Raw genomic sequence first — 72,089 nt, 5'->3', positions numbered from 1 at the left:
CTTGGACAAGAGGCTTCATTCGCTCCTCGAGCAAGTATCATTCTTATAACCAATCCCGGTTAAAGGCTTCATGGTCGGTAAAGCAGAGTTCAGCACAGAGTGAGGGTGTGTATGTGTGTATGTATGTGTTCCTTACTACTTATGCATTACCAATCTCGTTCATAGAACCAGGAAGCGGAACAAGCTATAATTTACCCTTGAACAAGAGGCTTCATTCGCACCTCTAGCAAGTACCACTCTTATAACTTGCCCTGGCAAGAGGCTTTCATTGTTAGTAAATGCAGAATGCAGCAGGAAGAAGGTGGAGGGGCCTGAGAATAAACTAATGCTAAAGTAACTTAACATCGAACGGCCTGATTCTACTAAGATTCGAACCCATGACCACTCGCTTGTCAAGGCAGACTCGGTAACCTTGCGGCTACAGGGCCCCCCTACTATAGGCTTACAAAATTTGAACAAAATAGGAGTACTTTTGAATCTTGATTGATCCACTTTTCATGAAATTGATGATCTGCGAGATTTCATAAGAATTAGTTTTTCCGGTAAAAAAATATTTAATAAAGAAATGATTAAATTTATTCAAGAGAACTGATTTACCAAACTTACTTTTGAGCTGGTTGTTTCGGTTGGAATAGACTAGGTCAATTCGAAATTTCCTCATTTTTCGACGGAGAGGGAGTGTTATGTTTTCGTCGTATTCTACTGCCACTCTCTTAAGTTTTGGTGTTAGTGTTGTGACTTACCTCACCCCTTGTGTTTGAAAAAATAATTATGATGATTTTATAACTGTCGATTTTGCCTATAGTGGTCACTTGAATTTACAGAAAAACTTCAATCTATTTCGATTACAATCACGACTCCACGGCAATTATTTGTTGACACGTAACCAAGGGAACTAGCATGCATAAACGGCTGAATAAAGCATACCGTCCGTCAGTACCTTGCGCATCAGCAGGCATAAAATGATGTGAAAATGATTTGATGTCCTACATCAAATTGCATTGCAGTAGATCAATCTATTTCCAACTTTCAGACAATAAAATATGACCAATTAGTAGGGTAACCAACGTATTTTGGACCCCATCAACAGCTGTACATAATTTGGACACTTACGGCAAAATCAAATGGAAGTGTCCAAATTATGTACAGCTGCTGATGGGGTCCAAAATACGTTGGTTACCCTAATCTTTTGGTTCTTTGATAAACACCTCAATGCGAAGTCGCAGAAGGAGGCGGAACGGAAATTAACATAGGAGCGCCCATGGAAGATAGTAACGGGTGGCAACTAAAATTTTGGATTTTTTTCGGAACCCCTATGAACAACAACAAATGACCTCAGAGAGAAATGAGAGTGTGTATGTGTTAGCTCTCTCTCTCTCTCTCTCTCTCTCTCTCTCTCTCTCTCTCTCTCTCTCTCTCTCTCTCTCTCTTCTCTTTCTGCCAGTATTTTTGATTTTGTTTATGCTTGTTAAGTTTTGTTTAAAATGGCGTCAAACCAAGAAGCATTCCGCGAGCGCGTTGTACCGTTCTACGAATTGCATAAAGATCTCGGTAAAAAGTATGCGGCACAACATTTAAAAAGCAAAAATGTTGCGGCTTCTACTATTTACCTTTTTTAAGATCTCCAACAACTACTCGCAAGCAAGGTAGTGGAAGACCAGCCAAAATTATGGACACAGAAGGTCTTGGTTCTCTTTCTCGAACTTTCAACAACAAGGATTCCGTAAGCCAACAAAAAAAATTCAACTGTTCCTATTAGTACATCTGCAAACCATTAAAAAGAGTTGGAATGAAAAGCCGAAAGAAGATAAGTGTCCACAGCCCGACAAATCTGCCTCAGCGTCGCCCAATGGAAGATTTCTTCGGGATTTTGAGCTCCTTGGGGTACATAAATAACTGGAGAACCACGAATTGCAAACATTTGGTTGGTAGAATCAAGAGATGCATTCGCAAAGTTGACATGACGGCCATACAATGCCGTTGCCTGTTCCGACATCAAACGCAAGCTTCGCCGAACATCCAATAACGGAACGATTCCAAATGTTCACTAAATTTTTTTTCAACAATGGACAATGTATCTTTAATTTCAGTAAATCAGATCTTCTTCAAATATCTTCGTCTTTTTTTGACAGCTTGAGAAATAAATTCCAAAATTTTAGTTGCCACCCGTTACCCAGCCAACAATTTTATATGCATATCAGAGTAACAAATGAGTTATATGTACTTAGGTATATATACCCTGAAAAATCGTATCTGATGCACAAAACTAGCATATGCGTATTAATTTAGAGGCCATATACGTACTACAAAATATACGTTAACAATTCCACTTTAGAAGTCTTTGTATGCGATGAGATCCAACTCAAAACGATTAGTTTTATAATGATATACAATTCTGTACTGCAAGTCGTAGGTCAATCACTCGTTATCCTGAAATACGACAGAATATAAACTTGTGTGCATTTCAATAGGCTATATGTACGATCCTGAATTTATTAAAAGTCAAGAACGATTTTCGACCATTGATATACGAGTTGGTGTTTGCTGGGTAACGTCCTGATCTCCAAAAAGTCAAACGAGAAATCGGGCTGCTGAAGACCAATAAGGCCGCTGGGAAGGACCGCCTACCGACAGAGCTTTATAAACATGGCGGAGAAACGCTAGCAAAGGCTCTACACTGGCTTATTTCGAGAATTTGGGAGGAGGAAAAGCTACCGGAGGAATGGATGGAAGGAGTGGTTTGTCCCATCTACAAAAAGGGTGATCGGCTAGACTGATGCAACTATCGTGGTATTACGCTGGTAAACGCCGCCTACAAGGTACTCTCTCAGATCCTGTTACACCGGTTGTCACCGATAGCACAAGGTTTTATTTCATGGGGGCTCGCGCAACTACGGACCAAATTTTTACTATCCGACAGACCTTGCAGAAATGTCGGGAGTACAACGTGCCCACGCATCACATTTTTATTGATTTCAAAGTAGCATACGATACAGTCGATCGAGACAAGCTATGGCAGATGATGCACGAATACGGTTTTCCGGACAAACTGCCGCGACTGATCAGAGCTATATTGGATCGAGTGATGTGTTTCGTACGCATCTCTGGGACACTCTCGAGTCCCTTCGAGACGCGGCGAGGGTTGAGACAAGGTGACGGTTTATCCTGCATGCTGTTCAACATCGCTCTTGAGGGGGTGATCCGACGAGCGGCCATTGAAACGAGAGGCACGATTTTTACCAAGAGTAGCCAACTTCTAGGCTTTGCAGATGACTTCGATATCATTTGCGACGCCGGAGGCAATCTACGCCAGACTGAAAGCGGAGTCTAGGAGAATTGGGCTAAAAATAAATGCGGCGAAGACCAAATACATGAAAGGAAGAGGCTCAAAGGAAACAAATGCGCGCCTCCCACGGACGGTAACCGAACTAGACGAACTAGAAGTTTATTGTTTATTGTTTATGTATAAAATTCATCTAACATTTGTGTCTTAATGAACAAACTAGTAACTAATTTTTACGAAAAACATCAAGAAGACGGTCACGAAAGACATTGATGGACACGTTAAAGTCGAACATTTCGAATACTTCATTAAAACGATGACATATAACACGTATCGGTTCATTAGCACCAAACAAATGAGCCCGCGGCTCCAGGTACAAAAAGTTTCGTTGTCGTAGTGGTCGTATGGGAGCATATATGTTCAGCTGCTCTAACAATGCCGGGCAGTCAATGTGGTCGGTCAGAAGTTTAGCAGCAAAAACTGCTTGTGCGATTCGTCGTCTCAGTTCCAATGGCTGAATACCGAGAAGTCGGCAGCGGCTTTCGTATGTCGGCAAATTGGACGGATCGCTCCATGGGAGATGGCGAAGAGCATAGCGGACGAATTTTTTCTGTACCATTTCAATCCTGCGTGACCAATTTGCGTGAAATGGGCACCACACAACAGAACTAGTTTCGAGGATTGATCTCACAAGCGAACAGTACAGCGATTTCAAGCACAGTGGGTCACGAAACTCATCCGCAATCTTGAAAATGAATCCCAGCTGTCGGTTGGCCCTCGAGATTATGTTTTCGTAGTGGGTCTTGAACGTAAGTTCATTGTCTAGTAGCACTCCCAGATCCTTTATGCACTGTACACGAAGAAGACGATGGTCGGCAATAGTGTAGCTATATTCAACGGACGTACGTTTTCGGTGAAACGAAATCACATTGCACTTCTCTATGCTTAACGTCAAGCGGTTTCTAACACACCAATCCACAAATATATTCAAGTATTCTTGCAGCTCCGCGCAGTCACTCAGGCACGTAATGACTTTAAAAATTTTAGTGTCGTCGGCATAAAATAATCGGCAGCCATGTGAGAGCAAAAGTGAGACATCGTTTATAAAAATTGAAAATAGCAGTGGACCCAGGTTGCTGCCTTGTGGGACACCTGATTGATTAGAGAAACAGTTGGAGACAGCAGAGCCTATTTTGACACACAAACTTCTATTAGTCAAGTAAGATCTGAACCAGCATACGGCGTTTACAGATACACCTAATTTTTCCATTTTGCTAAGTAATATCCCGTGGTCGACTCGATCGAAAGCCGCTTTCAGGTCTGGAGTGGTGGAAGAGTTCGTGTATTTGGGATCGCTGGTGACCGCGGAGAACAACACTAGTAAGAAGATCCAGCGGCGCGTCCAAGCGGGAAATCGGGCCTTCTTTGCCCTTCGTAAAACGCTACGATCAGGAAGCATACGCCGCTGCACGAAGCTACCAACGTACAAAACCATTATTAGACCGGTAGTTCTTTATGGACTTGAGGCTGTGAAGCTGCTTACGAAGGACATACGCGCCCTTGCCGTGTTTGAACGGAAAGTGCTGCGGAAGATATTTGGCGGAGTACAAACCGAAAGCGGAGAGTGGCGGAGGCGTATGAATCACGAGCTACAGGCACTGCTTGGGGAGACTCCCATCGTACACCTAGCGAAAGATAGCAGGCTACGGTGGGCCGGACACGTCGTAAGGATGCCGGACGACAGTGCGATGAAAATAGTCCTCTTCAACAATCCCACCGGCACCAGGAACAGGGGGGCCCAACGTGCACGATGGCTCGACCAGGTCGAAAGCGATTTGCGACTTCTGAGACGACTAGGGAATTGGCGACGAGTGGCCCAAGACCGAGTTGAATGGAGACGAGTGCTTGAAACAGCACGAGCCACCCCGGCTCTATGCTGCTGAAGAAGAAGAAGAGCGTGCAAGTCGAAGAGTTTTGAACGTTTATAGTTCACTCTTTTCAAAGTCACAGCAATCCTGCATGCACCAAGAAGTTATTTTTCTATGCATTGATTCCTATTACGGAAAACTGAATTTCAATTTCCATATTTCTAAACAATGAATTCGTCTTACATCTGCTGCACAATAACAAAATCTGAACCAACTCCAAAAATTGTCAAAACTGTACCAATAACTGTACCCAATATGATGGGGTGGTGCCGATTCTGGTGAATATAGCATTGCCCTAGAAACGAAAAACTCTTTCTTTTGTCTGTGCGGTCATCATCACTGCGGCCAGCATTTCAGCAAGGTGTTTTTTCTGTATTCCGCACTTCATTTTTACTTACAGTATAGCTATTAAATGTACGAACTGCTTATTATCCTTACTTGACAGTCGTTGTTTCCAATCTTGCCCCTTACCCAGAAAGTGCAATGACTATCCAGGTAGCCAATAAGCATTAGCATAAGCAGTCAATCGACCGTGTATTGGCATTTGTGGCATTTTTAGTGTGCGTTGCTGTATATAAGTTTTTTTTGGCCGCATAGCTGTTGCAAATTGGTATCCAAAACTTTATTCAAGTTCTTATCAACAACTAGCTGCAAATAGTTATTACTAGCACTCTAGGAGGGTTACCAGTAAAATAGCCGTATGTTTATCCAAAGTAATTTTTAAGTTGCGTTTACTTGATGATTCATTTCCATCTACTGTTTTACAGTACTTCAGTGGACAAGTCAAATTGTGCCAAAGAATTTCAACACTGATCGTATTATAACAGACTAAACCAGCAAAAAATAACGAAATTAAGGCCCAAACACAATACTGACGGATTTTACAACGTTTCGGAAATTTGTCAGGAAATCCACGGAATATTAAAATCCGTATGCATTGTGTTTGGGCCTTTATAATCGATAACGTAAATTGGTAGTTAGCACAAAAAGAACGAGCAAAATCAGTTTGTACACGAAAATACACGGAACGAACGATCTGACGATTCTCGCTGAAGAAGTTATATCTTCCAAGAATTCTAGTTTTGGCGTTGATTTAAGAGGAACTTCGTTATGTTTAATTTCTGCTGCTTGCGTAACATGATTAATGATATTTACCTACTTTTTTATCTTTGGTCAAATTAAGGCTTGAATGATTTGTGTGAGATTCATCAAAATTTTAACAGTTTGTTGTTGCAGCTTTGTTCGAATCACCAACAATTCTGCTCTGTCGCTGTTTACTTGTAGCCTATTTGAAGATACAAATCCGATAGATCACATCATTACCATTGCAGGAACAAACCTCCGAACAATGTAAAGGTACTATTGCTACTCCACGAATGGGCCATAAGCTAATAGGCACCGAGATTCAGCTCAACGCTGCTCTAATCAACCGCAAAGGATTTCTGGTTTGCCCGAGTGGCTCTCGGAACAGGTTTCTTTTCTATTCTACTTGTTGCAATCAATCTTCATCAATATTTGTCAGTGGCGGATGGAACACGCTAATTTTGGCTTGTTTCCATGTAGGCAAATATTATATTGTATCATCATTGTGGCAGAATTATGTAATCACAGGTTTTTCACAACTTGATACCTATACGAGCTGTGATTTCTTTTGGTTTGAAGAATCAAAATTTGTTACAGTATTTTAAGAGTGCAAAATTTAAATAGACCGAGCGTAAGGCGAGAAAGTCGCCATTCAATAATGATTCCTTCTTATAAAACAGTTCGGATTCAAATGCTTCAAATGTACCTTGAACAAGCAGAGTCCCGACGAACTATATTGTAAAACTCTGTAGGGCGAAGACCCCCCCCCCCCCCCCACTCCCCCCTGACGGACAGCTAAGAGTAAATAAAACTAATTTAGAAGACTAATTTTAAACATAAGTCGCAACTATGAAAGTTAAAAGTGTCCGGTATTGGGAGCTGTCCGACGTTGGGGAATTACTGTTTATTAAACTAAACCAGTTCGCTGCAGTTCGTTAAGCTGATTATATATTTTAATTTTTTGTTGAACCCAAAAGTACGCGGTTGAAATCAAACAAGCGGTTTAGTTGCATATTGACCGATATATTTGTTGAAACCTGAATGTTTGTTTTGTATATTCTGGCCAGCAAGATCGTATCTACTTGTGGTGGAACGGGTTTCGCCATCCAGTTAGATCAGAGCTGACGTCAACCGCATCCCGAGTGGGTCAGGTAACTAATAATCAAGCCACCGTTTGAGTTTGTCTATAAAGATAATGGAGAAATTCGGTTCGATTTTCATATCTTACCTGCCAAACAAATGGTTTTCAATTTTTTTAATATTCAAAAAAATTTTGCTTTTGGCTGAAAAATTTTTTTCTAGAAGGGTGGAAGGTATAATTATAATAAAGGTATAAAGGTATAATGTATAATTCACAGTAACCTTTCCATTAGACTAGGAATCGATTGTGATCGACACGTTTAAAATCATGTCAGCCACAGTTTCTACCCACATCGTGACTTGATATTGTAGCTAAGCTCGACAATCTCGAGAAAACAAATCATTGTCAACCAATGATCATCACGAGTGTACAGATCAAAAGAGCAATACTGAATAGGGAATGTATCCATACATGCACGAATGTAGATGACAACTAAATGCTGTAAATGATTTCTCTACTCATTTACGATAGTTGCAACCGTAAATTGCACTTGCTAATTTGATTGGCAATCTACCAATGTGGGATCGAAATCAAATTAAACCACTTAGTGATCGACGACATTTGGTTAGATGCAAACCAGCTGACAGTTCACTATAAATAGCAAACGTTTTACGACACTAACAAGCTTGTTTATTTGTTGTAATAATTTAAAATCATCAACTGCTTTTTTTAATAATTTTTCATTTATTTACAAATAAATATCTAATAAATAATTCACACCTGTTTCTGCGTCCCGCACATCAATACCCTGATGCATACTGGCCGTAACCCTGTTCGTCTTTGACACCGTAACCGCCACCGTACCCGGAGCTGGCCGGCATGGAAACCAGCACCACCTCCGGCTCGTGCGGGTTCTTGTCCGTCACTTTCAGCGAGCTTCCCTTGAACAGATTCTTAACACTGTTGGTCACCTTGGCGGTTGCCAGTTCGACGTTCAGTTTCGTCTTCTCCGCGGTTTCCTTTACCATATCCTGCACGGCAGCCAGCATCTGGTGAATCTTGAGGAAGGGTGAAATCGGCTCCGGTTCCGGCTCCAGCACTACAACGTCTTCGTTGTACCTTGCTTCCGCCTCCATGGTGGTAAGTTCCGTGGGTGGTAGTGTGGTTTCCGCATCCGGTAAGGCTTTACCGGTCACCAATCCGATTGCGACCAGGACGGAGCTGAGACGGAGTAACAGTTTGAAATTCATGGCGTTTGTTGTTCGGAATTGACCTCTAACTTGGACTGTCGTCTGAACGGTACTGTAAACAAATCGAAGGTAACGTGGGTTTTTAAGTCAACAACTTTAGCTGTCCCTTCGAACTGGTTCCAGTTTTCGGTAACCAAAGACCTAGAACCTAAACTTAGGGGAAAGCAATGATTCATCCGAACTTGCTTTACTGGTTAAGTGATAATTGCCAAAATATTTAGCTAGGTAATTAGCATAAACAGCCCCGGAAGCCGAACCGACGACGACGTGACATGGGTCAGTGAAATGTTTGCAATCAATCAATGGATGAGTAACGATCCAGTTTGTCGTCTTCTCTGCATGGGACTCTTTCGATTTTGGTTTTGGCTATGGCTGAAGCATAATACATGGAAAAGCTCAATCGTTAGTATGCAAGTTGCGTTAAAGATGGCATGCAAGCACGTTCAAGTTCGGCCTACTTGTATGAAATTCCAACATTCAATGAAGACAGTGGGCCCAAGCAGGCTCAACTATAAATAATTCAATTATTGGATGAGCTCTTAATTACCCACATTGCTCCTTTTACCGTGTTTAAGATTACAGATTTAGTAAAAAACCTGATTTAATTCAGTGAAATTTAGTGAAAGGAACCTTTGTTATCAATACCATCTTATTTGTCATTTGAGATAGAAATCGACACTTCCATCTGAGCGCTTATCCCCATGTCAAGGGTGTTTCGGATCCAGTGGATAAGCGTGTTTCCCTTGTTAGGGGTGCCTGGTACCACAGTCTGTTAGCGCTCAGGACTTTAAACAAAAAGGCCACGCTTGAGCGTCCCACGCGGCACATGAGAATTGACGCCAATAAGATCCTAATTATGGAATACTAGGCACAGGACTGACGTTTAGGACCTATGTGAAACGGCATGTGAGCTAATAATGCGGTTGCCTCGTCCCGGTAAAACCTGGGCAGGCCTCCAGGTACGTTTAAAACTCGCACCAACGTAGGTGGTTGCAGGCTCAGGGGTAACATTCCTGACTAGTGCTGATTCGGCTCTGCACACGGTATCCCATAAAGGACCGTGACATCCGTGACAAAAGCGCAAATGACAAAGGGAAATAGCGGCCTGGAGGGGGAGCCCAACAGCATGGAGACAGATCTGCAAACACTACAACCACAGCGAACCGGGCACAAGGCAAAAATTCACCACACGCTGCTCTCGAAGAAACGGCGCAGAACGTCACTCCTTGGATACTCCTTGGTTGGTGAAGTGAAGGTGAGAGCATTGTCCCAAGAGACAACACTCGGTTGTAGAAACTTGGACGAAATTACGACGGAAGACGAGCTAGTTACTGCGCTGATGGAGCAAGCACATCTAGGAGAGGTACCTTACTCTGTACGACTAAGAAAAGAATATGGGAGTACCCAGATAGCAGCGATTAAACTCCTTGTGGCCGCAGCCAGTAAGGTATTGGAGACTGGCAAAGTTAAAGTGGGGTGGGCAGTGTGCTCACTGAGAGCTACCCAGCTACCCGAAATATACTTTAAATGCTAGAATTTTGCTCACCAGGCGAGGAACTGCTGAAAGACTGCACTAAGCCGCCAAAATGCATGCTGTATACCAAGGAGGAAGGAAATGGCCACTTCATAGGTGGTCCAAGATGCTCGGTCTATAAGAACGCGTAAACTGACAGAAAATAATCAATTTAAACAACTGTGACACGGAACAGCAATTGCTGTGGCGTTGACATGTTCGTCCCGACAACGGTAGCTGGATTGAGGACAGAGCAAGGATGGCTGCAATTTATGTTACCCTATTCAGGAAGTGATTGCAAGTACAAACAACGGTTTCGTTATCGCCAAGATTGACGGCATTTTCGTATTGAGTCACTACGCACCCCTAAGGTGGACGATAGAGCAGTTTCACCAGATGCTGAACAACCTGTCGGAACAGTTCAGCAATCGGAGACCAGTCGTGATTGGCGGAGATTTCAACCCTTGGGCAGTGGATTGGGAAAGTAGATGTACCAATACAAGTGGCTACAATCTACAGTATTACAAGCTCTTGCCAAACCGGATGTCAACATAGTGAACGAAGGCATCTTCCGTAAAGATGGGCGAGAATCCGTTATCGACGTCAGCTTTTGCAGTCCGTCGCTGGAGGCAAACACAAACTGGAAAGTTTGTGAGGGTTACATTTACGTCCCTAAAAAAGGAGACCTAACTGAATCCGATAACTGGCGTGACATCACGTTGCTCTGTATTACTCTCAAAATACTCTGTAAGGTAATCTTCAACCGAATCCAAAAGAAGATCGACGTTACTCTCCGGTGGCAGCATGCTGATTTCCGTGCTAGTGCGAGCCGATCATGTGTAGACCATGTCATTACGCTCCACATTATATTGGAGCAGAATTCCAGGATTCCTCTCTTCTGCTGGTATTTGTTGATTACGAAAAGGCGTTCGACCGTCTCAACCACGAAAACTCCGTAAAGAAGTTCCAGATAAGCTAGTCCATGGCATCGAGGGTGACCGTAGAGGGAAGTCAAGACGGTAACGTCTCAATAGGTAGAGCTTACTCAAATTCTTGAGTAAAAGAGGGCCAATCGTACCCGTGGATGATATTGTTAATACACAAGTTTTTCCTAACATTCTTCTACTTTGGTCACCATAAAATCTCAAATTATAGAGAATTTGTACATAATTCGTTCGGACCAATCAAGGAATAGGAGTCCACTGCCCCCTGTTACAATGTCGCATAATGGGACAGATCGACCCGGAACACGGATAAAACTTTATAACTTCTGGAGCATTGCTTGTAAAACTTTACTCTCTTCAGTTGTAATAGTTGTAATAAGATTTCACTTCTTTGAGTGTGTTTTGAGTAGCTGTATTTCAAACCGTATACGTGGCATTGGCATCTAACTTTTTGAATATTAACTTTAGAAATACACTTTCTTCTGAAAAGTTGTTTATCTTTAACTGACACGTAAAGTTACTGAAGGCACTAAAATTATCGGACTAACGGTTATCTTCTTCTATCTCTATATATATATATAAATGAAATGCTGTTCGTGTGTCCGGTATAGACTCGCGAACCACTCGACGGATTTTAATGAAACTTGGCATACACATTGCGTATGATATGAGGAATGTTGTTAGCATGGTTTGAGACCCCTCCGTCCATTAGAAGGGGGGGCTCCCATACAAATGAAACACAAATTTCAGTATAACTTGGGAAGTAATCAAGCAAATGGAACCAATTGGGCGTGTGGGGGTTTCTAGAGACATAATTTTTTCTATGGTGGTTCTCAAGACCCCCCTTCTAGAAAGGGTGGCTCCATACAAAAGAAGTACAAATTTTTGCATAACTCGGGAACTAATCAAGCAAATGGAACCAAATTTGGCAACCTAAGGTATTTGGAGGCAGAAATTTTTTCTATGGTGGATTGAGACCCCTCCTTCCTGTTGGTTCAAAGCCCCTTTTCCCTCTAGAAGGGGTGGCTCCTATACAAATGAAGTACAAATTTCTGCATACTCGGGAACTAATAAAGCAAATAGAACCAAATTTGGCAACCTAATATTTTTGGAGGCAAGTTTTTTTTCTATGGCAGATTGAGACCCCTCCCCCCTCTGGAAGGGGGGCTTTCGTAGAAATGAAACTCAAATTTCTGCATAATTCGCGAAATAATCAAGCAAATGGAAACAATTGTGGCCTCCCACATGCCCACATTCTTGAAGGTAAGTTTTTTTTTCTTTGGTAGTTTGTGACCCCTTCCCCCACTGGGGCGACGAAAATATTAGATGAACCATTAGGCATTACCAATACCACCAAAAACTGCTTATAGTAACACTAAATGATTTAGGGCGAGATGGCCGTAGGCCGCGAGTGTTGCCTTCCATACTAAAATATAGAGTAAGTTTGGAACAAAACTGATTTCTCCATGGTCCATGGTTTCTGACCAGTTTTCAACTGATTTCAAACGAACTGCACTGATATTTTATTGCGATTTTGCCAACATTATCATTTTAAGGGTTGGTAAAAAAAACCCAAATTGCTACGTGAAAATAGAAATTTGCGGTATGAATTAGGAATATCTTGGTTTGCCAAAAGAAAGCTCTTAGTTGCAAGATTACAATTAAGCAAATCTTCAGCATTATACATCTACCCCCTTTTTTGGAATGGCGTAGCAACGCGCGCCGGGTCCTCTAGTTGAGATACCGTCATCCGGGGATACTTGCAACACTTTTGAACTTTGACTTAGTATAACTTTCGAAGTATAGTGTTTAAGTCCAAGTGTAAGTAGCCAAAACTTGTATAGTGGTGAATACTTTTGATTTATGATTATGAGAAAAAATATAAACTAAATGAATCTGCAGAATGAACCGAAAATAGGGGTGTTGCAAGTTACCCAGTAAACGGGGTTACTTGCAACACTTTTCTGATTTTGCATTTCTTATGATTTTATATCTGATTTCAAATCGCGAGTGACTATTTTGAGATATTTTGAATGTATTTCTAGTAAAACAAGAGATACTGGAGGCGGTTTTTGTTTCCCTATTTCGTCTATCGCTTTTTTTAAGATATTCGGTGAAAATGCAGCATGTCGGCGAACTCCAAATTGCCGTTTCAAGGCACGTGGAATTTTTCACAATTTTAATTTTTCTGGAGATGATGGTAGACAAAATAACATCGTACAGATGCAAACTTACTTGTACATACTGTCTATTACGATAATTTTTATTTTTACAAGTGCTGCAAGCCGTGCCATATTGGAAGTAACAACACGAATTCATCGTTTCTTCTCCAAGTTCGAAATATAAACAAAGCTCAAAGTTGCTATTTGTTAGCTTATATGATGCACTTATTGTGTACAGGAACCAAATAATAAAAAATAATTCCATGTCAATGAACTGACGCAACTTTGCACATCCATTTTTCCTACTCTGAAAGTGAAATTACTTTCCAATCGTATAAAAACAAGCAAAACAATGATGTAATGGATTAAACTTAACTAAACAATAGGTAAACATCCCTTCTTTAAAATGGCATTGGGTACAAATGGTTATGTTAATAAACAAATGCGTTAGAGCTGTCAAAAGCGCGATGCGCCAAAGTGTTGCAAGTAACCCCGGTGTTGCAAGTATCCCCGGATGACGGTATAAAAAGTTTATTTATTCAGAAAGAAGTTTTTCAGATATCCCGGTAGATATTTCCATTTTCAGGTTCAGTATTCAAAGCAAAGCCTTGGTCGTCATTTTAAGACTTGATCCTTCTTTATCAACAGACTTCGACAGCCAGATATTAGAGTACAGGACAATTACAAGGTTAGTGCAACAATACTACTGACTCTCTCTAGCTGCACCGCTTAGTCGAGATTCGAACATACGGCGATTGGCTTGTTAGACCAACATCGTACCTCGAAGCTAACTGGGAGGTTTAGATTTGTTATTTGTTAGATTGTGACTTATTTGGATTATGACTTATTCAATGGTCTGTAGTCATACAACGATGGATTCTCAAGTCAGTCTATTCCATTGCTACTGATTATGTCCAAAAATCTAGGTTTTTAACAATATATTGTACATCACCAGCCCCGTTCTCTAAAGCGCATTCGGTGGTTTGAAAATTTGAAGAAGCCACTTTCAGTTGTGCACACTTAAAAAACTCAGCAAAATTTGCCGAGATTTGGACACCCGAGCGTTCGGTAAAAATTTCAGTTTTTCAAATCGACGTTTACGGATCTTTACTAACGTTTGGCATCATAAAAAATTTTACCGAACGCTCGGCTGTCCAAATCTCGGCAAAATTTTGCTGACTTCGGCACTTTTTTTTAAGTGTGTGAAAATAAAGTATTTATGCTTCATTTCTACTATTCTTTTGTTCTGCAGAATTTTCAGTAAAAAGTTTCTGGCAAAAAAGTACAAACAGGTAATTCTTCAAATACAGGTACCGACTTGTTCGACTTCGAATGAACAAAATTGAAACCGCGTTAGTCGAGCCGAGAAAATTTTCAGGAGAAATAAGGAAAAAACTTGCTTTTGGAATACGAAAAGTAAATGACAACCATGTGAACCTAAAATCGAAACGAGCGGAACGATCTTCAGCAAGAGTAGCCAACTCCTAGCCTTCGCAGACGACCTCGACATCATTACTAGAAACCTTAGGACGGTGGAGGCAATCTACGCCAGATTAAAAGTGAAGGCTTGGAGAATAGGGTTACAAATCAATGCGTCCAAAACCAAATATATGGCAGGAGTAGGCTCCAGAGAAAGCAACGTTTGCCTCCCACGGACAGTGACTATTGACGGCGGTGAACTGGAAGTGGTTGATGAGTTCGTTTATTTGGGATCTCTGGTTACCGCCGACAATAATACGAGTAAGGAGATGCAACCACGCATTCAACCTGGAAAACGAGCCTGCTTTTCTCTCCACAAGAAGCTTTGATCGAGGAGCATACGCTGAATTCCTCTACGGACTTGAGACAGTAACTTTGCTTACGGAAGACATAGGTGCATCACTAACCGTATTTGAACGAAAGGTATTGCGGACTATTTTTGGCGGAGTACAAACGCAATCACGAGCTACAGGCACTGCTTGAACAGATTCCTATCATACACCTTGCGAAATTTGGGAGACTACGGTGGGCCGGCCACGTCGCAAGGAAGCCGGACGACTGTCCAGTGAAATCCGTTCTCTTCAAGAACCCCTTCGGCACCGGGACGAGGGGCCCAACGTGCTAGATGGCTCGACCAGGTTGAAGCCGACTTGCGTGTGTCGAGACGCGCAACGAATTGACGACGAGTAGCCCAGGACCGAGTACAATGGAGAGTAATAGCGTTTTATTAATACCAAAATGCACTCCGATGTTCAGTAAATGTTATCCAACCAATTGGTGTGAAAACTTATGTCGAATAAAGAGAGTTTCACCGTAATTCATGAATATTGTTCAGGCCAGTAGTGTTGCGAAGCCCATACTCGTGTGGTTTAATTTTCTTACACACACACACGTACTCATTCTAACGAACACGCCAGCATAAGCATCCCTTTCGTACCCCTGCTCCTATTAATTAATGCACGACTGTTTGCGAGTGTGTATTTAGCTAACAGCTACAGTCTTCACTTTCGTTCGTCATTGCAACCCGAGCTGCTGATACCGATTACTGACGAGGGCTCGCACTCCCGGCCGTGAGTAGAGTTGAGGGCGAAGATGATGAAGAATAGAACAAGTAATGCAAAATCTGTATCCCAGTGCGCCACTAGCCCTCATGGGTAGCTGGTTGCTAACGAGCCATTTGACTCGCGAGTGGGTTAGGCAGAAAGACGTTATGAGGCTGTGTGTTCGCGAGTGTGTAGGTAGCAGAATGTTTGCAGACAGCAACGACCGGTATTTGTCTTACGCTTGCGTGAGAGGTGTAAGCGTTGACTGTTATGCTTTTCATATTTTCTCGCGTGAGAGTAGGCATCGTAGGCTACTCGCATGATTCGCAACACTGCTGCCAAACAGCCAGGCGGTTCTGTTCGGTTGCCAAAGAAAATCGAGAAGAAAGCTTACAGCTCAGTTTCATCAATGACCAAAAACCGTTCTTTTAAGAATGAAGACATTCTTATATAAAGATGCAAAAGATGTCACTAAAATAATTTTATTTTATTGAAACTATAGTTTTCAATGCTTTTTTGCAGTGAGTTAGAGTTTAATTTCAGTTAGTTCCAAGTGTTATGCTTGTTCGTATCAGAAAATTTGTCATTCTAACAATTATCAAAAGCGGCTCTTAGCTGTGAAAGCAGTCGTGTTGCCCTTAGTGAAACTACGTTGCAGTAATGGTATATTTAAGACAAATAAACGGTCACACGAGAAAGAGTAAAATCTCATTTAATTATACTGTAGCTTAGTTAGAGTCGAATTGAATGGAATTATTCTTCAACTTTCTCGTTGATTTCTGAATTGTACTAAGATTTGTTCGAAGATAACTAGAAATCATTCCAACCAATCACGAAGCAAGAGCTTCTAGTTAGATAAAGTTAGAGTTACACTCAAATCTCGTTTTACGTCCACTATTGGGGGGACGTAAATCAAATCGGTCGTAAAAAAAGTGGACGTTAATTCAAATTTCGGACGTAAAACGAGAGGACGTTAATTCAAGTTTTGGACGTAAAAAAAGTGACGTAAAACGAAATCACGTAAAATGAACGGACGTAAAATGAGATTCTAGTGTATTTTCAATTTTTCAATAGTCAGGTACGCGCAATCAATAGTTTTAATAGTCTAGTATAGTAATAGTTATAGTTTTTAAACAGTTTATTTTACGTAAGGGGAGGATATGGTATCCTGATATTTACACTATTTTGAAAGGTTTTCCTGAAGTGTACAATAAAATGTTTTTTACTACATTCGCCAGGATCACCGGTGAGTGTACTGGATGACAGAGAGGGAAAAGGAACGAGGTGCCACGGATTGGTCGGTGTAAAAGGCAGTTGGTTTGAGTAGTTGGTAATATACTGGAGGCTGGTTGGACGAATGACATCGCACGCCATCTTACCGTTTGAACTCACAAATTTCCTGGTGATTCCCGATTTCACTGGTACCAATTTGAAAAGCCTAGAGCAGCATGCAAGTGAAGCATGTGTGATCTCGAGATGATAGTCACGTTTGCTGTTCGTATCGCATCTTCCAAAGCAAAATTCAATAGCAGGTTAGAGTGTACATCCCCTTGCTTCAGGCTATTCAACGTCGCGAAAGCGGCTGAGGTCTCATCCGCTATTTTGATGAACGATTTTGACTTTCCCAGAGTGGTGCCAATCAACTTTCGCAATTTCGTCGCAAAAACCTGTTTCTAGCTTTATTCTAGCCATAGTAATTTCGCTTAACTGACTCGTACGACGCCTTAAAGTCTAAAGATCCTATTCGATAGCTAGCAATATAATATAATATAGTTTGCAATATAAGGTTCAACAGTTTCACGATTGACACCTTTCCATATACACCTGAAAAAGATCAATAAAATTAAATAATTGAATCCAATCTTATAGTATTTAGCAGTATTTTATTTCCTTAATCATTTTTGTTAGTATTACAGTTGGTCATTAGTTACTTCTTTAATTGTTATGTTCCTAACCATTAATTATTTTTTAATAAATCGCATCTTTGTGAAGGTAAATTCAATCTTCTTATGGATATAACCACCAAACTATTCACTTTAAGTTAAACGCTTCGTGTATCTTCTCACCGACTAAGCTTTCAGTCGTTGGCTAACGTCTTCCGACAACGTCCACCAGCGAATGCTTGCCCATGGGGACACGCCGGTAGTCGTCCAGAGTCGAAAATGGAAGAAATTGGCCCACGCAAATTAATACTAGTGATAGTTGCCTCATCATCGGACGTTGCAGATATCCGTTCCACTAGCAATCCATTTGTTATGACAACAATTAAGAACAACACCGGAAGAAACGTTCTTTGTTCCATTTTTTTCAATTCACTCTCGCACCGGCCACTGGGAGTACGACTGCTCTCTGGAAACACAAGGGATTTACTGATCCCAATTTCTCGTTTCTTGGTTTAAATATACTTCGTGATGACACGTACAGGAGGCTATTAAAGATTCTCTGAGTCAATGAACGAGAGCAACAAAAAAAAAACAAACAATCTTAACCCCAGTACCGGTTTTACCAATAGTAAGTTCAAATATAGTGACAAAATTACACCGCAAACATTTCGTGTTAAAAACTACTTACCAAGTTTTGCTAAAAATTTCCACAAATAACTAAATTGTGAAACAGTTTCAAGGGATACTAAATTTTATTAAGCAACGATGGCAACACTTTAATAGTCAATACGACTCTTATTACCTCTTATTCAATTCAACTCACTGGACAATTGACTGATTAAAAACGTTCAACAGTACATGTTTCTCTGGAACTGGATCACAGTCCGTTTGCACCTACTAGAAATTGAAATCAAAATAATGATTGTCGGAGTAAAAACACCGGAGCACTCGATCGGGTTATCATTATCAGCGTTGCACTGTGATCCGAAAGCTTAAAAAAACCGGTCAGAAACATTCTTTCGAATATTTTTTAATTGCCTACCAAGTTAAAATTCTCGTCTACAGATATGGATAAAATTATTTCAAAAGCATTAATAACATTTGTTGGAATGATACACTTTTTGTAATGCAATATTTGTTCGAATTCGAACCACTGTGCATGACCATTCCGATCGGTCAAACATCAGCAGCTAGTCAACGGCTTCAGCTCAGTGAAAAATGATGTTCGTACTGGTGCTAGCAGTGCTTTCTGTCATCGCTGCCAACGGGTCCTCGCTGGCAGCGTCCGTCAGGACGGATTGGACCACACCCACCACCATCACCACCACCGCCGTTGGACAGAGCTCGGAAACACCAGGCTCAGATCAGGCTTTCGCGGTTTTCTTACCGCCGTTAGAAATAGAATTGCGTGCTATTTTCCCACCTCCAATGCAGTCAATGCAGTCACTTATACGATGTACTAACGGACGGGTGCTCCGGGAAGGTAAATGCCGTAAACTTTTTCCCAAAAACTAGATGGAGCTCGAAGGTGATATAATCAAGTGGATAGCGTAGATTTTTGAGTGAAATAGGATGTACATAAATCATAATTAAAGCTTGTAAAAAAAAGTAATCAAACATATTCTGATGCACTGAAAGTTGAAGAATTTTTGTTTTTACCAGTTCACCTTCAACTTACGGATATACCAAAATTTGTTTTGAAGCCAGCCATTTGTGTCACATTGTTAAACTGGTTATCAACTTCCTTCATTGCATCATTCGTAATCGATCCGGAAAAACCCGAATTACGACAGTTTTGTCGTCTTTTTGTCTACATTCGCTGCGAAATTCATCGACTGACAACACAAGAATCACTAAGTTCCACTTAATTCCCATTAAATACGCCGAAATGTGAAGGTCAATCGCGAAGCGATAAGAATTGGCTCATCTCAACACAGTACAGAACGTGCAACGCATTCCGTTCTCAGTTCTCGGCACAAACTCAGCTCGAAAATGTTCAAAATCATCGCTCTCCTCATAGCAGTTTTTTTGATTGACTGCCAATCGTCTCCCGTGCAATCGGACTACCGGAAATACCTTCGAACCAAGAGCCCACAGGCTCCCGGTGAACTGCACGTCGAAGAAGTGCTGGAAGTGTTCAAAACGCGCTCCCGTCCGTCGGCCTACGGAGTGTACCACCCACAGATCAATGCCTTCCTGGCGAATGATCGTTTCATGCGCCGAAAGGGGAGCACGGTCAGCCCGACGACGAGCCCTAGGCCACAGCTCACCACGGTCAGCGTTCCGCAGCTGGACCGAAGCCCTAGGACCACCCATCCAACTCCTAGCGGAGATAACGTGAATCCGGATTATACCTTCCCATTCAAGCCGGCCATTACGATAACCAGGTATCCGAATTACGCACGGCCTGCGGCCACCACGACGACCATCATCATACAGGAGGCAAGCTACGAGTGGACCACCGAGAAAGCGAAAACGACGACGATGACGACGCCGGAAAATGGAATCGAGGATGAGCCCAATCTCGAAGAAGAGGATGATTATCAGTACTCCGACGAGGATTACGATTTTTGAAAGAATGAATTGCCAACTGGTAAGTATTGGTACAATGGGATGTGGACTTTAGTCACAGAACAGAAGTGGAAGTCCGAACGATTCGGCGATCAAAACTGGTAACAGAGTCTTTTTTGTTTTTATTTTTTTTTTTGGGAAGGTTTTCGCATAGAAGCCAATAACAGCAATACACATAGTGAGCAGTGTTGCCACATGTACAGATTTATCTGGAAAAGTACAGATTTTTCCGAATTTTTTGGTACAGATTCTGTACGGTACAGATTACAGATTTTTGCCAAAAAGTACAGATAGGTACAGATTTTTTTGAGTGTCAAAAACTCATACTTTTTTCTCAGTGCTGTTTCTTGAAATCAATAGAGAAGCAATTCTTAGTATGAATGAAAACAAAACAAACCGTATTTATGTCTAAGTTTAGCAGAGATATGTACAAACAACATGAAATAAACAAATGATTTTAGACTCGTGCATTTTTAATGCTAACAAACTAAATTTTTCTAAACAAAAAAAAATTTTTAATGTTACAGATTTTGGTACTGATTTTTGGATGAAAAAGTACAGATGAAAAAGATTTTTCCCCCTTCCAGTATAGATGAATATGTGGCAACACTGACAAGGAGAACGCTCGCTGCCAATCGCATAGCAGCTTTCACATGCTTTCGTGTGCATTCGTATGCGTTCGTGTGTTTTCGTGGAAAAAAGTGACTAGTCGCTAGTATCTGTAGAAAGTAGCATGTACGTGTTTGGATTTCTACTTACACTTCTGTTCTGTGCTTTAGTGTTTGGTTTCGTAATAATAAAATTTATCAGTTATAGTGATGAACGTGAAATTTAAATTACAAAGCTACGGAAAACTTATGTCCCATAACATAAACTTATATCTGCGTGTCCGATCTTGCTCGGAGTGTGTGGTCTGAGGAAAGAATGTATAGTACGAAAGTGACATAATTTAATAGTAAATAACATTTTTCATGGTTTTGACAGAATGTGTACAATATAGGGTTTATTTCTAATTACCGTCGTAGTAAGGAAAGCCAATAAGCCATTCTAATTTTCATCATTTGTTGGTTGAATTTAATGAATACTCCAAAAGTTCTTGTGTTGATTTGACTAAAACACACTTACCTTCCGATGCGTGAACTTTGAAATCACTGAAAAGCGATTATTACAGCGATTATTACGCAACTGACTTCATTTCTTAAATTCTCACTTGTTTGCGCACAAGCTACGTAGTTTCGATTTTATTTAACTTAAGTTTTATTCATGTAGACAAATACAAGGTCAGATGAATTATCCCAAATAAATAAATAAATAAATTCGTCGTACCGTTTTAAAATCCGTCCATCAAAATTTTTCATCGTCCGAACTAAAAATCACAACAATGTTTACGAAGCTAACGCCCATGTATTTGTGTAGGACGGCATGACAAATGTAATTCTGCAAAATTTCTGCAGGTCAGGCCAGTTTTCCTGGCTGTAGAATAACGACAATGCCTTGCGTGAGTTATTTTCATTTGGGACAGCGACATACCCTACCAAATGATACCAACAAACTGTCGAAACGTTGCGAAAACAACAAATCTCCGTTTTGATAATTTTCTCGGAAGACTGCCGTAGCCAGGTATTCGGCTAATTACAAACTTTCCAGTAAATTTAAATAAAAACCCATTAACTAAAAATAACAAACTTGGCTAGAATCTCACTTTTGCTGTCCTTTCACTTTAATCACCATTCGATGGCGTCTATGAAACCAAAACCGCGGTTACCAAAAGCCCATCGTCCCAAATAGTAACCAAAAAATGCTCGATTATTTTCAAAGTGTGACCTTGTGCATTTGTAATTTTACTGAGCGTGTACAATCGTTATGCAAGTTAATCCAAGTGATTGAAACGATACAGCGATGATGCAGGTCATTTTTGGGATGGTATGAAATAAAGTAAATTCTGACGACACCACTCCTGTGTTGCTCATTTTACCAATGATAATTCAGAAGAGATCAGACAGAGTCCGGTTGAAAGCAGCGGTTTTTCATTAAGGATAAATTTCGGCGAATTAATCTTCGAGCCATGTTCTTTGTAGAGGAATGCAGGGACCGAAACGGTTACATTTTTTCTTTACATTTACCAGCATGCAATGCCATGTTATACTCGTTAGACTCTAATCCATGGGCGTAGCGACGGGAAGGGTTTGGGGGTTCAAACCCCCCGCAGGAGAAAATTTGTTATACATATTCAAGCTTGAAATTTCACAGCCAGCTGTTGTTTAGAGCACAGGAAAATGTACGGGGCTGATTGTACAATCCCCGTCGGCGTCGTCAACTTAGAGCTTAGAGCATATAATGCTTTAAAAAATTCAATTGTGGGCTTGTTCAATTTGCAAAATATGCGTCGCAATTCGCGAAGTTGCACGGAACATACCTCGCGATTCACGCAACTTACTGCTGATTATAGGAAGATTGATCCAGTTCTGACATCCTCGCCGCGTCTCGGAGAGACTCAGTTTTATGGACATCAGCCTCTCCCAGCCGAAATTCCCACATACAACGTAGCTTAATGCCGGCTGGGAGGCCAAAATTTTAACTCTGTTATTTCAATTTGATTTTTTTATCCGATGAAGTACACTCAGTTTCAACCAAAATAGTTTTTAACCGAAAATAATTCCCCATTTCTTGAATAAACTCCTTACGGTTAGGCTATGTCAGATTTTTTCTTGTAATTTTTTTCTTGTTCCGCTCCTCATTCCAATCGCCATTCCAATTCCCGTTCCAATCGCCGTTCCAATCGCCGTTCCAATCCCCGTGCCAATCCCCGTTCCAATCCCCGTGCCAATCTCCGTGCCAATCCCCGTTCCAATCCCCGTTCCAATCTCCGTGCCAATCCCCGTGCCAATCCCCGTTCCAATCCCCGTTCCAATCCCCTTTCCAATCCCCGTTCCAATCCCCGTTCCAATCCCCGTTCCAATCCCCGTTCCAATCCCCGTGCCAATCCCCGTGCCAATCCCCGTTCCAATCCCCGTGCCAATCCCCGTTCCAATCCCCGTTCCAATCCCCGTTGGAATCCCCGTTCGAATTCCCGTTCCAATCCCCGTTCCAATCCCCTTACCAATCCCCGTTCCAATCCCCGTTCCAATCCCCGTTCCAATCCCCGTTCCAATCCCCGTGCCAATCGCCGTTCCAATCCCCGTTCCAATCCCCGTTCCAATCCCCGTGCCAATCGCCGTTCCAATCCCCGTTCCAATCCCCGTTCCAATCCCCGTGCCAATCCCCGTTCCAATCCCCGTTCCAATCCCCGTTCCAATCCCCGTTCCAATCCCCGTTCCAATCGCCGTTCCAATCCCCGTTCCAATCCCCGTTCCAATCCCCGTGCCGATCCCCGTTCCAATCCCCGTTCCAATCCCCGTGCCAATCCCCGTGCCAATCCCCGTTCCAATCCCCGTTCCAATCCCCGTTCCAATCCCCGTTCCAATCCCCGTTCCAATCCCCGTGCCAATCGCCGTTCCAATCCCCGTTCCAATCCCCGTTCCAATCCCCGTTCCAATCCCCGTGCCAATCCCCTTACCAATCCCCGTTCCAATCCCCGTTCCAATCCCCGTTCCAATCCCCGTTCCAATCCCCGTGCCAATCGCCGTTCCAATCCTCGTTCCAATCCCCGTTCCAATCCCCGTGCCGATCCCCGTTCCAATCCCCGTTCCAATCCCCGTGCCAATCCCCGTGCCAATCCCCGTTCCAATCCCCGTTCCAATCCCCGTTCCAATCCCCGTTCCAATCCCCGTTCCAATCCCCGTGCCGATCCCCGTTCCAATCCCCGTTCCAATCCCCGTGCCAATCCCCGTGCCAATCCCCGTTCCAATCCCCGTTCCAATCCCCGTTCCAATCCCCGTGCCAATCCCCGTGCCAATCCCCGTTCCAATCCCCGTGCCAATCCCCGTGCCAATCCCCGTTCCAATCCCCGTTCCAATCCCCGTTCCAATCCCCGTTCCAATCCCCGTTCCAATCCCCGTTCCAAGCCCCGATCCAATCCCCGTGCCAATCCCCGTTCCAATCCCCGTGCCAATCCCCGTTCCAATCCCCGTTCCAATCCCCGTTCCAATCCCCGTTCCAATCCCCGTTCCAATCCCCGTTCCAATCCCCGTTTCAATCCCCGTTCAATCCCCGTTCTAATCTCCGTTCCAATCCCCGTTCCAATCCCCGTTCAATCCCCGTTCCAATCTCCGTTCCAATCCCCGTTCCAATCCCCGTTCCAATCCCCGTTGGAATCCCCGTTGGAATCCCCGTTGGAATCCCCGTTCGAATTCCCGTTCAAATCGCCGTTCCAATCCCCGTTCCAATCCCCGTGCCAATCCCCGTTCCAATTCCCGTTCCAATCCCCGTGCCGATCCCCGTTCCAATCCCCGTTCCAATCCCCGTTCCAATCCCCGTTTCAATCCCCGTTCAATCCCCGTTCTAATCTCCGTTCCAATCCCCGTTCCAATCCCCGTTCAATCCCCGTTCCAATCCCCGTTCCAATCCCCGTGCCAATCCCCGTTCCAATTCCCGTTCCAATCCCCGTGCCGATCCCCGTTCCAATCCCCGTTCCAATCCCCGTTCCAATCCCCGTTTCAATCCCCGTTCAATCCCCGTTCTAATCTCCGTTCCAATCCCCGTTCCAATCCCCGTTCAATCCCCGTTCCAATCCCCGTTCCAATCCCCATTCCAATCCCCGTGCCAATCCCCGTTCCAACCGCCGTTCCAATCGCCGTTCCAATCCCCGTGCCAATCGCCATTCCAATCCCCGTGCCAATCCCCGTGCCAATCCCCGTGCCAATCCCCGTTCGAATTCCCGTTCCAATCCCCGTTCCAACCGCCGTTCTAATCCCCGTTCCAATCCCCGTGCCAATCCCCGTGCCAATCCCCGTTCCAATCCCCGTGCCAATCCCCGTGCCAATCCCCGTTCCAATCCCCGTGCCAATCCCCGTGCCAATCCCCGTTCCAATCCCCGTTCCAATCCCCGTGCCAATCCCCGTGCCAATCCCCGTTCTAATCCCCGTTCCAATCCCCGTGCCAATCCCCGTGCCAATCCCCGTGCCAATCCCCGTGCCAATCCCCGTGCCAATCCCCGTTCCAATCCCCGTGCCAATCCCCGTGCCAATCCCCGTTCCAATCCCCGTGCCAATCCCCGTGCCAATCCCCGTTCCAATCCCCGTTCCAATCCCCGTGCCAATCCCCGTGCCAATCCCCGTTCTAATCCCCGTTCCAATCCCCGTGCCAATCCCCGTGCCAATCCCCGTGCCAATCCCCGTTCTAATCCCCGTGCCAATCCCCGTTCCAATCCCCGTGCCAATCCCCGTGCCAATCCCCGTTCCAATCCCCGTTCCAATCCCCGTGCCAATCCCCGTGCCAATCCCCGTTCTAATCCCCGTTCCAATCCCCGTGCCAATCCCCGTGCCAATCCCCGTGCCAATCCCCGTTCCAATCCCCGTGCCAATCCCCGTGCCAATCCCCGTGCCAATCCCCGTGCCAATCCCCGTTCCAATCCCCGTTCCAATCCCCGTGCCAATCCCCGTGCCAATCCCCGTTCCAATCCCCGTTCCAATCCTCGTTCCAATCCCCGTTCCAATCCCCGTGCCAATCCCCGTGCCAATCCCCGTTCCAACCGCCGTTCCGAACCCCGTTCCAATCCCCGTGCCAATCCCCGTGCCAATCCCCGTGCCAATCCCCGTGCCAATCCCCGTGCCACTCCCCGTGCCAATCCCCGTGCCAATCCCCGTTCGAATTCCCGTTCCAATCCCCGTTCCAACCGCCGTTCCAATCCCCGTTCCAATCCCCGTTCCAATCCCCGTTCCAATCCCCGTGCCAATCCCCGTTCCAATCCCCGTTCCAATCCCCGTGCCAATCCCCGTTCCAATCCCCGTGCCAATCCCCGTGCCAATCCCCGTTCCAATCCCCGTTCCAATCCTCGTTCCAATCCCCGTTCCAATCCCCGTTCCAATCCCCGTTCCAATCCCCGTTCCAATCCCCGTTCCAATCCCCGTGCCAATCCCCGTGCCAATCCCCGTTCGAATTCCCGTTAGAATCCCCGTTCCAATCCCCGTTCAAATCCCCGTTCCAATCCCCGTTCCAATCTCCGTTCTAATCCCCGTTCCAATCCCCGTTCCAATTCCCGTTCCAATCCCCGTTCCAATCCCCGTTCGAATTCCCGTTCCAATCCTCGTTCCAATCTCCGTTCTAATCCCCGTTCCAATCCCCGTTCCAATCCCCGTGCCAATCCCCCTTCCAATCGCCGTTCCATTCGCCGTTCCAATCACCGTGCCAATTCCCGTGCCAATTCCCGTGCCAATCCCCGTGCCAATCCCCGTTCGAATTCCCGTTCCAATCCCCGTTCCAACCGCCGTTCCAATCCCCGTTCCAATCCCCGTTCCAATCCCCGTTCCAATCCCCGTGCCAATCCCCCTTCCAATCGCCGTTCCATTCGCCGTTCCAATCACCGTGCCAATTCCCGTGCCAATTCCCGTGCCAATCCCCGTGCCAATCCCCGTTCGAATTCCCGTTCCAATCCCCGTTCCAACCGCCGTTCCAATCCCCGTTCCAATCCCCGTTCCAATCGCCGTTCCAATCCCCGTTCCAATCCCCGTTCCAATCCCCGTTCCAATCCCCGTGCCAATCCCCGTTCCAATCCCCGTTCCAATCCCCGTTCCAATCCCCGTGCCAATCCCCGTGCCAATCCCCGTTCGAATTCCCGTTCCAATCCCCGTTCCAACCGCCGTTCCAATCCCCGTTCCAATCCCCGTTCCAATCGCCGTTCCAATCCCCGTTCCAATCCCCGTTCCAATCCCCGTTCCAATCCCCGTGCCAATCCCCGTGCCAATCCCCGTGCCAATCCCCGTGCCAATCCCCGTGCCAATCCCCGTGCCAATCCCCGTTCGAATTCCCGTTCCAATCCCCGTTCCAACCGCCGTTCCAATCCCCGTTCCAACCGCCGTTCCAATCCCCGTTCCAATCCCCGTTCCAATCCCCGTTCCAATCCCCGTTCCAATCCCCGTGCCAATCCCCCTTCCAATCGCCGTTCCATTCGCCGTTCCAATCCCCGTGCCAATCCCCGTTCCAATCCCCGTGCCAATCCCCGTGCCAATCCCCGTTCCAATCCCCGTTCCAATCCTCGTTCCAATCCCCGTTCCAATCCCCGTTCCAATCCCCGTTCCAATCCCCGTTCCAATCCCCGTTCCAATCCCCGTTCCAATCCCCGTTCCAATCCCCGTTCCAATCCCCGTTCCAATCCCCGTTCCAATCCCCGTGCCAATCCCCGTTCCAATCCCCGTTCCAATCCCCGTGCCAATCCCCGTGCCAATCCCCGTTCCAATCCCCGTTCCAATCCTCGTTCCAATCCCCGTTCCAATCCCCGTTCCAATCCCCGTTCCAATCCCCGTTCCAATCCCCGTTCCAATCCCCGTGCCAATCCCCGTGCCAATCCCCGTTCGAATTCCCGTTAGAATCCCCGTTCCAATCCCCGTTCAAATCCCCGTTCCAATCCCCGTTCCAATCTCCGTTCTAATCCCCGTTCCAATCCCCGTTCCAATTCCCGTTCCAATCCCCGTTCCAATCCCCGTTCGAATTCCCGTTCCAATCCTCGTTCCAATCCCCGTTCCAATCATCGTTAGAATTCCCGTTTCAATCCCCGTTCCAATTCCCGTTAAAATACCTTTTCCAATCTCCGTTCCGCTCCTCGTTCCAATCGCCGTTCCGCTCCCCGTTGGAATCCCCGTTCCAATTTAGAACAGAAATAGAAACGGGTATTGGAACGGAAATTGGAACGGCTATTAGAACGGTGGTTCGAACGGAGATTCGAATTTGGAATGGAACGGAAATTGGAACGGAGATTCGAACGAGGATTGGAACGGACATTGGAACAAGGATTGGAACGGGGATAAAAACGAGGATTGAAATAGGATAGGAACAGGTATTGGAACGGGGATAAAAACGAGGATTGAAATAGGATAGGAACAGGTATTGGAATAGAAATTGAAACCGAGATTCGAACGGAGATTGGAAGAGGGATTGAAACGGAGATTCGAGCGGGGACTGTAACGGAAACTAGAGATTGGAACGGGGATGACAAAGTAGGTTAGAACGGAGATTCGGTCGTGGGTCAGAGCCGGGACAATCACCGTTCCGATTTAAACTGGAAATGAATCAGAAATTGGAATGGGGATTGGACCAAGATTGGAACAGTCCCAGTCCCAGTCCCAGTCCCAGTCCCAGTCCCAGTCCCAGTCCCAGTCCCAGTCCCAGTCCCAGTCCCAGTCCCAGTCCCAGTCCCAGTCCCAGTCCCAGTCCCAGTCCCAGTCCCAGTCCCAGTCCCAGTCCCAGTCCCAGTCCCAGTCCCAGTCCCAGTCCCAGTCCCAGTCCCAGTCCCAGTCCCAGTCCCAGTCCCAGTCCCAGTCCCAGTCCCAGTCCCAGTCCCAGTCCCAGTCCCAGTCCCAGTCCCAGTCCCAGTCCCAGTCCCAGTCCCAGTCCCAGTCCCAGTCCCAGTCCCAGTGGCAGTCGTTTGTCTGCAGCTAAACTGACAACCATTAAACTGATGTCTGTAGCAGTAAAACACCTCGTTTTTGTAACAAATGTACTGAAAATGACAAAAATTGGATACAGTAAAACATTTGAAAATCATTCAAGTAAATAACGCTTAAAACCTAGCAATTTTTCGTACCTACCTTCCTGTAAGACGTATTCCTACGTTAAAAATAAAACAATTTTTTAACACATTGCTAATTGTGTGCGGTAAACTAAAAATATACATTCACAACTATGAGCTATGAGGGTCAATGTATTGTGGGTCGGTAAATCCCTTCTGCGCAATATAAAATTATCGTGCTACTACAATCGGTTCGATTTGGTATCGTCGTTGATGCCTTTATCTTATCACGAGCGTGAAATCGACACGTCTCAAACCACATTATTTCACCAATAGTCGCTAAGTATGTATACAACTTTGCCATCATTTCGAATGATTTGCAACGTGCGTCTACAGTAATCTACAGAGACGTGGGTGGTGATAGCTTTGCTCGGTGTAAGCAATTGGATTCATACGAGTATAACTACAATAAACTAGAGAGAAATTTATCTAGATATCTAGCAGTCTTCAAAAAGCTTTCAATGTGATTAAACTTATATACCGCGAAATTTTTTTTAAGATGAAAATTATCTACTTCAAAGTATTTATTAATTCTTGTTTAATATTGTCCTAAGTTATTTATTTAAAAAATGCAAATTTATAATAAAGTTAGAAATACGGTACGAAACCCCTGCCAAAATCCCCTAACTCCTCCACCGGTTCCACCCAACAAATAAAAACAATAACGACTCATTCGTCAATGCGCCTCCATTCGGTTGGTCGCGTTCAGTCAGTCCGCGTCACTCAACTCGTTTCGATTAATCGCGTGCTCTGCAAAACAAAAATCCCCTAATTTGTTTTGGCTTCTAAAAATTTCCGCCGCAAAAACCGAAAGAAAACAATGCGTCGGAACGGACCACCGCAAAAGGTGCTAATTATCGGACACGGCTACGCTGCGGCCCTGCGGTTGCTGCTGGTGCTGTGCGTCACGTTGGTGCTTCTGGTAGCCCTGCTGGAGGTAACAACGGAAGGCCGAACCATCTACTACAATCCGGCCAAGAACGAACCGAACACCACCGTGAATACGTCGAACATTTTCGTTTCGCCGCTGCGCTGTCCGGCCGGGTACGGGCTGGACCGGTTCCGCCGCTGCCGGAAGCTGGTGTACTGAATTAGGTACTTCCCCGTTTATTATAGGTCTATAGGAAATTTGAATTTTGACACGCGCTTCGCGGTGCCGTGGTGTTTCGCTTATCAACGTAATTATTTTCGGGGGTGATAAGATAGAGAACGAAAAGATTGATTTTAGTGCTACTGTTGTTCGGTGGGTTAAATTAAAAATTAATGTATTCGGGTCAGTTGTTTTTAAAAACTCGCCAGAATGAGACTGCTTGTGTGTTCGATTTTGGTGGGAATCGCTCTGTTGGGATTGTTCGATGGTGCACAGTCGATGCGGATTATATTCCGGAAGAAATTCGTTCCGCCAGATGACCCCCAGCAGCAATCGGCTCACATCCTGCGATCACCGAGTGGATACCGAAGTGGAAGCAACTGCGGTGCCGGCCAGATGCACGATATCTACGGACTGTGTCGATCGGCGGTGTATTTTTGAGGTGGAGGAACTGTGGAATTTCCTGGTCGTGTTGGGTAGGTTTCTAACCACTTAAGTGTTGCTGTGGGATACATAAATTCCAGCATAGGAACTGCTGATACTGTGCTCGGGAGCAGATAATTTTGATAAGGAGTACATTCCGCACGCTCTTGTGTGCTATTTCACAACTTGCGAATGCCGATTGTTAGATACAGTTTGAATTTGTTTTATCAATTTGATTCACTGTTATAATTATACACGTATAAACATGCGAATACCAAGCAGACCGATAAATTTGATAATTATTTAATAGCGATTGGAGCGACTTTGCGATTGAACGTCTGTCTTAGCAGAAATTGCACTTCCTTTATTTTGTAATTAGTCGTGCTTTGCTTGACTCTTTCAACAAAATCTCAAGGCCGAAGCAGTGCGCAAGAAAAAATGTGGAGTAAAATATTCAACGAGACTAAACTGTGATGAGAACTTATCTTATCGGTACGGTTTCTATATACATAGAAATACTACTTAACTAAGCTTTACACTATAGCTTTAATCTAATATATTGAAATATTAAAATATTCTTAGTATAAGCCGGCCTGTTAGCCTCTTATCCGCCAAACATATGCCTATCCAGGTCCTGTGATAGGTTGTGGTGCGGGAGTCTCCAATCCCTAACCTCAGGCGAGTATGCGCAGGTACTCCATGTAACGAACTCCCGGTACCTGATGCATTCTTTTTCGGTTCGGTGAATATGCAGTCAAACCCCTTGGAGTGCCCACAGTGGGACACCAATTCTACAAACACGAATATTTAGTAGCAAATATACGTATTTCTTTTGACGAAAGCATGCTGAACATAATACTACCAAAAATACCCATTTTCCTATGGCCAGGAATGATTTGAAATGGTGGCGCCCTACCGCTGGGCACGCTGGTGATCAAACGCAATCTATGTGGGCCGTATTTCCAACGACAATGTGCTCATTTACAGTATAAAAACACCAGAGGGATGAACTACAACGTGATCGACGGATCCAAATTCGACCGTGAGCTCCGCTGTGACCGTGGGTACGGAAATAGTCGACAGTTAACGGGCACCGGTGTGCTTGTTATGGTGAACAAGAAATTCAAATCAAAAATGATCAATGGAGCAGCATTGTGTGGGTGTGTATCGAGCTCGCAAATAACAAACTTATTCTGTGTGGAATTTACATTCCGCCCGATGTTCACTCCCGGTCGGTGATGTCGGTGATCAATTTGACTACCGCAACCGATGAGCTTATTGTTATTGGGGATTCCAACCTACCAGAACTTCTGGGAGGATGAAAAGCTACCGGAGGAATGGATGGAAGGAGTGGTTTGTCCCATCTACAAAAAGGGTGATTGGCTAGACTGCTGCAACTATCGTGGTATTACGCTGGTAAACGCCGCCTACAAGGTACTCTCCCAGATCCTGTTACGCCGGTTGTCACCGATAGCACAAGGTTTCGTAGGGAATTATCAGACGGGTTTCATGGGGGCTCGCGAAACTACGGACCAAATTTTCACTATCCGACAGTTCTTGCAGAAATGTCGGGAGTACAACGTGCCCACGCATCACATCTTTATTGATTTCAAAGCAGCATACGATACAGTCGATCGAGACACGCTATGGCAGATAATGCACGAACACGGTTTTCCGGTCAAACTGACGCGACTGATCAGAGCTACATTGGATCGAGTGATGTGTTTCGTACGCATCTCTGGGACACTCTCGAGTCCTTTCGAGACGTGACGAGAGTTGAGACAAGGTAACGGTTTATCCTGCATCCTGTTCAACATCGTTCTTGAGGGGGTGATCCGACGAGTGGGCATCGAAACAAGAGGCACGATTTTTACCAAGGGTAGCCAACTTCTAGGTTTTGCAGATGACTTCGATATCATAGGCAGGAACTTTGCGACGGCGCAGGCAATCTGCGCCAAGACTGAAGCGGAATCTGGGAGAATTGGGCTAAAAATAAATGCATCGAAGACCAAATACATTAAAGGAAGAGGCTCACAGGAAACAAACGCGCGTCTCCCACAAACGGTAACCGTCGACGGCGACGAACTACGAATTTCACCAAAAGCCGTAGAAAGGGCGGCAGAGTTCCAAATACTGTTTTTTTTTATAGGGACGTATCAGCGAGTAACGCAGAAGACTCCTTAAACCCATTTGCGGATAGCATCGCTGGCCTGCTTATTCCCCTTCGGCTCATGTTTAGCCTGTCTATCTCAAGCAGGGGTTTGCCGTCTGAATGGAAAACTGCCCATATGTTTCCTGTTCATAAAAAACGGAATCGGAAGATACCAATAACTACCGAGGAATCTCATCATTGTATGCCACCGCCAAGTTATTCGAGCTTGTAGTCGTGACTCCGCTGCTGTCATACTGCAAACAATAAAGTAGAGATCAACACGGATTCACCGCAACATATATTGTGGAGCTTAGCGGATCGTACTCAAATGGTCATCATCCATTCTGATTTATCTGCGGCATTCGATAAAATCAATCAAGCTATTGCAGTTGCTAAAGTGGAAGGTATTTAATCTAATACGTTTCCGGACACGTCTGGAACCCTTCAAGGTAGTCGTTTTGGACCGTTAATCTTCCTGCTGTACTTCAATTATGCCAACCACGTTCTTAAAGCCCCTCGTTTATCCTACGTCGACGATCTAAAGATTTGCTTGAGGATCCGCTCCAAGGTCGACGCAATTTGTTTTTGCTTTACACCTCCATAGATCGATGTAACTCACCCGAATTCGTCAACCTGCAATTTTATGAACTACAAGCTCCATGGTACTGAAAGCCAACGTGTCGACCAGACGAAGGATCTCAACGTTATTCTGGACAGTCAGTTGTCGTTTAGACGGCATATTTCCTACATTGTGGACAAAGCAATCAGAGCTTTAGGATTCTGCATCTGGGATAGCCCGGATTGAGTCGATTCAACGCCGCTTCTTACGCTTTGCGCTCCGTCATCTACCGTGGCAAGATCCTCTCCGAATGCCGAGTTACGAGAGTCGATGCCGATTGATACATTTTGAGACACTTCAGGTACGAAGGAACGTCGCCAGGGTTTTATAACACTAGCCCGAATACCAAAAGCCCGAATACTACATGCTCGAATGTCACAAGCCCGAATGTAACACTAGAACACGGAGGCCCCCGCAGAAATCACATCTGTCTAGGGCTATTCGTTTCCCTAGATCTAGTTGACCTCTAGTTATTTAAGCCAGTCGTCGTATTTTCGAATGTCGGCTAGTCGGTGCTTGCTTGATAGAGTCAGTAAGATCGTTGCACTGGCCCCGTAATTTTCCTGTATTCTAACAGCCAGCTGCGAAGTCTGTCGATAAAGAAGGATAATGTCTAAAGACGGTATAAATCCAAGGCTTTGCTTTTTTTATAAAATAAAAAGCGGCGAAAGCGCTTTTCTGGCTTTTACACTCAACAAGCGGTGTTTACAAATTACTTACTATAACTTACTTACTATTATAATAATTATTATTTGTGGAAAATTATTTGTCACCAATAATAAAAATTAAATTGATATCAATTCAATATCGTAACGAATTATTTCTGCTTTGTCGTTATTACACTGTAAGATTTCAATCACTTGACTAGAGTTAGCTGATTTTCGAGCTCAGCAATTTTTGAATTTTTGATTTTGGTTAAGCGAGATATGAGTTATGTTTATCATAAGATATAGGACCTTTTTATCAAGTTAGTGGCAATCATTTCCTAGATGATTCAGGGCGAGCCGGCCGTAGGCAACGGCGAGTGTTCGCCGGTGACCCGCCGTCGGAAGCGCCGGCTACTGCGGGGGGCAGCTCCCGCAGAAATCACATCTGTTTAGGTCTATTCGTTTCCCTAGGTCTACTGAACACTAGTTAGTTTCCCCTAGTCCTCGCATCAATTTAACTTTTGTAAAATATAAAGCGGCAAAGCCGCTTTTTGTGACTTTCAAACTGAATAAGCGGCGGTCTTTTGTTTCCGTATTTATAGGTTAGGTTAGTGCTGGGCTAGTTTTCAATAAAATTTACATAACAATTAATAAGAGCCGTTAAATTACTATTGTTGTGTGTCTTATTCTTGAGTATTCTTGGGATTTAATAAAACCTAAAGCATTGTTGCGAATCGAACGAGAAGTCAACGATGCCTACTCACACGGTTACATCGCTCACGCAGTCGTAAAAGAAACAGCCGCCGTTTCTGTGTGCAGACATTCTGCTACTCACCCACTCGCGCAAGCACACCCTCACATTGTCTTCCTGCGTAGCTTATTCGCGAGTCAAAAAACTCATGAGCAATCAGCTGCCCGTTAAGGGGGCATAGTACTTTTTACACCATATTTTTTGCCTTATTTCAAATATTTTTTTCTCGATAACGCGAAAAGCGAATTGATTCGGGTTTATTGCTTGCTAAACATTGCACTTTATACTAATATTTGCAGTTTTGTTTGCATATGTGAACCTCTTCCCCTCTCCCCTACGGCTCCTTGAACATGATCATTCGGAAAAAACATGATTTGCGGTACCATGGATTGGCGCTGGGGGGCTTATCCGAATTGAAAAATTCCAAAACGACATGAAAGAATATTACATTATCTCGTGTTTGACCCATCCTTTTTTTAAAATTCGAACGCATAAGAAAATGGCGGACATTCAAACATAAAAGTAAGGTTTTTAGCCGAAAAAATTGACTTTAAACATTCCTTAAAAATACAAAAATTGTAATATCGAAAAAAGGATGGGTCAAACACTAGATAATTTTGTTAGCTTTGAAACAAAAAAAGAATCGTGAGAATTGCTTCAGCCGTTCTTGAGATATTTATGGTACCGACTTTCAAAACCTGGTTTCGAGAAAAACGACGTTGAAGTTTTTATTCGCTGTGTAATCGCTCCAGACATGCGCGGTACAAATAGCTGTAACTTCGTCAATTTTTGGAATTCACCGCAATGACTTGAAACACATATGGTCAAAATGTTAATCTTTCGAAATAATCAATAAAAAAAATTTCGATTTTTATAAATTGATAAAGTACTATGCCCCCTTAAGCTAATGGAGAAATGTGATACGAATTTTGCATTACTTTTCCGTTTCTTTGTCATCTTCGCCCTCGATTTTATTCATGGGCGGGAGTGCGAACCCTCGCGAGTAATTCGTATCAGCAGACAGTAGCACGGGCTTCAACGACGAACGAGAACGACGACCGTAGCTGTTAGCTAAACACACACTCGCAAAAACTCGTTGCGGTGCATAAATAAATAAGAGCGAGGGTCCGAAAGAATTAATACGTGTCTGTGACGAAATTAGGCCACACGAGTGTGGGCTTCGCAACACCGATCCAAGAGCAAAGCCTGGGTGCTACACTCCGTGTAAACTTAACCTTCTGTTTTTATACAACAGACTTCGCAGCCTGCCGATCCTGCAAACTTGAGGTTGCGGAGCTCTTAATGTTACATTCGGGCTTGTATACCATTCGTGCTGGTATTTCATTCGGGCTCGTGCTGCATTCGAGCTTGTGTTACATTCGGGCTACTGTTACGTTCGGGCTACTGTTACATTCGGAGTAGTGTTACATTCGGGCATCTGTTATTCGGGTTGGTGGCATTCGGGCTTGTGACGTTCGGGCTAGTGGTATTCGGGCTAATGTTATAGAATCAAGGAACAGTTCCATGGGACTGCGAAATGGCGCAATGCTACGAATACCATTTGAACATACCATTTTCAATGGAGTTGTCGCTGCCTTCGATTTTAAACTATCACGTGAAACAATCCGTCGTAATTTTCTGTATTATTCTCTATAAATGACGTAGAAGAAAATTTGTGTATACTATTTTAATTTTGTTGACTATGTGATTGTTATTAGTTTAAAAAACTTTGCCATCATTAGGAAAACTGTAGTCTGTTGATGTTGACTCAATAATAAATATAAAAAAAACTAAATATTCTCGTAGTACCAGCTGCAATAAAAGCAACCGTAGATTGCGTAATCATACCGACAGTGAAGGAGGAACTCATGCGAATGCCTAGTGTAGCAACGAAGAAGTTGTCAGCTTTGAGCGTCTGTTCCCATGTCAGGAGTGGCTCGTGATGGCTAGACGATTCTTGAACCAAGTGCGCGGTTGTATACCGGGCTATGAGCGGCTCATGATAGCGTTTGATCCACAATGGACGGCTAAATTAAGAAATGTGTTGTATCGTCCTAGTTTTCGTAGCCCTAGTAAGATAATCTACACAAACCTACCATACTCCGAAAACTCAAGGAAACTCAAGGGCATGGACAAAGGCGGCGAAATTAGGACACATAATGGATGCTGGGGACCTGGAATTGCAGATTACTGAATTTCGTTGGTAGCGACAAGGTGCTTTGGGAATAGCCAGATCCTCGAAAGTTCGGCATCATGGATCTGCATGAAAACTGCCTCAAAGGCGAGGATCCGTGGCAGCAAGGCCTAATTTTACCAGGGTGGTGGAGCGACCAACGAGCTGGAAACGGGCTTTGTAGTGATGGAAAAATGAAGGATCATGCGACCAAAAAGAGTATGTGCATGTCGAGGATTTAAAAGCATGAATTGGACTAGAAACCGGGCTAGACATAGGACATTAAATTAGTCTTGAATTTGGACTAATTTGGGTTTGCATCTTTACTTCATTTTGAACGGGAAACTAGTAGAGAGAAGCGGTACACATTCTTTAAATGTATTGCTTCTAAAGGCCCCCATACACGTACGCATATGTTGGGTTGGAAATGAACAAAATGTTGGAGGTTCATTCCGACCGAGCGCCGAGCCGAACATTTCCTTCTGCCAGTTTGGTTCGTGGCACTCACACACAAGCGAGCGTGTTGGACGAACATGAATTCACCAACATTTTCGGCCAACATGTACGTACGTGTACGGGGGCCTTAAGACTCCCCCTTCCGTAATTTTCTGCTCCTTCACCGTCACGTCTTATCTCACTCGGTTTGGATACTATAAACAACTTTGTTCCATTTCTTCCTTCTACCGGTCCCTATGTCGATTGTAAAAAAACTCGCGTTATAAAAAAATTTAAAAAAAGCTTTTTTGAAATTCGACTTGAAATTAGACTTGAAATTGATCTTAAAACCGGACATGTTACAATCAAACTTGACATTGGACATTAAATCACGCTTGAATTTGGACTAATTTAAACTTGTAGTTTTACTTCAAACCGGATATGGACTTGAAGTTTTACTTGATATTAGAAATCACATTTTTCGTCTTATTTTCTCACACGTTTTACCGTCTAGCTGTTCCGTTTTTCTCTTTTCCAGTCCCGTTTTTTTACTGCTTGCTTCGTTTTTCCTTCTTTTCTGTATTATTTGCTTGGTTGTGCTCTCACTTTCCTTCCGTTTTGCCTTTTTTTCTAGCCCGTGATCCAGGTTTCACTGTTCCGGTTCTCTTCGTTTCCTGTACCCTTTTTCTTATTTTCAGACCTGTTTTTCCGCATATTTTTCCTTTGCTATCTTGCTATTCTTCTTTTTCCGAGTGTACCCCAATAGGCATACAGATGATAGGCATACGGACGTTAGACATAATGGACGATAGGGAATGAATGTGCTGAAGGTAATGTATGGTATACATGTACGGTAGGCATAGCGGACGTGAGGTAGTCTGCCGTTAGTTTACAAGCGGTCTAATCACCTCAGTTTAAAAATGCACTGCATCTAGGATGAATCAACGAATAATCGGACAAAACAACAAATGGTGTAGTAGATCTAATAACCGAATCAAAATGGTCGAAAAACGAATAGTCGAATGTCATAGAAAATATACGTGGCCTACGACCAGCTCAAACGTTGAGCATAAACTGTTCTTACTGGTTACCGCTCGTTCGGACTCAATTAAGGGATAACTCCTACTAGTCAGTAAACCTACACTCTTAAATGAGTTTACCCGTACATTGGTTGAATTTAGCCAAAACTTGGTTAGAACTACTCAAAATGCCCTTAAAGGGTACAAACTCAGATTTTGATTGGTTTTTCGACCAAAAAATTGATAGTACGTTATTAGCCACAGAGAATAATTCAATTATCGGTAGCATGTAGCCAAAATTGGTAGAATTTTTTACCCAAAATTTGAGTTTGTACACTTTAAGGGTATTTTGAATAGTTTAAACCAACTTTTAGCTAAATACTTTATTATTATTCATTATTATTATTATTATTATTTATTCTTCGAATCATCTGACAACAAGGTCTACATGAGATAAAAAAACTACTAACAAATTAAAATGAACTACGATTACGTAAACGACACTTGAACGTTTCACTGCTAATATTAAAATCAAACAAGTAGAACACAGAGTTAAAAACTGCATACATAGCGGTAACAGGTTCATTTTGACCATATAATGTCCGATGAAATGGAATTCTGAGGAAGTCAGTAGAGCGAAGAACTCTCGAGGGCGCGTTTATATTGACACTTGCCAGAATCCAAGGGGCATCAATTCTTTCACATGATATCTTTCCAACAAATGCAGCACGCATATCATCCCTTCTCTTTTCCAATGTGCCCATGTCCAGCAGCTTGCACGTGTGTTCGTATGGAGGAAGTTCGACTGGATCCGTTCAGGGCAGATCCCGAAGCGCGTATCTGATAAACCTTTTTTGTACAGATTCGATCCGTGCAGTCCAAAGGCCGGTATAAGGGCTCCAAACAACAGCTGCCGTCTCCAATGATGACCGTACAAGTGCGTAATACAAGGCTCTCAGGCAGTATGGATCACGAAACTCTTTTGTAATTTTCATTATAAACCCTCGGTTCTTGTTTGCTTTGGAAATGATGCTACTATAGTGGTCCTGAAATGTAAGCTCGGTATCCAACAGAACACCAAGATCCTTGACGACTGTCACGCGTTCCGTTTATGGAATAACTGTCTTGGATTGGAGCCTTCTTTCAGTTGTAACTAATTACAGAGCACTTGGAGACACTGATACTGAACCGATTGCATAGACACCAACCATAAAACAAATCGATTAGCTTTTGTAATTCGATGCAATCAGCGACTGAGCGAACTGCAAGGTCCCAAGTAGCACACGTTGTCACAATTGAGTCGCAGCGGCTGATATGCGACAAATTTAAATGTAAAACTTCGGTTACAGTAACCTAAAATATAACAGTTGTGTAACCGAAATAGCGCAACTTCTGTAACTAAATCTGGTTGCATTAACAGTTACTCAATAACCAATATGTAACATGTATAGTTACAAAATGGTTACTATTGAAGTTACACATAAACTGTAAATTGACTTTCAATTGGTGGCAAATTAGTTATCTTGTAACTTTTATTGCATAGCGAAAATGTAGCAGGTTTATTATTTCAATCTATGGCTGTCAACGTCAAGCAGTAAATTTAACTGTTGAATATAGAAGAGTGTATAAATTATTATTTCAACACAAATTTTAATGCAGTTTCAAATTTATGGTGAAATGCATGATTCTAGCTTTGAAAAATTCACGCGCTCTTATTTAATATAGCTTTTCGTTACTTACTTCTTTGAAAAATTGATGTTTTGTAAATCAAATATAAAAATTTAAATTTAAATTTTTTGATTTTTTAAATTTATTCTTAGCAATAATGAATTAGTGGAGCATTCACCTAGAAACCATTAAAAATCAAGTTGTTTTCGCTATCACTTCTATCACAGTAAAATTCATAGCCATTTTGCCTTTGGTTCTAACTACTACACCATCGTCCTTGAAGTTTTGTATCGTTTTCGGCATATTGCATGAAATGATTTTAAGCAGCCATTGTTCACATTGTTGATATCGGGAAAAGGTATTTTTTAGTGATTGTTGTGAAAAGAAAGTGTTAATTTAATATCAAAGAATAGTTTCAGTTTGAATAAAACAGTTACCACCAGTGTTAATCATAGAAGGTTACATTTCAGTTATATTCTAGTTGTACGTAACCTTAGCCTTCGACCTGGTTACGGTATCGGTTATACGGTAACCAATATTAAATCTGTTGTAGTCACTTATTTCTTATGTCGTCATTTCTAAGTTACACTGTAACCTATTTTCATTGCCGGTTTCGTTTCGATGTAACTTGATCGTTTTGACGTTTGAAAATAATCATCATTTGTTTACTTAATACCAATGTCTGGGTGGAGAAGATTCCAAGTACCATCAATTAAGTAAATAAACGCATTTACAAGAGCATTTCACAACCCGTGTACCAATTGTTTATCTTTACCATTAGCAATATTCTTCAGGTCTAGTTTTTCCTTAATCCGTTGTGTTTACAAGCAACAGTGAACAAATTGTTGCGAAAATGTTACTAGCCGACTTTTTTTGACTTCGTAACTGCTCGTAATGGAAAATTAACTGTTTTGCGACCAGCAAGTTGATGACAGTTTGGAAAAAGGTTTCATTTGTGTCACTTGATAACTATTTGGTAACTCGTAACTGAAAGGTGACTGTTTTGCGACGACCAAGTTGTTGACAGTTCGAAAAAAAGGTTTCAATTTGGTCATTTGGTAACTACCTGGTAACTTTTTGAGATTTTTGTCACTAGAAAACTAAAAAGTAACTATTTTTAATTTTATGTAACCTAACTCGTTACAAGTATCCTAAATGTAACTGCTGTGCAACCTTTTTGTATTTTTTTTATTTTTATGATTAGTTACAAGTGCTACTTGGGGTAGATTTTGAGGTCATCAGCATACACGATTCTGCATCCTGGCGGCAGTATCATGCAGATATCGTTGTAATTCAGTGAAAATAGCAAGGGTCCGACGTTGCTGCCCTGAGGCACACCTGAGGTACTCCGGAAGCCGCAAGACTCAGTGCACCCCATTTTCACAGAAAAGCAGCAGAGGCACCGAGATGCTTTATTTTAGCAAGCAGTATGGTGTGATCAACTCGATCGAACGCAGCTTTGATGTTAGTATACACCGTGTCGACTTGTGCTCCACCTTCCATATGTTGTAGACAAAATGAGCTGATATACGAAATACGACTTATTTACAGGTTGAATCTTTTAAGAGTGAACTTAGAAGTGGAAATGAATTAGTTTTAAATTGAACTCAAAATTAGACTTGAAATCGGTGTTGAAATCAGGCATGAAATTAGAATTGTATTTGAACTTGAAATCAAGCTTAAATTAGACTTGAAACGAAACTTGAAATTTAATTCAAAACTAGAATTGCGATAGGACTAAACAGTAACTATTGTTACGCAATTTATTTACCAATCGCAAAAATAATAGCTAATTAAATCGAAATCGGCGGGCTTCAGGATAACAGAAATATTGTTGACCAAACTCGTGATTTTAGTCATGACCTTGAAATAAGGTCAGGCATATATTAATATTTTTTTGAAACGATGATTCTACAATTGATGAAGGGACGGTAAGGGAAAGTAATGAAGAAGGATTTTTTGAGAATGGAGGGGAAAGGAGTGGAAAGGAGGGGCGGGGGGTAATAGGTAACTACGCTTAACAAGTTTTCGTTGTGACTTCTATCTTTTGTCCAATGCTGGAAGGTGCATGGGTCGAACCAAGCTATAATCAGAGATTATAACCGGATTTGAACCCACAACACCTGCCACCTGCCAGGGCGTGTGGCTCGCTGGTACCCGTGTACCTTTGAACCATAGAGGCGCTGGACAAAAGAAGGACCTTGCAAGTCGTAAGGGCCTGCATAGTGTCGTCGTCCTGAGAGTAAAAACAAGTTAGATTAAAACTTCTCGGTCGGTGGTTTCTACAGTAGGTGAAGGAAGAGGCACAATTTGTGTCTAAAAATAGCCCAACCCTTGTCGCTACGGTTAATAAGGGGGGTTGTGCAGACTTCTTTTGTCCAGCGCCTCAAACCGAAATTAAACATATGAGCAACTTCGTCAAAACGGTTACAGCACATTTTGTTTTACAATAAATTTTACGACGAAGGTGGGACACGTTCCCCAGTGTGCCCCAGCCTGGGCTCGTCAGTGTGCGCATCTTAATGGCGAAATAACAGAAGGAGACCAAACGGAAGTTAAGCTGGGAGTGCCTACAGGCATGACCGACTCCCGGCAGAACTCTATAAAAATGGCAAAGAACGGCACTTCACTGAATAATTTCAAGGATTTGGGAGGAGGAAAAACTATCGTGGAGAGGAGTAGATGGTGTCCAGCTACAGATCAAATTTTCACCCTCCGAAAAATCCTCCTCTCCAAATCCCACAAATATCGGGAGTACAACGTGCCTACGTATCACACTTTCGTGGATTTCAAGGCAGCATACGATACAGTCGAGCGTTAATAGTTATGGCAGATAATGCACGAGTACGATTTTCTGAACAAACCGATGCGGTTTATCAAAGTCACCCATAACCAAGTGACGTGCTACCTGAGCGTTTCTAATCACACAGAGGGCTTCAGCAAGAGAATAGTTCGTCCTGTATATTATTTAATATCACTATTGAAGGTGTGATCAAGCTGGTGGGCATCAGAACGAGAGGAACGATCTTCGGCGAAAGTAGCTCGCTCTTCGCCTTCGCAGATAACCTTGACCTTGATCATTACTAGAAACCTTGGGCCGGCGGAGGCAATCTGCGCTGGACTACGTAAAAACGGAGCTTAGGAGGTTTGGGCTAAAGGTTAATATTAGGCAGTATGAATTAAAGCGTTTGCTTTACTTCGCCCAAATTGTTTTGTTCATACGGGCTATTGTTTCCGAAGGATTTAATTGTAGCTGGTTTATCCCTCTATACAGAGATACTATACATAACCGCACATAAAGCACATACTAGAAATATCAAATCGCACTATCGAGGCGGCCATTCTGTGGGTCTAAAATGAGAGATTAATAACTCTGTAAAACAAAGGGATATAGTATAATCAGATTACCCATCGGTGACGATCACCTCTGCCACCAGGAGACGTTTGGTTCAATAGTCTGAGAATCGTTGTCTAAGCTACGCCGCCATCAACCTCTGGGTCTTCCTCTTCCTGCCCCTGCAGATTTCAGTGGAATGCTTCACTACAGATTTCATTCGATTCTTTCTTCAAGGAGTCGGAGCTGGAGATCCAATTGTGCCCAAAGTGTGCCCGACTGATGTATCGCAAGTTATCCTTTAGACTTTAGAGTTATAAGTCAACAAACTCGCCACTCAATTAGTTCACCTTATTGCTTACTGTTTGGTTAGTAGCGCCGTCTTCTGAAATCACATATCGGCCAGATTCAATGCTTACGTTTGAGGTAAAAATACCGTAATCATGAGAACGTTAATGGGTTACATTGGAACTAACACCGTGACCATCTACGTATTCATTCAAGCAGTAAAAGGCTTCTTCAAGTCAACCGTTAATCTCTAACTATCTCACGAATACATCTACACTGAGTTTTCACTTTGACACATGTTATAAATTATGCGGGAACTGTCAAAAGCTATTAGATGTTTGATGAAGGAAACTCAAAAACAATCACCCTTCATGAATTGAACGGTATGCAAACCAACATTCATCAACAGTTGGCTGATCTATAATCATTCAAAATCGTTCATTTTTTCGGGACGCCAGCCTGAATCAACGTTTTGTAATGCACCCTGTGATAAGACATAGTCTTACGTCAAAAAAACATCAACGGTTATTCAACAGTTCGATTTTATCATGTATTTAATTCATCAGAAATGCTTGTCTTCTGATGACAAACAAATCGTTTCGCACTAAACTGCCGGTCTTGTATGTGCAGCCATAAAGGAAGTTAACCCGAATCCGTTCCAAGAACAACCAGTCACTCACGGAAGCATAGTGCAACTTTCACACCTAGTCAGACCATCGGTTCTCAATCATCGTTATAATACCGGATCCCCCTAGACCAAGAAATGTCGTCATTCGAGAAAGCAAACAAAACGTTGAACCAAATTCCTCAAACACAGACGACCGGAATAGATTCACCTGCATGATCCACGCCCTGTAATCTATTCCACCGGGCCAAATGCGATAAGATAAGCCCAACGCCGACACTCACCAGATCTTATCGATGAACGAACCGCGCGCCAAGCCCAACTCGGTGTCGCATGCTAGTTAGTTAGTACCGGTTTAGTCGCTGCTAAACCACCGTTCGTGTAGAAGTACACTCCGCAGTTCTAATTCTCACTAGCAACGCCCAATAAAAAAAAATGAAAGTCCTGCAAGTCTTGCTGCTGTTTCTACTGGCCATGGCCGGTCTGGAATTGTTTGCTCCCGTCGAATCCGTACGGATCATATTCCAGAAAAAACCACACTCGGACGACAACATTGCGCACGTTCTCCGGTCTCCGAATGCTACCAGCTGTCCGCAGGGTCAGAAGCTGGACCGTCGGGGCGTCTGCCGGGAGTCGGTTACGTTCTAAGATTAGTTTTTAACTTACCGTACAATCAATCATTCAGGGGAGAAATGGTGGGTGAAAGACTGGGTTGACAGGGATTTCAGTGAGTTGAAATGTACTAATATTGTTCTTTTATTACTTTTTATTACAGAATCTGAACGATAACACTGTCGACTATGTCCATGGAACCTATGCAACTGCACAGTTGGATTGTGCCGTACACTCGAGCAGCGAAGTTTCCGGGTTGTTGTACAGAAAAGCCTACTTTGACAACTAGAGTTAGAATGAAATGTTTACAATTGTGTATGATTATGAAACAGTTCGAAGCACCGTATCGTGCCATGGCCTACTACTAAGCTGATTGACCAAACAGAAAACATTATTTTTATTCTAGTGATAAGCATCTAGAAGTTAGAGTATGTATATTGTACTAGGGATAAAGTAAATCTAATTTTACAACCGTACACAAACTTAACGAATAGAATAATCTCCTGCGCCATAATGAGACAAACTACAAGCTACAAAGAAGAACGAAAACGTTTACCCGAATGTCCTTTAAGAATCAACCGTCGTCGTCGGTTGATGACAACAAGCAGTCAACATAATCCCAGCACTATCTGCTGGAGCTGGTGAAACTGCGCCATCTCGTTCTCGTTCCTATCAAATCCCCAGTCACTGGCACTGGAGTTGGCGCCATCCAGCAGCCATTGGCCATTCAGTGACGGCGTCGACGACCAAATAAAATCCCATAAAACATAATTAAGTAAAAATCCTCGGCACATTCTTAGGACACACGGACACACACACAAACACTCCCTAGCGGCGTTAAACGGCTTACCGAGGCGGCGATATTTTCTCGTCGTCCAGTGCGCGGTGCGGTGGTTTGCAAGCAAACCAAAAAGAAGTTCACCTGTCATCGCCATCGCCGGACATTTATTCCGATTTGCTGCGATGGTTCTCCCCGGTACCTACCGGGTTTAGACGGGGCTCTAGTAAGTTGTAAATAGTGGTGGTGCATCAGCAGTTGTAATCCTCGTGCGATGTTGAAATTCATGGCGTCCAATAACTTTGTTGAGGAGCAGCAAAAAAGTTGCACAATGTTGCACCCCAGAGCAGGTATGGTGTAGAGCTTGTAAACAATGCCGCCAACAACCGACGGTAGTGCATCACCATGAACTACTGATTTCGACGAAGATAAATAAATTAATACATTGTTCATTTCCACCGTATGTGTGCCCGGTTACTATCAGACTGTTGTCATCATCCGGTTTTGTCACCTTGCCGCCGTCGTCGTCGGTCGGGTCGGGGTAGAGCTTTTACGGAGAGAAAGAGAATAAGTAGCAATAAAAGCATTGGTTGAGCTTTCAAAAGGTAATAAATTAAATTAAGACCGGCAGCCGGCCGGGTTTGCACACATTCGGGACATACCCATGTAGAATGACAATTGGGAAATAAAGTCTTATATGTATTTTCTTTCGACGATCTTTTTTCATAGATAGCCATTTTGCGATATTGGAGTTTGTATTGTATCGGGAAATTGAACACCAACCCGTCGAGCCAAACATTTGTCGAATGCCTTTCGACATCCATGAGCACCTTTGCTGTCATCTTGGAAACAGACTTGTTCCGCTGAATCGGAAGTTGGCAACTCAATGAAGTTGACGCATGGTAGACCTTACCCCAGCCAGCAAACATTAGGCACATTTAGTTACAGCAACTCATTTACGACTAAAATTGGTCACATATCGGTTGCCATAACTGGTTTATGACAACGGTGCTATTGGGACCTTGCGAAACTGTACCCCACGGAAGACAACAATTTCATCAGCGTAGGAAAAAATTCGGCTTTGAATTGACTTCTCAAACAGCTTGTAGAGGGCACAGAGCAGGCTGATGGGTCGATAGCACTTAGAATCAGAATGATCTTTCCCCGGCTTTAGCATTGGGATAACTTAGCTAACTTCCACATTGAATTAGGAAGTAGCCCAAGTAGCACACTTTAGGTCCATTTAGTTGAAACAACTGGATTACGACTGAAATTAGTCGTAATTCGGTTAACACAACTAACACAAACGCCTGAGCTTGATGTTGAATATGCTATCGAAATCGTTCTATGTTTAGATCCTTTCGGAGATTTGGATAACCCTATAGAGACTGTCGTATGCGTTTATGCCGGTCACTAGTTCGCTGTTATTAGCGGGCAACCTCATTAGGTGTTTGGTAATAGAATCTATTTGAAAAGAGGAACTCACCTGATATTGTAGAACGAGGACCGCACTTTCCCGGTCGGCGGCAATCGCTCGCTGGAGAGATTCCAGCGTCTGATCGATCTGCTGCTGCATAGCCAAAAGTTGTTCGGGATCGATGCTATCGTCGACGATGTATTAAGCCTCGATCCGGTTGACACGATGGTCTACGTATGAGTAGAGGCAGTAGAGCTTCAGGGCCACAGGCTGGTGTTCGGAAGACAGTTCTTGGAAGACCTCCGGCACTGCGGAGATGGCCACGTTCGTCAGAAAGATGTCCAAAATAGAGTGGAAATTCTGGTCAGGTAGCCCGGCGCCAAGATATTGATTGGCCGGCCTAGAAATCTTCCGCCAGGATGGTCTTGCTCTGACTTCTCCTTCAGTTGTTCCATACCTCATGCTGGATATGATGCACTTCGCCTTCTGCCGAGTCAGTTTGGCCAAATCGGATCGTATGTCAACGGTTGAACCGTCCCGGGCTCTAGTATGTTTAGGGCAGTAAGCCGCTATGATGTTGATTGGGCCCAACGGCCTTGATGACTTTGACTTTGATTGACTTTGGCAACTTCCACACTTTTTGATGCAAAACAGGACATCAACAGATATTTTCTCAAAATTGTCTTTCATTAAACTAAATGAATGCCAGACTTTTTCCAGACACTTTTTGCTCGTTTTCCAGATATTCATAAAAGCTGGTTGGCAACGCTGTTTCTCATAGCAACGGCCCCTTCTGCACTAGCGGTCAAGTCTGGAAAGGGTTACTTTTTGGCTTAAAATGGGTTGCCATGATGGCGGCGATGTCGACCTCCCTCACGATGAGAAAGTTCCAAGGAAAATGGAGAGGGTTTCACGGTCCAAATCTGCTGATAATTGAGATTACAGCTTGGAGCTGCTCAGTTAAGGTCTTACAAGATCGCTAGATGAAAATAGCCCCACAATGATTCGAAACAAGTCCCGGATGTTTGGTAGTGGCTGCAGCCCGACAATTCATATAATAGATGGTCTACGGTTTAAGTCTAATTCTCCCCAGTTCAACTTGTACGATTACCACCCCGATTGGCGGCAGACTATGCAGAATCACCTCCCAGTTGGCCTCGAGGTAAGGCGCTGGTCTAATAAGCCAGTCGTACTTACTTAGGTGGCTTGCCGTCCTAAGACAAAGCCTGTTGAACAAAGTTTCTCCATGTAACTCGGTTGAGGGCTACCGCTCTCCAATTCCTCGGACACCGAGTACTCTCCGCCAGATCTCGCTCCATCTGGTCTAACCATCTTGCTCGCTGCGCTCCTGGTCGTCTTGTTCCTACCGGATTTGAGGCGAACACCATCTTTGCGGGGTAGTTGTCCGGCATTCTTGTAACATGTCCTGCCCATCGTATCCGTCCACCTTCTGGATACTGGGTACGCCAAAAAGCTGTGCGAGTTCATGGTTCATCCTCCGCCTCCATACTCCGTTCTCCTGTACACCGCCGAAGATCGTTCTTAGCACTCGTCGTACGAAAACTCCGAGCACTCGCAGGTCCACCTCGAGCATCGTCCATGTTTCACCCAATCTGGAACCAGACTGTGATCCGGCGGACAGCAATGGCGGCCCGTTTCCAACCGCGCCCGGCGAAAGGAAAATACCTAGGCCACCTACAAAACCCAGGCCGCCCCGCCCGATAAAAACTTTTGATTGATTTGCTTGACGATTGGAAAAATGTCTAAAACTAAGATTAACGTTTAATCAGTTTGATGAGCTTCCTGGGGAAGCTGTTCTAGTCCATGATTTTCTATAGCTCTTACCGGTCGATGGTATCATATGCGGCTTTGAAGTCGCAACGAATAAATGATAAGCCAGTCGTAGTATGTTCGAATCTCGGCTGGGAGAGGCTGTTAGAGTCAATAGGATCGTAGCACTGACCCCGCATTATCCTGTATTCTGACAGCTGGTTGCGAAGTCTGTCGTATAAAAAACAGAAGGTCAAATTTCCATAACGGAATTAGCACCCAGGCTTTTTTTTATGCAGAATCACCTGTGTTGTTCGGTTGCTGGTCAGCAGTAGCCAATACGAGAAGACTAAGTCCTCCAGCCTAAGGTGCTGATACTGTGTTACTGATGACCAAATTGTTACCAGCGGATGCCATTCGACAGCCTCGGGTGAAACGATTAATTCGTAGCAGAAGGATACAGTTCTCGTAGCTCAGCACGCCCTGCCAGGGAAAACCCAAAACCCAGCCTTCGGAAGGCACGTAGCACATCGCGGCTGTAGTTGCAATGGTCGGACATATGTTCATTAGCGCAGTGTACTATAGGTTTATAAGCAATAATCAGTGTATAAACTAGCGAACGATTTTGCCATCCAACATCTATAAAACTACATACATTATATTACACCTGAATTAGTCCAAGCCGGATATCAACCATTCAATGGATCTGACAACCTTCCTGAAGCTCATACCAGCGTTACTGTGGCTCTCGGCAGTCTGCATGCTCCCACTCGCAACAGGCGCCCCGCAGTGCTGCGGATGCTGCAGCAAATCATGTGGAGGTACGGGACCACAAGGGAAAGCAAGAAACAACGAACGGGCACAAGTGTATCCACCCAATCTGGAACCAGACTGTGATCCGGCGGACAGCAATGGCGGCCCGTTTCCAACCGCGCCTAACGAAAGGAAGATACCTCGCCCACCTACAAAACCCAGGCCGCCCCGCCCGATAAAAACTTTTGATTGATTTGCTTGACGATTGGAAAAATGTCCAAAACTAAGATTAACGGCTGGAACGATTTCAGTACTGCGGGGAATAAAATTAGTTCGGAATACGCAGCTAAAAATTTAATTTCAGTAGACGGACACAGTCTCCGGATTCTAAAAACATTAAGAAAGAGATGTTAATAATAAAAGCATGAATAACTGTCTAAACGCCTAATTTTAATTATATTTTCTAAATTCACCCTTTTCAAACTAAATATCTCTGTAATACTTAGGTTTATAGAGGTTCTCACGATACTTACGCAAACTAAACTATTCTAACTAAATTCTATCAGGGCACTACATTTTCAATGTAGAGAGATTGAAACCAGCGTCAGGGTTTTTTTCATATCAAAACAAAGAAATTCTTAAATTGATTTAAGATTTATTTTCCTCCTTATTTTAGAGCTCACAAATTTTCACTTCATAATCAGCACCGATAGATTTTTCACTCGACAACCACCGGCGGGCCATCTTTTGGCGGCGGACCAGTGGGAACTGGTTTTTGGGCGGGAACTTCTGGCAAATCCTGATACTCACTTTCGTAGGCCGCATAGGCTGGATCCTCTTCTTTTGCCGGCATCAGTCTGCTCTCACTGCTCGAGTCCGGTTGGCCAGCTGTCGACCGCTGACCACAACATGACGTCCGGCAGCAACATCCGCAAGGTTTACCTAATCCGGACGGCAGGGCGCAAGCTAGCAGTAATAGAACCGTGATAAAGAGCTTTAAACAGGTCCTCCGAAAATCCATTGCTCTTTGCTCTTCAGTTGAACGGTGAATGCTGCAACAGAAGTTCAGTTTGTAGAATTTAAGTAGCCTGTGCCGGTGTATAATTTAAGTTAATAGTGCTGCCTCATAATTAGAAGCCAATTCGACAGCTGCTCATAAATTACGGCTTTACGATGAACCGAAGGCCGATATCTGGCTCTACCAGATGGAACTCAACCGGCATTCGCCTTGCATTCCTCAACCAACCAGGTACATTCAATCATCATGAAACAATTCTGGACATTCGCATCACTCCTCCTTGTCTTCTTGCTGGTACAGTACAACTGCTGTCCACCGGCGCAAGCCGCCCCCTGTTGTTGCTGCCCGGTTGTTTGCTGCGACGATGTTGGTCCACAACCATATCCTGAACCGGGTACCGGGTACTACGACGATATCGAGGAAAGACGACGTCCTCGGCCACCATCTCACCCGAAGCCTCGACCGCCGGCTCGTCCCAAGCCTCGACCGCCAAGTACATCGGCCTGGGACAAAGCAAATACCGTAGCAAACATTGCCGGAGTGGTAATTGACGGCGTCAATACGGTTGCGGCTCTAGCTAATGGCCAACAAAATCCAGTACCACCAGTACAGCCAGTGCCTCCCGCGTGATTTTCGGTTTGTGAAGTGAAATCTTCTTTTAAAGTGTACTTTACTCGAAGGGTCACTTTCTTTGGGTTTTTAATAAATATTAAAAAATAAAAAATCTGCTATTGAATTAGTTACCTAAGCCTCTATTATTAGATTTAAGGTTTTATGATAAAGTAATGCCTTCGACTTGGTCTAAGACTTGGACTTGGACTTGGACTTGGACTTGGACTTGGACTTGGACTTGGACTTGGACTTGGACTTGGACTTGGACTTGGACTTGGACTTGGACTTGGACTTGGACTTGGACTTGGACTTGGACTTGTACTTGTACTTGGACTTGGACTTGAACTTGGACTTGGACTTGGACTTGGACTTGGACTTGGACTTGGACTTGGACTTGGACTTGGACTTGGACTTGGACTTGGACTTGGACTTGGACTTGGACTTGGACTTGGACTTGGACGTGGACTTGGACGTGGACTTGGACTAGGACTTGGATTTGGACTTGGACTTGGACTTGGACTTGGACTTGGACTTGGACTTGGACTTGGTCTTGGACTTGGACTTGGACTTGGACTTGGACGTGGACGTGGACGTGGACTTGGACTTGGACTTGGACTTGGACTTGGACTTGGACTTGGACTTGGACTTGGACTTGGACTTGGACTTGGACTTGGACTTGGACTTGGACTTGGACTTGGACTTGGACTTGGACTTGGACTTGGACTTGGACTTGGACTTGGACTTGGACTTGGACCGGTACTTGAACCTAAATCGGTACCTGGATTTGGACCGGTACTTAAACTTGAAGCGGCACTTGAATCTGAAGCGGTATGGAAAACTGAACCGGGACTGGGACTTGAACTGAACCGGTACTTAAATCCAAACCGGTACTTGAACTTGAACCGGTACTTGAAATTGAACTGGAACTTAAGCCTGGACCGGAATTTGAAACGGTACTAGGACTTCGGCCAGTACTTAAATCTGAACCGCTACTTGAACTTAGCTGAAAAATGAGGTCGTAAAAAAGGTGATGAAAACGAAGTAGAACACAAGAAGAAGACAAAAAGCATAAGATGGTGGAAAAAAATAAGATCCCGAAAAAGAAATCTCACGTAACTTTTCAAAAGGTACATTGAACTTTTTTAAAACTCACGTTCGAACTGAAAGATGCTGAACAAAAATAGAATAATAAGAAAAAGACGAAGAAGAGACGTGAGGAAGAAACATGAAGTGAAACGAAAAGATGAAGTGCGGAAGAAGAAATGAGACGAAGAAACGCGGTGAGGAAAACTGAAGAAACGGAGAGAATTGCGAAGACAAGAAATTAAAACGGAAAGTGAAGAAAAGATAGATTAAGAAAATGAAGAGCAAAGCGGAGTCTAAATGAAAAACATGATGCAAGAGTATATGATAACGAAAAACAATAAGGCAATGGAAAAGAATAACATGAAGAGTAAGAATAAGACTAAGTAGATGAGCAATAGTAAGAAAATGATGAGAAGAAGAAGGCAAAGCATAAGTTGAAGTAGAAAATGAAGCAGAATATGAAGAGGAAAGTGAAGCAGAATGTTAAGCAAATTGTGAACAAGGATGCGAAGGATATGTTAAAGGTCGAAGGAGTATGTGTAATGAATACTTTGGTGAAAAAAAGAAAGTTTAACAGGAAAAAGATGGAACACTAGATGGTAAAAATGAAAAGAATTTTTAGAAAAGGATGAAAAGGGTGAAGATAATGAGAAAAAATAAAACGAAGAAGCAGAATACGACGATGAAGAAATTTTATGACAATATGACGATTGAGAATAAGATATTGAAAAGGAATAAGATTATGAAAGAAAATAAAACGACGAAAGAGTGTAGCAAGATGGAAAAGAAGAACGCATAAAAACATAACGCATAAAGTGGCGAAACAGACGAATTGATGAAAAGAAGAAGGTTATTAAAAGAATACAAAAGGACGAAAAAGAAGAATTAGAGGAAAAATAATTAAAAGAAAGTGAACCAGGACGCAAAGCAGACTGTGAAGAAGAAGAATGTAAAAAGGAATGTGATAAAGAATGTAAAGAGGAACGTGAAGAAGAAAATGAGGAAGAATGCGGAAAGAATGTGAAGTAGAAAAAGGCGAAGGCAAAGTTAAAGGAAATAAAGATGCAAAAAATAACAGTAAAAATAAAGAGAATGAGATTAAGTAGTTGAAGCAAAAAGTAAAAAAGGAACTTAAGGAAAAAGTGAAGGAAAACCGGAAGGAAAAAGTGAAAGAAAAAGTAAAGGCAGAAATGAAGAAAAAGCGAAGGAAAAAGTAAAGCAAACATAGAAGAAAAAAGTTAGCGCAAAAATTGAAGAAAAAAGTTGAAGAAAAAGTATAGAAAAAAATGGAGAAAAAATAAAAGAAAAAGTGAAGGGAAATATGAAGAAAAAAATTAAAATTATGAAGAAAAAAGTTTAAAAAAATGAAAGAAAAGGTGAAGGAAAAAGTAACAACAAGTGAAGGAAAAAGTGTAGGAAAAATTAACTAAAAAGTAAAGGTCAAAGTGAAGGAGAATATGGACGAAAAGTAAAGGATAAAGTGAAGGAAAATATGAAGAAAAAAGTGAAGAAAAAAGGTAGAAAATAAACGAAGAAAAAAGTAAAGGAAAACGTGGTAAAAAGTTATGGATAAAATGGAAGAAAAAATTAAGAAAATAGTGAAAACGTGAAAAAAAATCAAAAAAAGTGAGAGAACAAATGAAAAAAAAATAGTAAATTAAAGAAAAGAGTTAAAAGAGAGCAAAGGAAAAAGTGAAGGAAAACGCGGAGGTCAAGCAAAAAGTGAAGGAAAATATGAGGGGAAAATGTAGTAAAAAATGAAAGCGAAAGTATTGAAAACACTGAAAGAAAAAGTAGAAGAAGAAGTGAAGGAGAAAACGAAGGAAAACTTAAGGAAAAAAGTGGACGTAAAGGAAAAATTTAAAGAACAAATGAAGAAAAAATGAAAAATTTGAAGGAAACGGATGAATAAAAAAGTGAAAAACGTGAAAGAAAAATTAATACAAAAAATAACGGTAAAAGTGAAGAGAACGATACGAAGGAAAAAGTAAATGAAAAATTAAAGAAAAAAGTGAAGCAAAGAGCAAAAATAAAATACAGGAAAAAGGAAAAAAAGGAAAAAGTGAAGAAAGCAGTGAAGGAAAAAGAATAGGAAAAATTAAAGAAAAAAGTGAAGGTCAAAGTGAAAAAAAACGTGGACGAAAGGCAATAGAATAGTAAAAGAAAAAATGAGGAAAAATATAAAAAAAAGGAGAAAAGTGATGGAAACAGAGAAGAAAAAAGTGGAAAATACTAAAGGAAAAAATAAAGAAAAAAATAAAGAAAAAAGAGTGTAGGACAAAGGAAAAGTAAAAGAAAATATGCAGGAAAAAAAAAACAAAGAAAACTGAAATTTTAAAGGAAAAAGCAAAGAAAAAAGAGAAAGAAAAAGTGAAGAAAAAAGAGAAGAAAAAACTGAAGGAAGAAGAGAAGAGAAAAGTTAAGAGAAAAGTAAAGGAAAAAGTGAAGGAAAAAGTAAAAGAAAATATAGGAAGAGTAAAAGAAAAAGTGAAGGAAAAAATGAAAAAAAAATTGAAGTAACAAGTGCAGAAAAAAGTGAAAAAACAGTTAAAAAGATAGTAAAAAAGTGGAAGAAAAAATGTAGAAAAATTATAAATGTAGTAGTAGTAGTAGTAGTAGTAGTAGTAGTAGTAGTAGTAGTAGTAGTAGTAGTAGTAGTAGTAGTAGTAGTAGTAGTAGTAGTAGTAGTAGTAGTAGTAGTAGTAGTAGTAGTAGTAGTAGTAGTAGTAGTAGTAGTAGTAGTAGTAGTAGTAGTAGTAGTAGTAGTAGTAGTAGTAGTAGTAGTAGTAGTAGTAGTAGTAGTAGTAGTAGTAGTAGTAGTAGTAGTAGTAGTAGTAGTAGTAGTAGTAGTAGTAGTAGTAGTAGTAGTAGTAGTAGTAGTAGTAGTAGTAGTAGTAGTAGTAGTAGTAGTAGTAGTAGTAGTAGTAGTAGTAGTAGTAGTAGTAGTAGTAGTAGTAGTAGTAGTAGTAGTAGTAGTAGTAGTAGTAGTAGTAGTAGTAGTAGTAGTAGTAGTAGTAGTAGTAGTAGTAGTAGTAGTAGTAGTAGTAGTAGTAGTAGTAGTAGTAGTAGTAGTAGTAGTAGTACTAGTAGTAGTAGTAGTACTAGTAGTAGTAGTAGTAGTAGTAGTAGTAGTAGTAGTAGTAGTAGTAGTAGTAGTAGTAGTAGTAGTAGTAGTAGTAGTAGTAGTAGTAGTAGTAGTAGTAGTAGTAGTAGTAGTAGTAGTAGTAGTAGTAGTAGTAGTAGTAGTAGTAGTAGTAGTAGTAGTAGTAGTAGTAGTAGTAGTAGTAGTAGTAGTAGTAGTAGTAGTAGTAGTAGTAGTAGTAGTAGTAGTAGTAGTAGTAGTAGTAGTAGTAGTAGTAGTAGTAGTAGTAGTAGTAGTAGTAGTAGTAGTAGTAGTAGCAGATCTATTGCTATTGCTATTGCTATTGCTTTAGCTACGCCACTATCTTCAATTTTCTGCCAGGTTCCATCCGTGTTCTACTCCTTCCTCTGAGTAGATAACCCGGCTGTAGCAAAAGATACCAGCGTGCTGATCGACGGTCGGCTTCGATTGCCAAGCTCCTACCACAATGCAGTCGATAATAGTCTATTTTCTCAATGGTAGAAGCATAAAGAGCAATCATATAAAAATAATTACCGTCGGTGGATGGAGCGTATGGTGTGTGCGTGCGAATGCGAATGGTTGGACTGGAATGAATGATGGAAACAAGATATGAGATTATCTAATATAGGGTGTCGTGTACTAATAGTTCAATTGTCAAAACACTTGGGCGCAAAACGAGAGAGTGTGGGTTAGAGTTCCACCCAGTAATTGAACTACGCAACATATTTTTGGCCTTTGACCCTTCTTTATCAACCGATTTCACAGCCGGCTGTTAGAATATAGTTACAGGGCTAATGCAACTATCTCTGACTCTATCTAGCAGAACTGCCTAGCCGAGATTCGAACATACGACGACTGGCTTGTTAGACCAGAAACGTACCTCGAAGCTAACTGGGCGGTTAAACGCCCTTAACCTTTAATAAAAAATCAGTATTTGTAGCAAAATAATCAATTACGAAAATTTATAATTAGCAAAAAACCCAACAGCTGCTCATGAAATACAGTTTTACGACGCGCTGACTACGTATATCTAGCCGTACCAGACGGAAATCAACCGGTATTCTTATTACCTTCGTCAACAACCAAGCAGCCAAACCGAACCATCATGAATCGATTCTGGAGCTTCGCACCACTTCTGCTTCTCTGGCTGATGCTGTACAATCTGGATCCGGCGCAGGGTTCACCCTGCTGCTGCTGTCCAGTTTGCTGCGACGCTGGACCACAACAACCGTTCCCGAGCGCTCCCATTCCCGGTGACGTCGAAAGCAGAAGACGTCCGGCGTTCCGGCCTCGTCCAGGGGGAACATCTAACTGGGACAAGGCTAACACCGTAATAGGCGCGGCCGGAGCTGCGATCGATGCCGCACAGTTGGGCTATGATATCAGTAACCAGACACCCCCACCGCAGTAGGTTTCGGTAGTTTCGGTGACAGAAGGAAATCCGCATGGAATTTGGAATTTTAATAAATATTGGAAAATGGTAAATCAGTTACTGAGTTTTTTTTTATTTTTCAAGACGACAAAAAGACTAAACATGTTCGAATTTCAATTTGGCACATGATTTATATTGTTGATGATTAGGTTATGCGCAGCTAAAAGGGTCAGGTCTCAAGGACTGCGGGAGACTTGCTAGAAGCCCAATTCCTAATTACCGCACTCAAACTCGCCACTTTCATGACGATGGGAGTTTTAACAATTTCTTAGTAATGTACGTGGCTTAAACTCCATACTGCTTATTATAATTGTATCTTTTATACCCTCGAATAAGCTTTTTTATGCAAATAAATGTTATGTATTATTAACAGTGCATAATCAAACCCCACTAAATATTTTTGCAGAGGACTGTTTAACATCGGTGATTAGGTGAAACGTTCGATGTTTTTACTGGAAGTTTAATTAGTTTACGTCAAGTGTTCAACAGCTGTTTGTGGATCACAACGTTTACGACGACGGCTTGACGAGCAACCCATAATTAGTTCAACCAACATTCATTCTACAAACGTCTGCCTACGATAAGCTCAAAGCTAGCCCTAGCCCTAGCCCTAGCCCTAGCCCTAGCCCTAGCCCTAGCCCTAGCCCTAGCCCTAGCCCTAGCCCTAGCCCTAGCCCTAGCCCTAGCCCTAGCCCTAGCCCTAGCCCTAGCCCTAGCCCTAGCCCTAGCCCTAGCCCTAGCCCTAGCCCTAGCCCTAGCCCTAGCCCTAGCCCTAGCCCTAGCCCTAGCCCTAGCCCTAGCCCTAGCCCTAGCCCTAGCCCTAGCCCTAGCCCTAGCCCTAGCCCTAGCCCTAGCCCTAGCCCTAGCCCTAGCCCTAGCCCTAGCCCTAGCCCTAGCCCTAGCCCTAGCCCTAGCCCTAGCCCTAGCCCTAGCCCTAGCCCTAGCCCTAGCCCTAGCCCTAGCCCTAGCCCTAGCCCTAGCCCTAGCCCTAGCCCTAGCCCTAGCCCTAGCCCTAGCCCTAGCCCTAGCCCTAGCCCTAGCCCTAGCCCTAGCCCTAGCCCTAGCCCTAGCCCTAGCCCTAGCCCTAGCCCTAGCCCTAGCCCTAGCCCTAGCCCTAGCCCTAGCCCTAGCCCTAGCCCTAGCCCTAGCCCTAGCCCTAGCCCTAGCCCTAGCCCTAGCCCTAGCCCTAGCCCTAGCCCTAGCCCTAGCCCTAGCCCTAGCCCTAGCCCTAGCCCTAGCCCTAGCCCTAGCCCTAGCCCTAGCCCTAGCCCTAGCCCTAGCCCTAGCCCTAGCCCTAGCCCTAGCCCTAGCCCTAGCCCTAGCCCTAGCCCTAGCCCTAGCCCTAGCCCTAGCCCTAGCCCTAGCCCTAGCCCTAGCCCTAGCCCTATTCACATGAAACTGACAAACGCTTAAAGCCAATCTGCAAAATCTAACAAACCGAGCGAGGGCTGTTTTTTGCTGGACTAGCATAGAGAAAGAAACCCTCACTCGGTTTGCTTACATTTTGCAGATTAACCCTTTTGAAAAGTTGGTGCCGAAATGTTCGATTCCATTATTTCAACAGCTGCGCATAAAGCAAGATTTTATGACTTAAGAGTAGGTAAGTAAGTACATTACTATAAAATTAGCTGCAACTCAGCTTGCATTCGCACCTCAATCGTCAACCAAAGTAAATCCACGCACACATCATGGAGCAACACTGGCGAATCGGGTCACTTTTGGTCCTCTGGTTGGTGCTTCAGAGCGCCGTTCCAGCTGCGAGTTCACCCTGCTGTTGCTGTCCGGTTTGTTGCGACGACAATCCAGGAATACTACAAAGATCCGCAGGCGGCGCGAACCACAGGATATATTTGCCACCCATCCGTTTGCCCCGACCGAAAGAGGTCGCCCGCCGGTGAAAATTCCTTGGCCACCGTGTCCCAATGTGGAAGAGATGTAGGTAGTCGATCTTGCCAGTAAAGCACTTGACCAATAAATCGTAAAATTTCAAGTGAAACAAAAGATTGCAAAATTTGTTAGTAGTGTCACTTTGTTGCCTGAGAAGGTTCAGAAATATTAAATGCATGTTTGGGTTCGAAATGAGTTCGAAAGGCAAATTCCATTTTATTCTGCTGTACTGAAGCAATCTTATATGAACTAAAGGGACCTGTACCTGGACCTGGACCTGGGTCTGGGATGTTGTCTTGAATTTGATTTTGAATTTGGTCATGGATTTGGTCTGGAATTATCTTATCGTCTTTTCTTCATAGCTTGTGCTATTGATAAGCAGAAAGTATAATAAAAGACCTCTCGATAGCGAGTTTCAATTTACCTGCATAATTGTGTCTGGGCCTTCCGCTAGCTGCATACTTTTGGCAGAGTCGAAATTTCAAAAGGTGTAGGCCTCATGGAAGCAGCAGTTTTGTGGTTACCAGTATAGTACCCAAATTCGCTTTGGGTCCTAGGGAAGTAGGTTTCGTGTGAACTCTCCTTTCCCACGGATTATGTTGATATTTGCTGGGCCCGTTGTTTAAAATAATAATATTGCTGCTCTCAGACTGTCAAGGTCTATGGGGTTGGAAGACCCACCGACGAGTCATCTTACTCACTTTAATGGCAACAGTCCGTTACCGATCTTGCGCCGAACGAATTATGGTCCTCCAGTATCGTCGGTCCTAAGCTGCCGTTCTCCAATCCCCACGAACACCTGCTGTACGTGCATCGTCTTCGACAGCACACACCCACCGGGTACGGAGTCTGCCTCGGAGTCTACGGCCTCTTCCTGGTTCTCTGCTGAAAATAGTTTTGGCTACTCTTTCATCGGGCATTCTGGCCACGTGTCCAGCTCACCGCAGCCTGCCACATTGCACTACCTTCACTATATCAGCATATTTGTATACTTGGTACAGCTCGTGATTCATGCGTCTGCGCCACACTCCATTTTCCATTTTGCCACCAACTATAGATCGCAGAATTTTACGCTCAAAAACCCCAACCACTCGCCGATGAGCTTCCTTTAGCGTCCATGATTCGTGTCCGTAAAGGGCCACCGGGAGGATTAGTGTTCTGTAGAGCGCCAGTTTTGTGCGAATTTGCAAACTACGGGACTTCAGCCGGCTACGTAATTCGTAGAAAGCCCGATTGCAACTTGCTCGGCTGCAACTCGTCGTTTCACTTCGCGGCTTACATCGTTGTCACATGTCACGAGTATACCAAGGTATATAAATTCTTTTTAGGACTCCCACGTTCCCTACCAGCAACCATGTACTTCGTTTTGGCGGTATTAATGGTAAGTCCCAATCTCGCCACTTCCCTTTTAAAAGGCCTGAAGACCTCTTCCACTGCTCTACGGTTGATTCCGATGATATCAACGTCATCCGTAAAACCAAGAAGCATGCGAGACTTCGTGATGATAGTTCCATTCCTTTCCACGTTTGCCCTTCGTAATGCACCTTCCAAGGCAATGTTGAATAGCAGGTTAGAGAGTGCATCCCCTTGCTTCAGTCCATCCAACGTCACGAAAGCAGCTGAGGTCTCACCCGCTATTCTAACGCATGATTTGGATCCGTCCAGCGTCGCACGAATCAGCGTAACTAGTTTCGTCAGAAAACCATGTTCTAGCATTATCTGCCACTGCTCATTTCGTTTGACTGAATCATACGCCGCGTTAAAGTCCAAAAACAGATAGTGTGTCTGCAAGTTGTACTCCCGGAACTTGTCTAGCAACTGACGCAGCGTAAACATCTGATCCGGCGTGGAGCGATCCTCACGAATATCCACTTGGTACTCGCCGACGAAGGACTCCGCAAACCCAGCCTGCAGAACAGGTTACGGGTAAGCACTTTGTAGGCAGAATTGAGCAATGTAGTTCCTCGATAGCTTTTACCCTCCAGTCGATATCCCTTTTTGAAAATTGGGCAAATGAGGCCATCCAACCACTCCTCCGGTATGTATTCTTCCTCCCAGATCCTGACAACGATCCGGTGGATTGCTTCGTACAGACGCTCGCTCCCCGCTTTTAGAAGTTTAGCCGGGATACCGTCCTTCTCAGCAGCCTTACCGTTTTTCAGCTCACTGATTGCCTTTTCAACCTTCTCCTGTGTTGGTGGCTCCACAGATTGACCATCGCTTATAATTCCTATCCTGTCCCTGCTGATCTCCGCATTTATCTCTTCATTGAACAGTGTCTGAAATTGCTCCTTCCACCTGGCTGCTACCGCCGTTTTGTCGGTAAGCAGGTTGCCAGCACGATCATTGCACATCACAGGCATGGCAAAATTCCTGCACCTCACCGTTTTATAGAAACTCCGTGTGTCGTTGCTGGCGTATCGCTCCTCTGCGCCGGCGAGCTCGTGCTCCTCGTACTCGCGTTTCTTTAGATGATGGATTCTTTTTTCCGCAGTTCTAGTCTCTCTGTACACTATGGGCCAGAAATTAAAATTTCGGGACAAATATATTTGCGATTAAACGGTGTGTCTCAGCTCAATGTGGTCTTCGGCAACTTTTTGAATGAAAAAATGATGCATCTTTTGAAGGGGTTGTACAATATTTACGTGTTATTTTAGCAAAAATTTAAGTAATAACTTTTTGAGTAAATAATTTTTCATCTTTTTGGTTTCAAAATATTAAAGATAAACCAATTTCAAGTATTTTTTCTGAAGATTCCAAACTTCTACCTTTTACCCATTTTCAGCAATAGACCTTTGTTTATAAACGACCCCTCAAAACACATTTCTTCTTGTAACATGTTTATTTCAACAGACAGCTCAATGTGATGTTCTAGACAACATTTTGCACATAAAAGAGGAATATTTTTGCTAAAGACTGTTTTGCTTTTTCTGCATTAATTAATAAGATATAACTGATTTTAGGCCAAAAACCGTTTGATGAAAAATGTGTATTTTTTCAAGGGTGGTGTCTTCGGAGAAGTAAAATAATAAAATATAGCGCATCTTCCTGTACTATTAGGGTGACCATGAATTCACCTATTAGGGTGATATAAACTTTTCTTTTCTAAAATAATTTAAAAAAAAAGTTTTTTTTCTCCAAAAGTTGTAAAAAATACTAAAATAAGCAACTTTGCTGAATAAAGTAACTATCTATCTCTTACCGGTTACGAAATATAATGATGTGTTAAAAAAGAGCACTTAAAAATCAATTACAGTCAATAACTTTGCACACGACTATTTTATTTCTTTCAAATGTTTTACAAAGTTATTGAGTATGTTGAAATACATATTTTCTGTGAAGACTGTTTGACGCTAGGAAGCATATTTATTAAGTTATAAAATGTATGAAGAAAAAAATCCGCACTATTCCCAGGTATTCCCAGCCATGGTATTCGCAGGTATTCTCTGAAATGCACATTTGGGCAGATAGCTTTAATAATTCCTAACAAATTGGTATGCAAACTAATTGCAGATACTTGCAGATGGCTAAGATATTCGGATTTTTCATCAGACGGTTTTTAACCTAAAATTAGTTCTGAGCTGTCTGTTGAAATAAACATGTTACAAGAAGAAATGTGATTTGAGGGGTAATTTATAAACAAAGGTCTATTGCTGAAAATAGGTAAGAGGTAGAAGTTTCATGTCTCCAGAAAAATTACTTGAAATTGGTTTATCTTTAATATTTTGGAATCAAAAAGGTGAAAAAAAGTTTACTCAAAAAGTTATTACTTAAATTGTTGTTAAAGTAACGCTTAAATATTGGACGACCCCTTCAAAATATTCATCAATTTTTTATTCAAAAAGTTGTCGAAGACCACATTGAACTGAGACATGCCGTTCAACCGCAAATATTTTTGTCCCGAAATTTTGATTTCTGGCCCATAGTGCTGTACCTCTCTCTGTTTTGACGCGTTGCCGCGATTTTTCCGATTGTTTCGGTACAGATTCTGTAAGGTATACATTACAGATTTTGATTATAGAGTGCAGATAGATACAGATTTTTTGACGTAGGACTACGTCTTTGTTTACTATACTGGGTAGGGTAGCACTTTGTGAAAACGAAAATAAGCGGGAGTAGACTGCTAGTAAAAGATTTTCGGTGCAGGATACAATAAATCGATGCCGATAACCTACGTGGCTGTTGCCATCAGGGGTGTGAAATTGTCAAAATTTGGCGGAATAAACATCCATAGATGGCGATAACTCTGAAGTAGCCTTCATATCGAAAATAACAACTAATAATAGTTGAATCATGGCTAATAGGCTGTGTTTAAATGATTTCTGATTAGTTTCAGTTGTTTTAAGATGAATCAATCGGTAAGTAGGTACCAGAACCAAAAGTACCAAAACCAATGAGTGGGACATGGACAATATATGTAGTTTGACACCCACACCACCCCTCTGGTTGCCATTCATGCCAAAAGGGAAAGACATCCGACTGGCACTTCATATTTGCGCTGAACTTGCTTTGGCTTTGATGTTATTTGTAACCACCAACAAATTAAATGAAGGTTAAATAAAGCTTTCCGTAATCTGCACTTCGCATTTATAATTGCAAATTAACTTTCTTGTAAAGATATTTAGTTTATCGTACCTTAAACGCTAAATATAAAGGGGAATGTCCCCGGTTATGAAACAGGTTTTGTTTTTGGCCATAGCTTGTGATCGGATCATCTAATTTTAAATCTTTTTGAAGCATTGGAAAGTTTAAACGTATAGCTATCTTTTTGCCAAAGGAAGTATATGGGTTTTGTTTAAAACACAAAAGTTATAGCAAAATTTCCAAACATATTTTTCGTGGCTAAAAGAAAAGTGTCCCCGGTTGTGAAACACCTCGGGAAATCTTTGGAAAAGAAAGGAAAATGTAGAAATATCGAAGAAAACTCAAAAATTAAAATCATTTATCATTTATTGGTGACCGCTAAGGCAAATTATTTTGAAAAAAATAGTGTTTCGATATAAAACAACTTTTTGAAATTATAAATTGTCTTATATCGAGGTATCCCTGTAGAACTAATCCTAATGAAATTTGGCAAATATATTTGCAGTGTTAAGACCTCTCGTTTAATACTAAAACAATTGAAACTAGATAAATTATCTTGGTTAAAATAGCTATAAAGTATTGTAAATTTTAACGTGTAACTTCAATTGCTCATAACTTTCAAACTAAAAGTCCAATTAAAAAACAATTCAATATCCGGCTATATTACCTTTCAAATGAAACTAATAACGCATAAATCGGCTTGGCCATCTCTGAGAAACAGGCGATAATTATTACCTTGTCAAAACACGTTTTTAAGCATAACTTTCAAACTACTTGTTTGTTTTCAATAAAACTTCCTTCCAAATTTTTATAATAGCAAGAGCTTTCATTTGGTACTAAGATCGATATAACGAATATCGATAACAAACGATTTTTTGTAAGTTGTGCTTTTGTTATTGCATTTAATTTGTAAAAAGTTGCATAAATAACAATTCAGTTTCACAATACAATTATTGCGTACTAGTGGCACTTGTAATATGACGTTTAAGTACGTTATTTTTGGTGATCAAAATTAATGATATTTTTGATACAAGGGCGATATTTTTCGAAACCTTTCAAACCAACACGATCAACGCGATCCCGGTAAAACTCCAAAGTAGCCCCATTTGAAGGTAACTAAATAAAGATGCGGGTAAATATTACCTACACACTTAGAAAAAGCACCGAATTCGGTAAAATTTTACCGAAATCTAAACAGCTGTATGTTCGGTAATTTTTTTTATGTTACCAAACGTTACTAAAGACCAGTAAACGTCGATATGCACGACCGAAATTTTTACCGAACGTTCAGCTGTTTAGATTTCGGTAAAATTTACCGAACTGTATAAGTGTGTATGGTTGTTTGAATGTTTAAAAACTCATAGGTAACCTAACCTCCTTGTTGGGATTGTAACATGTTTACCTAAATCGGGTATATATAAGCTACGCTGATTGCTAGGCAGCACAGAACAGAAGGGAAAGAAGAAATCCAAACACGTACATGCTACTTTCTACAGATGCTAGCGAACCTGGCGGTAGCGAGTCACTTTTTTCCACGAAAACACACGAAAGCATGTAAAAGCTGCTATGCGATTGGCAGCGGGCGTTCTGCTTATATTGCTGTTATATTGCTTCTATGCGAAAACCTTCCCAAAGAAAAAATAAAAACAAAAAATCGCCGAATCGTTCGGACTTCCACTTCTGTTCTGTGATGGCAGGCCTGACAACTGAATGACACACTGATGAAAGTTACAACACTAACTTGACAGATGACACTTCACGTTTTTAACTTTTGACGCCAAAGATCACGCAGGCAAACGATAACTTACCTACTGCTTGCTTTGAAATTGGACCACAATTGAACCTCAAATTGTACTTAAAATTAGTTTTGGTATTGGACTTCAATTTTGATTTAAGGTGAAACGGTACTGAAGCCAACATGGCCGGATATCCTATATACTATATCTTCACAAGGACGCCATTTTTCCGGCCATGTTGGGATTCAGTACCGTATCACCTTAAATGAGACATGAAATTAGATCTAAATTCAAATATTGAAGTTAAGTTGGAGTTGGAATCCATTTTAAGATTATTGGGGAAGAAATCGTACTTACTCGAAAATTGGACTTTGAAATTGAACTTAAATTTTAATTTAAAATTGCAATTAAACCTCAATGGGGTTTGAAATCGGTGGTAAAATAAACGTTGAAATAGACTAGAAATTGGCTGGGACATTAAAATTAAACCTCAATTCAAATTGCAGTTGAAACTAGAATTGCATTTGGCCATAAATTCGGACAATAAATTGCACTAAAAATTTGACCTGAATTCGGAGATGAAATTGGACATTAAATTTGGGGGAATAGGACATTGGACTGGAATTAGATTATAAATCGGCTTTAAAGTGACAATGATATTGGACTTGAGGGCACGAGAATTGACTTGAATTGAATCCAAATCGTACTTGAAAATTCAAAATTCACTCAAATTGGATAACTTCGTTAATATTTGCCGGATGAAATTTTCTATGTGCATAATTGAATATATTTTTTTTTGTCGGAAGGTTTGACAACAATTTATTAATTATGCTTTGAGATATTTTATTATGGTCGCTGCAAATCAAATCGATCAAGCTGATCTGACAGTACAACTTTAACTTTTCTGCTCACGGCTAACAAAGTTGGCGAACGGATTTAGCTTTTCACCAGAGCAAGTTGTAGGCTTTAAAGCATTGCATCGAAAAGCTTCATAAAATTATGGCAGTAGCTGTCAAGCAGCGAAAAGCACAACCGGTTTTATTACTGCTTACAGTAGAGGCCACTTCAGATTATGACCTGCTTCTTATAGAGGTTATGAAAACCTTCTGAAGAGCGGGCCACTTGGTCGGAAGGCAGTTTTATAGGCGGTTTATGGAATTGGTCATGCAAACCACTAGTGGAACGTACTAAAACTTAAAATTGTTACTTAAGATATGTTTTACTACGGAGCTAACTGGACGGGCTGTTCAAAGTAGGGGAAACATAACACGCAACTTAATACCCCTGAATATAAGATTAAGATGTAACTAAATATTGCAATCATCTATACTGCTTTATAATTTACAGTCATGAGTTGTTTATGAGGACACGCACGGCTGCAAAACAATTTATTGTTCACTTTGTTTTGACAAACTCTAATCATAATAAAATTCCAACGTAAAATTGACATGAAATACTCTGAAAAGGTCGAAAAATAATGAACTTTCGTGAATTTTTCTCGAATGTTGGAATTATAGTTAAGTGTATTGGGGTATTTTGGTTATAGGTTAAGCTATATTCGAACATGTATTTTCTGTTTTTTGAATGTCAAAATAGTGATTATTATGCTGGTGGCAGCTGGGCGCGTGGATGCTCTTTAGAAAATAGTTCCTTGCTGGCGGTACGTGCTGGGAACTAATGGAATATCGGAAAACGGATTTCAAGCATGATTTTGAAGCTTTAGATCAATACCTAAATTGTTACGTAGGGGTTTTTGAAAATTCGAAAACCCACCAAAATGGTGGCAATTTTTCCTAGAGAAAAAATCGTCAATTGCGAGCTCATAAAAAATTGAGATATCAAAAAACGGCTACATAACAATTTAGATAATTCATTTTTACATGCTGAAAAAAATTTTCAGCCAAATCGGACCACTAGAGATACACAGATACAGTATGGTTTCGATAAACGTATGGTTTCGAGAAAAACGCGTTTAAAGTTTCGCCCAGCGATGCACTTCCCTTGAGGTGACCCCACCGTATTTGCCATAACTTTCTAACGAGATCAGATATCAAAAAATCCTTTCGACGTGACATTTCCGAAGGTAAAAAGAACCTCTCGAAAATGCAAAGAAATAAAATTCGACTTTCCAGAGTAGGGTCCCCCTTTCTATTACGATCTTGTGTTATCTGGGTGAGTACCTACCTATCTTCTTTGTTTTGTTTTATATTTGAAAGTAAATTCGAAGCAGGAGCAGAAGCAAGATGTAGTATATAGTTACTACCGAAGTTTCTACCTAAAACACAAATAATTGTCCAACAATCCACTACGCATATCACGCCTTATGCTGTACTAAATTCTCTACCTGTCACAGTATTAAAATCCTGCCAGGTTACTCGACCGCCACAGTTCAGATTCCGGCGTTAAGAAGTGTGGAGAGTTTTCCAAATTGAAAGAAACGTACGTAAACACGTTCCTTGTGGTAGCATACAATGGATCGTTATTTTGCGCTTCTTCTGGCTGGATTGCTGTTTGGCCTCAGCGTGGGATTGCTGAATTTGTCTGCGATTTTGACTACGGTTATGTCCTCGGTGCTAAGATCGGTTCTGAACAAGGCATCCGACTCGGCGGTGGCCTTAATCTGGAATTCGGCTCCGCATTTACTGCCGTGCTTGGACCCATCATTGCAGTCAGCTCTGCTATTGGTAACGGGCATAACGAGCTTAGATTCAACACATAACAACTCAACCGTGGATTCAGCGTTTACGTCGACGGTTCAATCTTCACTGAACATGGTGCTTAATTCGGTGCTAAGCTTAGCTAACCCATCGCTGGATTTGCTACTGAACCCGACGTTAAATTCTGCACTGAATTCGGCATTTGCTACAGCCCTTGGCATGGTGCTTAGCTCTTCGTTGAACATTGGTCAGTCTTCGTTGAGCTTGATCATAAAAGCGGCGGTCAATTCCGCACTGAACTCGGTGCTTAATTCAGCGGTGAACGCAATGATCTCTCCGTCGAGGCCATCAAGGAACCTGGTAGCGAATTCGTCGTTCGGCTTCGTGCTGAATTCGGTACTGAAACCGGCGATAAACACAATGGTAAATGCGACATTAAATTCGGTCTTCAGCTTGGAGCTAAGCTTAGGATATCGAATTGGCGTTGAATTGGACTTGGACTTAAGTTGTAGAATAATGCTTGCACTAGGAGTTATATCTGGACTCGCGGTTGGATGCGGATTAGGAATTTACATTAGTTGACTCGAACGAGAACTTAGCCTTAGGTTTCAAACTTGACCCAATTGGACTTGGACTTAAGTTGTAGAATACTGTTTGTACTAGGAGTTATATCTGGACTCGCGGTTGGATGCGAATTAGGAATTTGCATTAGTTGACTCGAACGAGAACTTAGGTTTAGGTTGACAATGACTGGAACTACTTCGACTTAGTTTGCTAATTTTAATTATTCTTAGTTATTTCTGATGAAATGAATTGTGTAGATTGTGTAGATTGAATGAAAAATGTATGCTTTTCTAATAAATTTTACTTTTTTGACTGCATTTCTCGTTATTTTCATATACTACTTTTGACTAGAATCCCTAAACGTAATCTGCCAAAAATAACATCAAACATTATTTAAATAAATAATAATCAATCCAATTAAATTGGATTGGTCGAACAATCCATACCATATTTGATATCCATACTTGAAATCGTTCATGGTTTCAGAACATAATATCCAAAGTTAAATCCTCGATTGACGTCCTCCTCGTAATTTGAAACCGACAGCGATCGACCGCAAAAGTATGGACAGAAGGAATTTACCGGGTTTAAATTACAAGTAAGTATGCATTTTAAGAACAGTTTGCGGCCACCGATTCAATAGTAGAATTCCACATTCAAAGAGAATTTATCACATATCAAAAGAATAAAAAAAGCCACCAAATTATCAAGAGTCCATTGATTAATCTGAGTTTTGTTTAATTCTAGTAATCGATTTTTTCCGTGGAAACTTGCAACAGTTCTCAACTATGAGTGCAAGTAAAAACTTATCTGTATGTTTGTAAATGTTTGACGACATTTAAATAATACAAAGTTATTAGGTCTAGGACAATTTCACATATTGAGAAAAAATATACGATCAATATTGGCTGTTGTAGAATTTTTTAAACTAATTTGTTCCTATGGAATTGGTCATGCAAACCACTAGTGGAACGTACTAAAACTCAAAATTGTTGCTTAAGATATGTTTTAACACGGAGCTAATTGGACGGGCAAAGTATGGGAAACATAACACGCAACTTAATACCCCTGAATACCGCCCTTAAACGGGGTAACTTGCAACAAGCAATATTTTTTGAAAATTGAATAAATTTAACGATTTGTATGAGTTTCTTTTGACTTGAATATGCAACTGATAGTCCGACTTGCGATTTTTAATGCTTTTGCTAAAAATATACGCATAAATGTCCTATGTCACGTTGGTGAAAATAATTTATGAGCCCCATAACGGAAATTACGAATTAAACTTTTTATATTATTCCTGCAGTTGATATTCCTTGTCTGGATCCGTTAAAGCTGCTCTCTTTAAGCGCCATTCACATATTACGTAACGCATTTGGGGGAGCGGCAGCTGCCGTAACGCATTGCGTGGGAGTTAAAAATCATCGATATCTTATCTTGGTGTCGTCACATATGAATGTTCATTACGTTACGAGTGATCGTAATTAGACACTGTCATATTGCTGGTCGAACAAAATCCGCTCTAAGCACGTCACAATTATATCCAATTATGATATGATTTGATGAAATTCATTTCAAGATGTGTCAAAAAAACCAACATTCTGTCCTGCTTTATAAACCAAATGTGACAAACCGTGTTATAAGTAGCAGAACGAGATAGATTTTTTGTAAACATTTCCTGTTTCGAAAGTTTTGTTATCGCATTTTGATCGAAATATCAACTGGAGTCAACCATCTATAATGATCAAAAAGTTACCGCAAAATATGTATCAATATTATTTTAATAAAAAAAATTAGTAGTAATTACGTTATTTTTTAACCATCCTCGAAACTTCGTCAGTGACGTGAAGCACCTACCTACCTAGGTAGGGCAAATAGCTACCTAAGATGTTCTCCTGCCGGAGATAGCAGCTTATTAGTTGACATACAGTTGAAGAAGACAAATTTTACTAGCTGTATTTTCAACACCGAAAAAAGGATTCCATTTCAAAATTGCTGCTAAAATAGTAAACAATTTTTTCGGTTAACCTTTTGTCTGATATATTTCACTAAATTATTCAAGAAATGCAATATAAATCTTTACTACACTCCTGACTCCTGAGGTTTTCAAACATTGGAACTTTTGCACTAATTAGTTGAAAATGGTTAAAAAATAATAGTTACATTTTTAATACCTCGAAATAGTAGACCCTTCGTTCGCCAAGGGGCCTTACAGTTTCAAAAAAGGTTGAATTTTTAGCAAACCTATCATGTGAAATTTCATAACTTTGCAATGAAACAACTAACAAATTGCCCGGTTTGAACAGGGCTTTCAAATGTAGTAATTTTTTTTTGGCAGCAATCTTGAATTTGGTCGCCATATTGAATTTTATCAATAAATCGCCGTTTCGCTATTGGAAAGCTACAAAAAAAAAGCTGAGAAAAAACTACAAGAAACGTTCATGGCATGGCATGGCACCTGAACAAAACAACCAGGTATCGGTAGAAAGGGTTCACAATTTTCACATAATTATTGTGTTATGTCCAAATTTTGCTATGGAACAAACTATAAACGACACGGTTTTGTAAAGTGGGCTTAAAAATAAAGTGAAAAAAATTGGCGCCATGCTGGATTTTATCAATAAATCGCCGTTTTCGCCATCCCAACTGATTTCAACTTTAAGACCACCATCGTAAAGCTAAGAAAAATGTTACAAGAAACATTCATAAAATTAAAAGTGCAGTAAACAGATACATAGATGGCAGCTCAAATTTTGTCAGCACAAATTTTATTGCTGTTTTTAATTATATTTTTTTTTTCGCTTAAAAAATTATCATAATAGGACGATAACTTTCACTGTAGCTGAACATTTCTGTTCGCGAAAAAATAGATTTTTTATGGTATCTCTCAAAACCATTAAACTACAACAAGATTGATGGTTTTGTCATCTTTTCTGACGATAAGTTTTATTGGTTTTACTGTATTTTGTATCCTATTATTCCGATAATTTTTATCTTCGTGCCTTTAAGTCTCAGTCTCTGCCTACTAGTGGTACCAGCCCCGGTAACTAGGTAACCGACCCCGGTAGAACCAAAAGGAAAGGAGGCACTGTGTTGTTTCCGGCACTTTAAGATGACAGACCCGTTAAGAAACTCGGTAAAGCAACCTACCTAAATTAAACACACTACGAACAAACAAAAAAAAATCGACTCAGAATATTAGACATTGACAAATACGACGCAATAAGAAAATTGAAATGGATGCTAGGTAGCTACCTACCTAGCAATCGAACCAGGTAGTCGAAAGGAAATCCAACGATAGCAGGAACAACCACTTAGAATTGCTGGTATACAGCGTTAGGTAAAGTTTTCTTGACACACTGCATGATTCGAACTACAGGCACTTCTTTCAGGTAAAAATAAGCACAACCGCGCGACTAGAGAGTGGGCACAAAACTGAGTCACAGTCCTGATTCGGTTATTCACAAGGGGGATCTGTTGCTGTCAAATTCCATACATGTGTGCGTTACCGCAGTGTGCAGTTACCGTTACCATGACGTTTGTACTGTCATGGACCAAACGACGTGTGATTGATCTCGAGCCAGGGGACTCGCAACTCTATTTTTGTCTGCTGCAGTTGACAGAAACTCAAACCCAAACACGCAGCGCAATTGTCGTTTGTATTGTTTTGATTCCGATAATGCATTTATCTGAGTTTTAGCGTAAATAAAACAAACCAAGAAACTTTTCGGAAGCTACATATGCAGGCAAGAGCAGCAAATCGGTGAGAAAAAAAGTAGCAAGAGCGTCATTGAAAATTATGGTCACCTGCCTGCCCCTTCACATGTGAGTTTCACAATTCCTTACCGATAGATCCCCCCTGGTTATTTATATCTCTTTGCCTAGGACAGGACGTGCCAAGTGTCAACCGCGGCGTTGACCCAAAATTGACCCAATTTCTGATTGGCTGAAAGTAACGAGCAACCGTTGACTGG

The 72,089-nt window shown here is 42.2% G+C and overlaps 1 protein-coding gene across 1 annotated transcript; it reads left to right on the top strand.

Moving 5' to 3' along the window:
• The first annotated feature begins 18,854 nt into the window (after window positions 1-18,854).
• Window positions 18,855-45,735, top strand: LOC128744170 (uncharacterized). The gene is made up of 2 exons (XM_053840984.1): window positions 18,855-20,242; window positions 44,882-45,735. The coding sequence occupies exon 1, from the start codon at window positions 19,642-19,644 to the stop codon at window positions 20,221-20,223; it is 582 nt and encodes a 193-aa protein (XP_053696959.1). The 5' UTR covers window positions 18,855-19,641; the 3' UTR covers window positions 20,224-20,242; window positions 44,882-45,735.
• The last annotated feature ends 26,354 nt before the right edge of the window (window positions 45,736-72,089 follow it).

The sequence above is a fragment of the Sabethes cyaneus genome, chromosome 1 (genome assembly GCF_943734655.1).
Source record: "Sabethes cyaneus chromosome 1, idSabCyanKW18_F2, whole genome shotgun sequence".
Classification (NCBI taxonomy): domain Eukaryota; kingdom Metazoa; phylum Arthropoda; class Insecta; order Diptera; family Culicidae; genus Sabethes; species Sabethes cyaneus.
This window is presented reverse-complemented; position numbering and strand designations above follow the sequence as displayed.

Bases quoted from the DNA above. Each gene is read 5' to 3' on its own strand.
- LOC128744170 (XM_053840984.1), top strand. From the start codon at position 19,642: ATGTTCAAAATCATCGCTCTCCTCATAGCAGTTTTTTTGATTGACTGC.